The 72,089-nt window shown below is 40.7% G+C and overlaps 2 protein-coding genes across 2 annotated transcripts; both read right to left on the bottom strand.

Moving 5' to 3' along the window:
- Positions 1-14,270: 14,270 nt before the first annotated feature.
- Positions 14,271-31,316, bottom strand: LOC138091808 (dihydrodiol dehydrogenase 3-like). Its single transcript, XM_068987783.1, has 9 exons — positions 31,233-31,316; positions 28,450-28,617; positions 27,496-27,612; positions 26,089-26,166; positions 25,552-25,674; positions 19,818-19,927; positions 18,764-18,929; positions 16,183-16,265; positions 14,271-14,313 (listed from the first exon to the last, which is right to left on the bottom strand). The coding sequence occupies exons 1-9, from the start codon at positions 31,314-31,316 to the stop codon at positions 14,271-14,273; spliced, it is 972 nt and encodes a 323-aa protein (XP_068843884.1).
- Positions 31,317-49,418: 18,102 nt separating this feature from the next.
- Positions 49,419-70,827, bottom strand: LOC138091865 (prostaglandin F synthase 1-like). Its single transcript, XM_068987850.1, has 9 exons — positions 70,744-70,827; positions 61,729-61,896; positions 60,774-60,890; positions 59,886-59,963; positions 59,355-59,477; positions 56,118-56,227; positions 53,153-53,318; positions 51,560-51,642; positions 49,419-49,461 (listed from the first exon to the last, which is right to left on the bottom strand). The coding sequence occupies exons 1-9, from the start codon at positions 70,825-70,827 to the stop codon at positions 49,419-49,421; spliced, it is 972 nt and encodes a 323-aa protein (XP_068843951.1).
- Between the last annotated feature and the right edge of the window lie 1,262 nt (positions 70,828-72,089).

Genomic DNA, 72,089 nt, shown 5'->3' with positions numbered 1-72,089 from the left:
TACGAGGCTCTTCTTTCAGTCTGCCTCAGGCATCGGTGACATTCAGAGGCTGTACCACCTTAGATTTTATCTCTGAACCTTGCTACACTTCAGTGAATATCTGTTCTTTATCTTTGTGGTACTATAGGTCAGCATGGATTGAAGTAGTTACTTTGCTGTGTGAGTTATGAAAGAATCTGGCACCGCCAACTGCTATGCAGGCAGAAAATGACCAGATAAGGAAAATGAAAGTTGCTCAATCATGTCCAACTTTTTGTGACCCCATGGACTGTATAGTCCATGGAATTCTCCAGGCCAGAATTCTGGAGTGGGTAGCCTTTCCTTTCACCAGGTGATCTTCCCAAGCCAGGGATCAAACCCAGGTCTCCCATACTGCAGGTGTATTCTTTACCAGCTGAGCCACGAGGGAAGCCCAAGAATACTGGAGTGGGTAGCCTATCCCTTCTCCAGCCTATCCCTTTTCTTCTAGATGAGGAAAACTGCCACATATTTGTAGAGGTAGGAAAGTCAGTTCACAGACATGGAAGGTCCTTTGAAGTCAAATTCCACTCTCCTTAGGAGGGAAATAGCCCTTTGAAAGCCAGTCTATCCAAAACTATTCCACACAATTTCATGTGGATCACCTGGAAGTCTGCTAACCTGCTTTGCTAAGACATAGGTGATGACCACAAAATAGCCTATTTGTCATTCTAGCTCACCTTCATAGACCTGAAAACTATTAGAAACACTGACAATTTGAGTGTTGAATCCTTTAACAGTGGTGTCATGAAATAATCACAAAGTCTGACTCTTAGCAGATCCTCAAAAAAGTTCTTTAAAAAGTTAAAAGAAATAAACTGTTAGAGGATTCAGCAGAGTGGTATAGCAGAGGTGTGCTGGGCCCATAACACAGAAGCTGAGGGATCAAAATCGCGCTCTGCTCTCTGTTTAGGGATTCCTAAACTGGTGGCTCAAAGAGTAAAAAAAATCTGTCTGCAGTGCAGGAGACCTGGGTTTGATCCCTGGGTCAGAAGATTCCCTAGTGAAGGGAATGGCAACCCACTCCAGTATTCTTGCCTGGACAATCCCATGGACAAGAGGAGCCAGAAGGATTACAGTTTGTGAGGTAGCAAAGAGTCAGACCCCTGAGCAACTAACACTTTCAAACTGTTCGAAGGAATAAAAATTGGACCCTACATTGTTTATCTTGACACTAGACTATTTTTGGAGTAGTTGTTGGACAGGGAAATCCCTCCTCTCCTCCCCATCCCCCGCCACACTTTGCCCTGTTATTAGCATTTTGCGTTGCTATGCAACTTTTGTTAAAACTGATAAGCTAATATTGATACTTCACTATTAAGCAAGGGCCATAGAGTGCAAAACAATTCAAACTTTTAGTTGTACAGCAGCTTTATGCATACTAAAAAATGCATATTGACATAAGAATCCACCATTACTGTATATGTAATAGAGAATAGTTTCACCACCCTGAACATTGTGTGCTCCAGTAGCCATCTTTCCCTTTCTTTCCTCTTCTAAATCCCTGGCAACATTTATCTTTTTACTCTCTTTATATTTTGCTTTTTCCAGAATGTTATACAGTTGGAATCATACATATAGCATGTAGCTTTTTAAGGTTGCTTTTTTCACATAGCAATATGCATTTAATTTTCCTCCATGGCTTTTCATATCCTGATAGTTTATTTCTTATCACTGAATAAGATTCTACTGATGGATAAAATTATGTCTCTGTATCCAATGAATCTCTATATTTATAACTTGGGTGGCTCAGTGGTAAAGAATTCACCTGCCAAGCAGGACTCAGGTTCAGTCCCTGGGTCAGGAAGATTCCCTAGAGAAGGAAGTGGCAATCCACCCAGTATTCTTGCCTGGGAAATCCTGTGGACAGGGGAGCCTGGTGGGCTACAGTCAAGGAGTTGCAAAGAGTTGGACACAACTTAATGACTAAACAGCAATTAGTAAAACTAGAGTAACCATTCATGTGCAAGATTTTGTGTGGACATAAGTTTTCAGCTTATTTGTGTAAATATCCAAAAGCACAATCGCTGGATCTCTTACTAAGAGTATGTTTAGTTTTGTAAGAAACCCCAAACTATTGACCAAAAGGAACAGTACCATTTTGCATTCCCAGGACCCATAAAGGGAGATTCTATCACAACATTTAATGTTGTCACCGCTTTGAGTCTAGCCATTCTGATAGGTATGTAGGAGAACCTAATAGGTTTTTTTTTTTTTTAGTTTGCAAGTCCAAATGACACATACTTTTCATATGCATATTTTCCAGCTGAGTATCTTCTTTGGTAAAGTGTCCAAGAATATTTCTTTTTGTATTTCCAGAGGATAAAAGTGGGACTCAAAAATTAAGGATCAGTCCCTGGTTATACAACTGTACACTCTAGAGTCACAATGAACAGAAAACTTTCTGGCTTCCAGTATAGAGACTTGTCCAATAGCCCCTCTTAAGTCCAAGCACTGAAGTTATATTCCCATTAAAATACAGTAACAAGGACCAAGAACTTAGACCTTGCCCTATAAGAGTGCAGCTTATTCCTACAAATCATAATATATTTTCTACTCAAGATAAGTTTCCAAGCAGTAACAAGAGTATAAGGCAAAACCTAGGTGCAGTGTTTCTCATCCAGCACTCAGCTGTGAAGGAAAGTTACGCGGCTCAATATCACCTGGAGTTAAAACTCCCATCCAGGTCCTCCTCACCATTCTATGCAAAACAAAGAACTCTCTCACCCAAAGGCAAAAAAATGGACTTTAAGGTTGATTGTGACCAGCTCCCAGCCCATCCATCCTCTGGCTGATCTCCAGAATTCCTTGCCCAGACATTTAAGAGATAAGTACTCCAAACAACCTTGGAAAAGAACAGACCCCCTTAAGACAGTAGATTTCCACATATATGCCTATATATACTTAGTCTCTTCTTGGGTTAGTGCAGCAGCTCACTAACCTGACTGCTGCCCCTTCTTGCCTCATTAGAGGTGATCTGTTTCTGTAAAGCGCCAGTCTGGTTCTTTTTCTGAACCTCACCTTCTCTAACTCCCTTACCCTACATTTTTTGGTGCCGAAACCATGGAGGTTGTGCCCTTCTCATTCTCCACAGCCAGCTCTTTGGAGGGTGGAAGCCTGCCGAGCTCACTTTCCCATCCGGACTTTCAAGATCTCCTCGAGAGGACGCCCTGTGCCTTCGTGAGTGGTACAAGTCCTATGTGAGGGCTTTATTGGTTTTCCACGTAACCCGAGGAATACTCTCTCTCTCTCTCTCCCTCTTTTCTCTATACTTTCTTTTCCAAGAGACCGACCAACGCCAGGACAGAGGCCTTTTGCCATTCGACCTCGCTCCATCCACCATGAATTCTCGCCTGACCCAGTAGCCCAAGTAAGCTCGGACGGTACTCCAGGGTGCCATAGACTATCCTCCTTTCTGGGTTCCCAAAGAACCCTCTGGCCAAAAGGCCCTCTGGGGAGGTACGTGGAGGATGCCCCTCCCTCCTTCAGAGCCTCTCTCTCTTTGCCTAGTTAAAAGATTAGGTGACGACCCTTTTCTCTCCACCGAACAGTCGCTAGCCATTTGCTATGGGATCAAGCCAATCCGTCCCACTCTCCCTTGGCCTGCATAAAATGAAACCTCAAACCTCTATTCTTGACCGATCTCAAGTTTCATAAACTTGAGTCACTTTGCACTCAAACTCGGCCTCAATACAAACTGGATAACCAAAACCACTTGCCTGAGTTCAGGACTTTCGATTTCAATATTTTATCAGATCTCACTAACTTCCTCAAGTGGAATGGCAAATGGTCAGAAGTCCCATATATTCAAGCCTTCTGGGACCTTAGAAGCCTTCCTTCTCTCTGCAAGGACTGTTCTACCTATCAAATCCTCCTCTGCTCTCTCTCCCCCTCCATCACAAAAGAATCCAAATCTAAAGCCCCCAAAAGGCCCTCTAAACCACCAGCTCTCGATTTTGACTTGGCAGATGAGCCTCCTCCCTACCGCCCAGAGAGAAAGCTTCCAGAGACGAGACCCCATCCTCTAGCCCTTCCTCCTCCAAAACAGTCTGAAACCCCAAAAGAGATTTCCATCCCCCCACCATTGGCCAAGACCTGAAGCAACCGCATGTTTCCTCTCAGAGTGGTAGAGGGACCAGAGGGCCCTACATGGGTTCACGTGCCTTTCTCAATTTCTGATATGAACCAAATTGAGGAAAAATTGGGATCCTTTTCAGAAAATCCTACCAGATACAAAAAAGAATTCCTCCAACTTACACAAGCATATCATTTAACCTAGAAGATCTTTATTATATCCTAAATGCCACTTAAACCCCTGATGAAAAGAAATGGATATGGCAGGCACCCCAGACTCATGCTGATCAGCTCCATAACCAAGACAGGACTAATCCGGTGGCTGATGATACAGTCCCTTTAACTGAGCCAGGGTGGACACATCAAGCAGGTGATGCCGACATCCAGTACCTGCATCATATGATCACCTGTTTACTAGAAGGAATGCTAAAAAGCTCTCACATTCATGTTAACTACAATAAGATTAGGGAAGTGACTCAAGAAAAAGATCAAAATCCTGCCTTTTTTCTTTCATGGCTTACTGAGGCAGTCCAAAAATATACTAATCTAGATATTTCCACCCCCACTGGACTTCTGTAGCTACACGTCCAGTTCATAAGCCAGTCAACCCCCAATAGTCACTGAAACTAGGCCAGTTAGAGAAGAGCCCTGAAATCCGTCAGTGAGATCTCCCAGAAATAACCTTTAAAGTTTTCAACAATAGGGAGGAAGAAGCGAAAAAAGAAAAAGAAAAGGAAAGAAAGGCCAAATATGCTTTACTTGTTGCAGCTCTCCAAGAAAAAAATTCAACCCCTTTGGCCCATCAACCTTGGCCCACCCGTATGGGACCTAACCCTCCAGGCCCCTACTTTAGATATAACCAAACGAGACACTGGGCTAGGTCTTGCCCAAATCCCCAGCCACCCACCAAACCCTGCCCCACCTATAAACAATGGGGCCACTGGAAAATAGATTGTTTTCAGACACTACCCACCAAATCTCGGGGTCCATCCCAGGCCCAACAACAATGGGCCAGGAGAGAGACTCAGGCAAGCCCTGGCAACCCAGACCATGGTTCCTCAGATGAAGTGAGAGATGATCCAATTGTGCCTGAGTTATTCCAGTGATGGAGCCCAAGCTCCAGACCCCAGGTCCACCCCATACAGATGGACTTAGAGCTTCTGGTAATTGGCACAGTGGCTGGACACAAAGTCTCATTCCTAATAGACACTGGAGTGGCCTTTTCACTTTTAACCTCCTTTAAGGGCCCTCTCCAACCTTCAGAAGTGGCCTTCGAAGGGGGTCTCAGGCATCCCTTTTTATCCCCAAATAACCCCTCCTCTCCTTTGTTCTTTTGACAAAACAACACTAACATATTCTTATATAGTAGTTCCTCATTGGCCAATGGCATTGAGGGGACGTGATCTTCTGGCTAAGCTACAAACTGTTATAAACCTCCCATTCTTAGATCCCATATCAGTTCTTTGCATCCAAATGGCACCCAAACCCCTGGCCAGCCCTCACTCCCAAAACCTGCCCCCTGACCTTCCCCTGACAGATCCTCAGGTCTGGGACACTGAAGCCCTGTCGGTAGCCCGACACCATTCTCCCATACAGGTCTTTCTTTAAAATCCCTCTCAAGAAATTACCCAAACTCAACATACCCTGACTGCAGAATCCCGACGAAGACTTAAACCAATAATCTCCCGACTGCTTAAAGCCGGCCTTTTGCGGCCTATCTATCCTCCTCATAATACTCCTATACTGGCAGTCAAAAAGGGACCCCACTCCTGATGTCTAGCTCAAGATCTTCGCAAGATCAGAGGCCATTATACTCATATACCCCGTGGCCACTAATGCCTACACCCTTCTCTCACATATTCCCCCTGACAACGCTATTTCCTGGTATTAGACCCCAAAGATGCTTTCTTTACTATACCTCTACCTCATTCCCCACAGCCCCTATTTGCCTTCACCTGGACGGATCCAGACACATACCAATCTGAACAATTAACTTGGACTGTTTTACCCCAAGGCTTTAGAGATAGCCCTCATTTTTTCGGTGAAGCCCTTCCAAGGGACTGACAAACTTTAGACCTAGGCTCTACTACCTTACTCCAACATGTAGACAATTTACTGTTATGTAGTTCCTCTCGCCATAACTGCCTAGTCCACACTGCAAAGGTATTAAACGCCCTAGGCAACTGGGGCTACAGAGCCGCACTCTCCAAAGCACAAATTGCTTCCAACTTTGTCAATTACATGACGTTACTTCTCACACCCACACCCAAAACAATCCCAGCTCAGACACTTCAAGCCTTGACACAGACCTCCAGGCCCAAACCAAGAGAACTTCTTCCTCTATTAGGTCTTTTAAACTTCTTCCAAATATGTGTCCCAATATTTGCCCTCCACACAAAATCTCTCTACCAAGCTACTTGAGAAAACTTAGATGAACCCTATTGACCCCCACCTCTCTCCATACCCTAATTCAGACTCTTATCAAACATTTACGACAGGCCCCTTCTCTTTACTTACCCAATTACACCAAGCCTTTTTTACTTTTTGTATTCTCTACAAGGACATGCCTTAGGGATTCTGTGCATAAAAGGGGGAGACATATGGGGGCCTCTAGCTTACTTAGTTAAACAACTCGATCTCATCATGCTCAGATGGCCACCTTGTCTCCAGGCCTTAGCTGCAACCACCCTCTTAATACCTGAGGCCCAAAAGCTAACCTGAAATGCTCCTCTAAATATATACTCTCCTCATTCCTTCAAAGATTTATTCTCTCATTGGGCTTTCCTTTCTCTGCCCCCTGCTTGACTACAAAGCCTCCAGGCATACCTTCTCAACCCATTCCTTTCTTTTATGCCTTTTAAACCTCTTAATCCTGCCAGCTTAATCCCTACACCAGATCCAGAAGCAGAACACCTATCTCATGACCGTGTTCAGACCTTAGATATGACACTTATCCATTTGAATATATAACTGATCAGCCCCTTACTGACCCCACAGTCTCATCCTAGAAACAGTGCCCAGAAACAAGCCCTATTTGGGGATGGATCCACTATAGCCCGAGCTTCCCTGGTGGCTCAGACTGTAAAGCGTCTGCCTACAATGCGGGAGAGGAGAAGGCAATGGCCACCCACTCCAGTATTCTTGCCTGGAAAATCCCATGGGTGGAGGAACCTGGTAGGCTACAATCCATGGGGTTGCAAAGAGTCGGACACAACTGAGCAACTTCACTCACTCCACTTCACACTATAGTCCAGGGACAGCCCGACAAAGTTATCCCTCCTTGCCTCATCAAGTCAGCCACACTCCCAGCTCACACATCCTCACAACAGGCTCAACTGACAGCTCTTACACAAGATTTGACCCTAGCCAAAGACCAAAACATAAACATTTACACTGACTCCAAATATGTCTATAACACATTGCATTTTAACATTATAATCTGGAGGGAGAGGGGATTCATCACTCAGAAGGGCACAACTATTCTCAATGCTTCTTTTATTTCTGAACTCCTCCATGCGGCTCAGCTCCCAAACCAAGCTGCTGTAATATATTGCCCGGGACATCAGTGACATAGTCCTATCTCCTTTTATAACAATATAGCAGATCCCAAACAAAGCAGCTCTGTTAGCAGGCTGCCTCTGTTAGTCCTGTCTTTACTATGGCCCAAATAGATGAGCCTAACGTCCGCCCATTACTTTGATATTTGCATTCCCTTTTCCACCCCTCTACAAAAGTACTTAAGACTTTCCTTCAGAACTTTATTGAATTAACTAAGGACGATGTGACTTCTTTAATTAATCTGACTCAAACTTGTACCATTTGTCAGCAGACAAATCCTCATTCTAACATTCGCCCCCCTCCTTTCCCCACCCACCAAATTGCGGACATCTTCCCGCATAAGACTGGCAGGTAGATTTCACCCACATGCCACCTGTAAAAAGGGTTAAATTCCTCCTAGTCTTCATACATACATTTTCTTGATAGATTGAAGCTTTCCTATCTACTGACAAACAAGCTCCTACTGTGGTTCAGCTTATTCTTATTGAAATCCTCCCCAGGTCTGGAGTGCCTTCCTCCCTCCAGTCTGACAACAGGCCCAAGTTCACATCCCAAATCACCCAAAATATTCCACAAGCCCTTCAAATTCCTTGGAGGTCTCACATTCCTTATCATCCCTGGTCTTCTGGTAAGGTTGAGAGAGGCAACCGAGTCCTAAAAAAAACCTCAGACCAAATTAATGGCTCATCTTCATCAAGACTAGACTAAACTCCTCCCTTTAGTCCTCTAAGGCCTGGGCCTTACCGAAAAAGCCCCTTAAATATCAGTCCATTCAAGGCCGTGTATGGGAGGCCCATAATACCTTTGGGTCTTCCCCATTCCCAGGACGGTCCCAAACTGCCTTCCCACCTTCCTTTTCCTTTACTTGCCCAGATACGAGATGCCCTTTGGCAACATATGGATAACTTACTCCCTCTAGAGCAACCCAATCTTCCATACCCATCCCTTCAAACAGGAGACAAGGTCTATATGACAGTTCAGTCCTACTCAGATCTAACCCCAAAATGGCAAGGACCCTACACGGTAATTCTGCTGACCCCTACTACTACAAAATTAAAATAAATCACCCCTTGGGTACACATCACCAGGTTAAAAACGGTTATGCGGCCCAATGATGAAAATGCTTGCCAGACTAATGCTTATCAAGTTTCTCACACAGGCTCGACAACTCTAAAGTTCTCACGGCTTCCACCAGCCTCAACTGGCGATGGATGAGCCTGTCAGTTTCACAGCTTCAATTATTCCTGGAGCAACTTCTAGCAGATATCTGGGTCTCGAGTCCTCAAGGATCCACGCTTGAACACATTGAAGATTACACCTCCACCCTGTGGCTACAAGAAACGTTTTATAACTTTTACCCCTTTGAAATCCAATTCTTTTCCATAGTAATCTATCTTATGCTCACTTCCCCAAATGTTGTTTAATATCTTCTTCTTATCCTCCCTTCTTCCTCTGACCCACGAACTCCTTCAACATCCTAACCTCAACTATCTATTCCAGACCCTTAATTTAACCTATACCCTTCTCAGTGCCGGAGAATGCAATGGAAACCCACTCCAGTACTCCTGCCTGGAAAATCCCATGGATGGAGGAGCCTGGCAGGCTGCAGTCCATGGGGTCACTAAGAGTCGAACACGACTGAGTAACTTCACTTTCACTTTTCACTTTCATGCATTGGAGAAGTAAATGGCAACCCACTCCAGTGTTCTTGCCTGGAGAATCCCAGGGACAGGGGAGCCTGGTGGGCTGCCATCTATGGGGTCGCACAGTCGGACACGACTGAAGCGACTTAGCAACAGCAGTAGCTTCTCGATGCTTCTAACCCACAATTGGCTAAAGACTGCTGGATATGTTTATTCATAATTCCTCTGTGAGATTCATCCTTCCCCACATCCATCTTTAACTGGACCACAGGTAACATGTCCCTACACCACTCATACTTTGGAGAGCCTTTATTTGTGTCATATCTTAAATATCTTCACACTAGTGACCAAATCCGAAATTTTTTAGACATACTCTTAAAATCTTTACTCACCGAACTTTTCTCCTTCAATGTGAAGTGTCCAATAGGAGGTCCTATGGCCCACAGAGTAACACTGTTACAACCAGCTCCTTTTTGCATATCCAGAAATTCCCGAAACAGTTCATATGACCAGGGACACAATCCCTAACTCCATGTGCAACCATACCTCCACCTCTTTGCCACTGGAAAGGCTATATATAATGTTTCTGGTACTACAGGACACTCTTTAACCTTTTCAGGGTGGTTTCCCTCAACATATTCCTCCACTTCTCCCATTATTGGGGCCACTTTAGTGGGGTCCGTGAGCGTCCTTGAACAAACGATAAACCCCACCCCCTCCCCTACTCCTTTTCACCATTGACTTCAGTGACACCTGGCCTATTTTTCCTGTGTGGGATGTCTACATACCTCTCTCTACCTACTAATTGGACTGGGGCCTGCATCCTGGTATACGCCAATCCAAACATTTTAATAGCCCTCAGTGATCAGCCCTTGCCTATTCCTCTCATCCACAAGTGAATAAAAACGAGTCATTCATTTCAATCCCCTCTTAGTAGGAATAGGAATAGTGGCTGGAATTGGAAAAGGAACTGCTGGCTTAACCACCTCCATCCAAAACTATCAGACACTATCTAAAGACCTATCAGACAGCCTCCAGGAAATAGCTCAAGGCCTAATAACTGTCCAAAATCAACTTGATTCCTTGGTGTCCATAGTTTTACAAAATTGAAGGAGATTAGATCTACTCACTATAGAGAAGGGAGGTCTGTACCTTTTTCTAGATGAATCCTGCTGTTTCTATGCCACCAGTCCTTTATTGCCCAAGGAGGTAAAAAAAAACTTCCAGATGGAGCCTCATGAATCTGCCAGAGATTAAACAACTCCTGGCAGTCATGCTTAACAGATTGGACCTGGATGCCTTGGGTTTTATGCCTTCTCGGAACATTAATTTTTATCATCCTTCTACTCACCTTTGAACCTTGTTTGTTTAATCTTCTCCAGGGATTTCTCCAAGACCGAATCTGAGCCATTTCCTGAGATCAAGTCAAGATTGTTCTTTTGCTGGAGACCCTGACAGCTAGAATAGCCCAACTAGAATAGCAGGCCTTTGACTTCCTCTCAGACCACCAACCTCTGACCCTCATTTATCAGCACCAAGAAGCCCTGAGCATTAGCAATGCCCACCTCTCTTTCTCTTTTTGTATACATTCCTTAGGGTCTGAAATGAAGGAAAGTTCAGTTCAGTTCAGTTCAGTCACTCAGTCATGTCCGATTCTTTGCGACCCCATGAATCGCAGCACGCCAGGCCTCCCTGTCCATCACCAACTCCCAGAGTTCACTCAGACTCGCGTCCATCGAGTCAGTGATGCCATCCAGCCATCTCATCCTCTGTCGTCCACATGGCTCAAAATAGCCTGGAGTTAAAACTCCCCTCCAGGTCCTCCCCAGTATTCTATGCAAAAAAAAAAGAACTCTTTCACTGGAAGGGAAAAAAATGGACATTAAGGTTGATTGTGCCCAGCTCCCAGCCCATTCAGCCTCTGGCCGATCTCCAGAATTCCTTACCCAGCCATTTAAGAGATAATTACTCAGAGCAACCTTGGAGAAGAACAGGCCCCCTTAAGAGTTCAGTTCATACACACCGAGGAAACCAGAATTGACAGAGACACATGTACCCCAATTTCATTGCAGCACTGTTTATAATAGCCAGGACATGGAAACAACCTAGATGTCCATCAGCAGATGAATGGATAAGAAAGCTGTGGTACATATACACAATGGAGTATTACTCAGCCATTAAAAAGAATACATTTGAATCAGTTCTAACGAGATGGATGAAACTGGAGCCGATTATACAGAGTGAAGTAAGCCAGAAAGAAAAACACCAATACAGTATACTAACACATATATATGGAATTTAGAAAGATGGCAATGATAACCCTGTATGCAAGACAGCAAAAGAGACACAGATGTGTAGAGCGGACTTTTGGACTCAGAGGGAGAGGTAGAGGGTGGGATGATTTGGGAGAATGGCATTGAAACATGTATACTATCATGTAAGAATCGAATCACAAGTCTATGTCCGATGCAGGATACAGCATGCTTGGGGCTGGTGCACAGGGATGACCCAGAGAGATGTTATGGGGAGGGAGGCGGGAGGGGGGTTCATGTGTGGGAACGTATGTACACCTGTGGTGGATTCATGTCAATGTATGGCAAAACCAATACAGTATTGTAAAGAAAAATAAAGTTAAAAAAAAAAGAGTTCAATTCATTTCAGTTCAGTTGCTCAGTCATGTCCGACTCTTTGCAACCCCATGAATCGCAGCACACCAGGCCTCGCTGTCCATCACCAACTCCCGGAGTTCACTCAGACTCACGTCCATCAAGTAGGTAATGCCATCCAGCCATCTCATCCTCTGTTGTCCCCTTCTCCTCCTGCCCCCAATCCTTCCCAGCATCAAGGTCTTTTCCAATAAATCAACTCTTGGCATGAGGTGGCCAAAGGATTGGAGTTTCAGCTTCAGCATCAGTCCTTCCAAAGAACACCCAGGACTGATCTCCTTTAGGATGGACTGGTTGGATCTCCTTGCAGTCCAAGGGACTCTCAAGAGTCTTCTCCAAAACCACACTTCAAAATCATCAATTCTTCGGCGCTCAGCTTTCACCACGGTCCAACTCTCACATCCATACATGACCACAGGAAAAACCATAACCTTGACTAGATGGACCTTTGTTGGCAAAGTAATATCTCTGCTTTTCAATATACTATGTAGGTTGGTCATAAGTTTCCTTCCAAGGAGTAAGTGTCTTTTAATTTCATGGCTGCAATCACCATCTGCAGTGATTTTGGAGCCCAAAAAAATAAAGTCTGACACTGTTTCCATTGTTTTCCCATCTATTTGCCATGAAGTGATGGGACCAGATGTCGTGATCTTAGGTTTCTGAATGTTGAGCTTTAAGCCAACTTTTTCACTCTCTTCTTTCACTTTCATCAAGAGGCTTTTTAGTTCCTCCTCACTTTCTGCCATAAAGGTGGTGTCATCTGTATATCTGAGGCTATTGATATTTCTCCCAACAATCTTGATTCCAGCTTGTGCTTCTTCCAGCCCAGCATTTCTCATAATGTACTCTGCATGTATGTTAAATAAGCAGGGTGACAATATACAGCCTGATGTACTCCTTTTCCTATTTGGAACCAGTCTGTTGTTCCATGTCCAGTTCTAACTCTTCCTTTCTGACCTGCATATAGGTTTCTCAAGAGGCAGGTCAGGTGGTGTGGTATTCCCATCTCTTTCAGAATTTTCCATAGTTTATTGTGATCCACACAGTCAAAGGCTTTGGCATAGTCAATAAAGCAGAGATAGATGTTTTTCTGGAACTCTCTTGCTTTTTTGATGATCCAGCGGATGTTGACAGTATGATCTCTGGTCCCTCTGTCTTTTCGAAGACCAGCTTGAACATCTGGATATTCACAGTTCAAGTATTGCTGAAGCCTGGCTTGGAGAATTCTGAGCATTACTTTGCTAGCATGTGAGATGAGTGCAATTGTGCAGTAATTTGAGCATTCTTTGGCATTGCCTTTCTTTGGGATTGGAATGAAAACTGACATTTTCCAGTCCTGTGGCCACTGTTGAGTTTTCCAGATTTGCTGGCATATTGAGTGCAGCACTTTCACAGCATCATCTTTCAGGATTTGAAACAGCTCAACTGGAATTCCATCACCTCCACTAGCTTTGTTCATAGTCATGCTTCTGAGTTGGCCCCACTTTCCCCAGTGCCTGTGATGGTTGATGGCCATCTCCCCCTCAGTAGGCATCAGTGCCAAGCAAGAGTGGCTGGAGGAGGAGCCTGTGCAGGGGGGATGGCCTGGACTGAGGTGGTCCTGCAGGCTGGTCAGAGCATCAGGCAGTGCCCCATGGACTTGAGAGCAGTCACATGTGCACACACTCAAGCAAAGTAGAGTCTTGGCTCCTCGCACCCTCTGGTAAAGCCCCACAAGGTTTCAAATGAGTCGAAGGGGCTCATCTTCCAGGGCCCGTCGTCAGACCTGGGGTTCCTAACATGGGTCTTATACCCCTCGATCTTTAAAGACAATCTCTGAGCCTGTTGGTACTTCTCCTCTTCTGTGTCACCTGCTAGGGGTTTGGATCTTAACTAGATTTCTTCTCCTACATGCCAGCTAGACTCTGTGAGTTCTTTCTTGATGGCCTCAGGTATAGAAGAGTCACTACTCTTCTGCTACTCTTCAAATTTTTTGCAGAAAGAGTTACTCTCTATTTAGTGTTTTTTTATTTGTTATTGTTGTTGCACAACTAGCAGGGTAATCTAATTACCCAACCAGGGATCAAACCTATGCCCCCTGCAGTGGAAGCATGGATTCTTAACCATTGGACCACCAGGGAAGTCTCCAACTCTGCTTTTTAATCCCCTCCCAAGTATCCTCACTTTGAAGTCTTTATTATTTCACATACACAAAAAGCAAGAAGACTTAAACTAGAGACACAGTTTTTAATTAGCTCCACCAATCATAACAACTCTCTCCACACCCCGAAAATCAGTAAATTCTGATAGAACCATGATGGATCACTCACAATCAGTACTCTTCGGAAAATGGATAGTCAGGGTGATCAGCAAGGCTGAAAGAGAAGGAGGGGTGTTAATTTGTTAATTCTGTATCACATGGCCAAGGAGAGTGCTTCTCTGTGTATGTAGCCAAGATAGCCTAAACATCTCAGTCTACAATCACATCCCACCTTCTACCCCAGGCACCCAGTCCATGTGTGAACAGTGCCTGCGTGTGTGATTACCACAGTCACAAGCAATATAAACATCACAGTGATATTTATCTCAATTGGAATTACAGTTTATAAGAAGGTCTGAGAACTACAGCTAAAACATTAAGGTCATTTCAGCCCTAGGTGGAATATTTGGTCCTGGGTGGTGATGATGATGATCTCAGTAACAATTGTGCAGATCTTTTTAACACATCCATTCAACAAGTAAGTACTGAGCACCCCCCAAAATAGAAGGCATTCCATTAAGAAACTTCTGATCTCTTGAGATGTCACGGACGCATAAGCAACAATACTGATAAAGTGAGATGACTATTTTCTTAATTTACAAAGGATTAAAACAGTGGTTAATTAATAATTAGTATTACTGCTGCTTTCCTTTTTTTCACTATGTTTTTACTTTTCTTCCTAAATTTATTCCTTTCCATTTATTTCATTAGAGAGTACATTCTGAGTGATTCCATATGCCAAGAGTTATGCTGTTGACTTAAACCCACAAACATGAGTAAGGCCAGGCACTGACAGCCTGATGAAGATGAACAGAGAAGTATACTGAAAAGTTTTTGAGTACAGAAAAGTAAATTTCCATCTTTTTGTTTTCATTTGTAATATCCTTTTTCAGAATCATGATATAGCTTTACAAACAGGAGACAAAGTTTCGACATCTTTCATTTAAAACTAAATCTTCCTTTGACTAATAAGTTGTGTTACCTTCTCTCTAAACTCTCTTCTAATATTTCTGTTTGATTACCCTTCTTTCTCTTCAGTCCTGACATCCTCCTGCAGTAATTAGGCAGCTGGAATTTCATGTTAGTGACTAAGTCAAAGTCAAGGAGTTAGGGGTTTCCTAGGGGATGATCCCTGATGAACAAAGGCAACACTGGAGTGAGTCTTTACTCAAGAAACCAGAGAGACCCAGACGATCTTACCTGGGTGTGTCCTGCTAAGGACACGGCTATCACTCACTGGAGGGTCAGTTAAGCTCATGATTGCCTTGTAATTCAGTTTTGTGAGATTATAAGGATGAGGACACAGGATTTTTAATAGGGGGAAAAGGCCAAAGAAGAGATCTATTTGAAAGAAATGGATGGTGTCTTGGTAAAGAAAGGCCCATTAGGGAGAAAATTCACCAGACACTTAGGGAAGGGAGTGGAGGCCAGGCCATGTGACCTCTCAGTACTGACGCATTCTGCCTTTCATAAGACTTTGCTCCATAAAAAATATCAACAGTATATTTTACAATTGTGTTAGGATAAACGCAAATGTAGTCCAAGCTGGATTTATTGTTAATAATCACTATTAATCATTTCCTCCCAATTTTATAAAAAGTTAAAAGATAAAATATGTTCGCAGGTCCCTAAAAGAATAGTGGGCTGCAAGCACAGTTCCCTCTGTGTCTACTGGATTCCTGGACCCTGAGAGGAGAAACATCAGTCACAGGGATTAGGGGCACAAAGTAGTGAATTCAAAACCATGTCAAATCTGGGGATTTTATTTATGGGCTGTCCTGGGCCCTAGTCACATTTCTGTTGGTCAGAGATGGAGCCGTGGAGGAAACCTTTGGTCTGAGGTCTGCATGAAGCCCCAGGTTTACACCTACTCTGGAAACCAGGACTGTCTTCTGAGAATTAAGCTTTTAAAAAGCTTAGTTCCCCTACTGACCTGCCTGCTACAAAAAGCAGTGTATGTGTGAAATATACACAAGTCACTTACAAGACTAAATCATAATATCGTATGTTACTGTTGAGGCCATCAATTGCTTTCATGTCTTCCGGAGTCAATTCAAAGTCGAGAACCTGGAATAAAGGAAGAATCACATTGACTTCTCCCCTAAGAAGCTGGCCTCCCCCGGGGACTGGAGGACTTTCCAGCTGGATGGAGACAAGAAGAGGGGACAGAAAAGCCATGTCTGTCTTCAGCTTCCAGGTGAACAACCTGGGACCCTCTGCAGAGTTCTCACTTCTTTCTACAGCCTCTACTTTTCTACTCCAGTTCTCAGACAGACACACACACACAGGTCGCAAGGCATCAGTCCCTTATCTTTCCACGTGAATTTCTTTTGACAGAAGACAAGCAAACAAAAATCAACTTTTTTGCAAACAAAGGCACTGTTGGACAACCTGGACAAAATACGTGCACTTGACCGAACACTAGACTGTTTTCTTCCTTCTTAACATCCCCTAAAATATGACACAGCATAGATCTTTAGCAAGTATGGAAAAGAGGATCCCCCTGTGAAAACCTAATCAAGAATCTGATAGCAAACTTATTCATTACCTATGAATAAATCTAAAACATTGATTATGTACATATGTCTGTGAGAAACTTATGAAATGCATTTAAAATATTAAAGAATACTTGAATAATTAAAAATGCATATCATAGTCACAAAATGGAAATGTCAGTTTTGTATAGAAATCAATTTTTTCCAAAGTGAGAAATGCAATGTGAATCAAAGTCTTAAACAGTTATTCTTTTGTGGAAGTTGGTAGACTGATACTAAATTTTATATAAAAGAACAGCTAGTCAAGAGCAGTGAAGACATACTTGAAGGGAAAAAAAGAATGTTATTTAAAACAAGCTTATTTTCCACTATAATAAAGTAGTATAGAGAAGTAAATAGTTAAATAGAACAGAGAGAGGCCAGAAATGTACTTATGGACATTTGATATATGACAGAGTTGACAGTGAAAATCTGTGGGAAAATCTGTGACACATAGATTTATGTTTAACAATATGTATATACCTTTTCATGTCATAGTCAAAAATCAGTTTAAGTGTATTACAGATCGGCATTTGAGTGGAAACAAAAAAACAGTTTATTAGGGAACATTTCCCTTACCCTTGGCTTGGATTTCCCTGGTGGCTCAGACGGTAAAGCGTCTGTCTACAATGTGGGAGACCCAGGTTCGATCCCTGGGTTGGGAAGATCCCCTGGAGAAGGAAATGGCAATCCACTCCAGGACTATTGCCTGGAAAATCCCATGGGCAGAGGAGCCTGGTAGGCTACAGCCCATGGGGTCACAAAGAGTCGGACACAGCTGAGCGACTTCACTTTCACTGACTTAGTTTGACCTGTAACTTCCACTGAACAGTGATATTTCCCTGGAGTGGTGAGTCAAATCTGAACCCAGACAGGAAGAGGATTTTTCCCCACTCACTGACTAGGGCTAATAGCACTGTGATGAGATAAAGACCAAGTAGGTTGACAAGAGTCTAGCCAAATATATATGAAAATATATATACAGAGATGCATGCAGTCTCCTCTTACAATAGCCTCATCCACCTGCTAAAGCAGAAGTGCCGAGCAGCTCTGCACTGAACTGCAAATGCCCAAAAGAGCTCAGCCAAGAAGACGACAGCTTAGCTGAGTGCAGGTTGATTGTGAAACCACAGAATAGAGAGACGTGTAAACGATCTCTGCCTTAAACCCTTAAATGGGGGTGATTTCCTGTACAGCTAGACTAATGGTATAATATAAAAATAAAAAGACATACAATCTAATGAAAATGTACAAAGTCATAAATAGGAATGTCACAAAGGTAGAAACTGAAATGCATGAAAATGAAACTACATTAATATTCAGAGAAATGTAAAATAAAACCAGGATGAATTGGTTCAGGATGGCTGCTCTCACTCGTGTGTCCCCAAGCCCATATGTTGTTAACCTTACCCCCACTGTGATGGTGCTAGAAAGGGAGCTTCTGAGGGGTGATTAGATCATGACAGTGGAGCTTTTGTGAACGAGACTTGAACAGTATCATATTCATATGAGAGACCTCAGAGAGCTCTGTTGCCCACTCCACCATGTTAAGATACAAGGAGAAGCCTGTGACCTGGAGGAGAGCCCTCATCTGATCACCCAGGCACCCTGGCTCCAGTCTTTCAGCTTTAGAACTGTGAGGAATGCATTTCAATTTTTTTTCTAAGCCACTCAATCTGTGGTATTTTGTTAGAGCAGCCTAAACAGTTTAAGAAAATCACATAATGCAATTTTGTCAATTGAAAACAAAGAAAATAAGATGTCATTTGCACAAGGTGACAGAATAAGTTCCAGATGTAATGCTGGATCTAAAATGTCTACTTTCTGTGCAACCTTAACCCTCTCCAGCCATGCCACCTCTCCTGTTGCCACATCAGGAGGGGAAAACCACTGGAAACACACACAAGGTATTCATGCACAGGAAAAAACAGGTAACTCATTTTGACGCAAAATTAATCTGAGAGCTGGACAAAAATGACCCTCATGAAGGATATTGCTTAGGAGCCCTCTGCCCACAGCCCCACTCATCACCTGCATGTTCTCTTTGATCCGCTTCCTGTTGTAACTCTTGGCCAGAACCACAACCCCACGTTGTATCTGGTAGCGAAGGGCAACCAGAGCTGGGGTTTGCTTGTGCTTTTTGGCAATGGCACAAAGAACTGGGTCCTCCAAAAGAATAGGGTAGTTCGGGTTCACCCTGGAAGGAAATTAAGAAATCCTGAGGAGCTGAAAGTGAGTACTCAGTTTCTAAGAGGCTTCTCAAACAGACCAAGTAGGTCCACTCTAGACCAGTGCTTCTCAAAGTGTGGTCCAGGGACCAGCAGCATCGGTTTCACCTGGAGTCTTATTAGAAATACAAATCCCATGGCTTAGCTGAAGACAAACTGAATCAGAAACTCGACTCTGTCACCTCCCAATCTGTGTTTACAAAGCTCTCCTGGTCACCTGGGTATATGCTGAAATGAGATCAACGCTTCCATAGCTGTGGTTTTGTTCTTGTACATTTCAGGGGTTGGTTTTCCTCTCCAATCATAGCCCCAAAGTAAGTACAAGAGCATAAAAGGAGAAGGAAAAGACTGGGATACTTTTTAGTTTAACTTTCTCAGTATTGATAAAAATTGAGTAGTCTCACAGTAACTATTCTTTTCATCACTATTTACAGTGTACAGTACTTGTACAGATGTTTAAAAAAATGATTCAAATTGTCTTTTTTTTTTTTTTGATCATCATTGACCTGGGAGGTTTATTATCCTGACTTTTGGCATAAGGTAAGGGAAGCTCAGAGTCTTTTACTAGCAATGTGTTCATTAGTAAGTAAATCATGCCTTAAGCTTATGTCTTAGATCTCAACTGGGGGATTATATATAGATTTTGATGCAGTCACTTGTTATTGATTAATCTACAACAAGACACGTATAATGTAAAAAATAATTGGCTGGGTGATGAGAAGACAAAATAGAAGGCTCTTCCATTTCCCCTCTCTACCGCCTGCCAGTTGAGAGCACTGAGTACAATATAACAAAACATATTCCATGAAAAATTGAATTTTAGGTAAACTCTCTGTTGTCTTACTAGTGTTCATTACCAATTTTTCAATCGTTGGGATCCCAGAGCACCATAAGCAACAAGAACAATATCATGTGACTTGCAGAACTCCAACAGTTTGTTCTGATTGAGATAAGGGTGACATTCTACCTGTAGAATGCCAACATAGAAGAGTGTCAGGTTATGTAGGAAGGTGATATCAATATGACAGAGAAAGGCAAAAAGTTTAAAACATCTAAAGAAAAAATAAACTATGGAACACTAAATTGGAACTGAAAATATCAATATCAAGTAATTTTTTAAAGAAATACATAGTATATCTCTATTCCTGAAAACAGAAAAAGTAATAACATTCCTGAGAACAAGCAACCCTAGGGACCAGAACTCAGTTACTAAATACATTACCAGGGGACATACCTAACTCCAGATCTGGGACAAGAAAACAACTGTTTGAGCCTTGGACATCAATTCTTGCAAAAAGCAAGAATTTGCTCCAAGATACATGAATAAATGTCTGCAGGACAAAAGAACCAGATTGATGGGTTCCCATTGGGAACATCTGAGTAGACTTTAACACCAAAGGGAATCATGAATGAGAGCAAATGTAGCACACAGAGTCAAAAAAATCCCTGAGAGAGAGAGAAAGAGCAAAAACGTTTCCATCTACGTATGATTATTATGAAAACTCCTTTCTCAGAAACTGACAATTAAAGGGAAGAAGGGACAGTTTTGATTTGTCTTATAGGAATGCTGCTGCTGCTGCTAAGTCGCTTCAGTCATGTCTGACTCTATGCAACCCCATAGACGGCAGCCCACCAGGCTCCACTGTCCATGGGATTTTCCAGGCAAGAGTACTGGAGTGGGGTGCCATTGCCTTCTGTCTTATGGGAATAGGTGCATTTTATCCTGACTTAATGAGGGAATTTTATTTTTACAATAAAATGTCAGGTAAGAAGACTAAAAAGTGCTTACATTGAAAATATTGAAAATTGCCCTAGAGAAATAATTAATTCAGGTGAACATCATTGATGGATTCTCAACCATTATATGAAAACTTGGGGGAAACTGAAATTCCTTTGATGACAATTATTATCCAGTAGATGACTAGGCAATTTCAACATGGGAAATACACATTTCCAAATTAAAAATCTAGCTACCAGTAGCTTTACTGGAACAAAAATACCATCATCACAGTGGGATAGCTGGTCATCACGTGCTTCCTGCTGGGTGCCATGTGAGGGGCACAGCATGCAAAGGACATATCCCCAAAATGTATAAATTTATGAACATGAGTAAGGGGTTCAGGTCTATCTGTTAATTTACAGGAACTGAGAAACAAATTAACAATACAAGATGATAGTCTGATAAATCTATTATATTTGTCGAAAAATTGTTTGGATGTCATGGTTAAAAATTATAATTGAGTGACCATGACAGATTAAAAGAGCTTGAGATACATGACTCAGAGTGAAGATGTGAGCCACAATGAGATCAATTCAACCTAATATTACACATGTACATATACATATATATGTGTGTATATATATATATATATATATATACACACACACACACATACACATCTACCAATGTGGCAAAATGTGAAACATTTTGCATACAAGAGGGAAAATATGGGTGTCCTTGACTGTACCCTTAATTTTCTAATATCTGAAAATTTTCACAATGAAAACTTGGAGGCAAAATTAATGCTAAAATCACAATAGTTTTGAAGCCTTTTTAATTTAGAATATTGATTATACGTATATGCTGTGTTGTGCTTAGTTGTGCAGTCATGTCCAATGCCTTGTGACCCCATGGACTGTAACTTGCCAGGATCCCCTGTCCATGGGGATTCTCCAGACAAGAATACTGGAGTGGGTTGCCATGCCGTCCTCCAGGGGATCTTTCCAACCCAGGGATCAAACCCAGGTCTCCTGCATTGCAGGCAGATTCTTTACCATCTGAGCCACCAGGGAAGCCCAAGAATATTGGAGTGGGTAGCCTATCCTTTCTCCAGGGACCCTGCTTCTATCACCAGTCACATCCACAACTGGATATTGTTTTTGCTTTGGCCCCATCCCTTTATTCTTTCTGCAATTATTTCTCCACTGATGTCCAGTAGCATACTGGCACCTACCAACCCAGGGAGTTCCTCTTTCAGTATCCTATCATTTTGCCTTTTCATACTGTTCTCAAGGCAAGAATACTGAAGTAGTTTGCCATTCCCTTCTCCAGTGGACCACATTCTGTCAGACCTCTCCACCATGACCCGCCCATCCTGGGTGGCCCCACACAGCATGGCTTAGTTTCACTGAGTTAGACAAGACCATTCAGATATGACCTAAATCTAATCCCTTATGATTATACAGTGGAAGTGAGAAATAGATTTAAGGCACTAGATCTGACAGACAGAGTGCCTGATGAACTGTAGAGAGAGGTTTGTGACATTGTACAGGAGACACAGATCAAGACCATCCCCATGGAAAAGAAATGTGAAAAAGCAAAATGGTTGTCTGAGGAGGCCTTACAAATAGCTGTGAAAAGAAAAGTGAAAAGCAAAGGAGAAAAGGAAAGATATAAGCACCTGAATGCAGACTTCCAGAGAATAGCAAGGAGAGATAAGAAAGCCTTCCTCAGCGATCAGTGCAAAGAAGTAGAGGAAAACAACAGAATGGGAAAGACTAGAGATCACTTCAAGAAAATTAGAGATACCAAGGGAACATTTCATGCAAAGATGGGCTCGATAAAGGACAGAAATGGTCTGGACCTAACAGAAGCAGAAGATATTAAGAAGAGGTGGCAAGAATACACAGAAGAAAGGTACAAAAAAAGAGGTTCTGACCTAGATAATCATGATGGTGTGATCACTCACCTAGAGCCACACATCCTGGAATGTGAAGTCAAGTGGGCCTTACAAAGCATCACTATGAACAAAGCTAGTGGAGGTGATGGAATTCCAGTTGAGCTGTTTCAAATCCTGAAAGATGATGCTGTAAAAGTGCTGCACTCAATATGCCAGCAAATCTGGAAAACTCAACAGTGGCCACAGGACTGGAAAAGGTCAGTTTTTATTCCAATCCCAAAGAAAGGCAATGCCAAAGAATGCTCAAACTACTGCACAATTGCACTCATCTCACATGCTAGCAAAGTAATGCTCAAAATTCTCCAAGCCAGGCTTTAGCAGTACATGAACCATGAACCTCCAGCTGTTCAAGCTGGTTTTAGAAAAGGCAGAGGAACCAGAGATCAAATTGCCAACATCTGCTGGATCATCAAAAAAGCAAGAGAATTTCAGAAAAACATCTATTTCTGCTTTATTGACTATGCCAAAGCCTTTGACTGTGTGGATCACAATAAACTGTGGAAGATTCTGAAAGAGTTGAGAATACGAGACCACCTGACCTGCCTCTTGAGAAATCTGTATGCAGGTCAGGAAGCAACAGTTAGAACTGGACATGGGACAACAGACTGGTTCCAAATAGGAAAAGGAGTACATCAAGGCTGAATATTGTCACCCTGCTTATTTAACTTATACACAGAGTACATCATGAGAAACTCTGGGCTGGAGGAAGCACAAGCTGGAATCAAGATTGTTGGGAGAAATATCAATAACCTCAGATATGCAGATGACACCACTCTTATGGCAGAAAGTGAGGAGGAACTAAAAAGCCTCCTGATGAAAGTGAAAGAGGAGTGAAAAAGTTGGCTTAAAGCTCAACATTCAGAAAACGAAGATCATGACATCTGGTCCCATCACTTCATGGGAAATAGATGGGGAAACAGTGGAAACAGTGTCAGACTTTATTTTTCTGGGCTCCAAAATCACTACAGATGGTGACTGCAGCCATGAAGTTAAAATACGCTTACTCCTTGGAAGGAAAGTTATGACCAATCTAGACAGCATATTAAAATGTGCTAGACATTAAAATGTCTCTAGACAGCAGAGACATTACTTTGCCAACAAAGGTCCATCTAGTCAAGGCTATGGTTTTTCCAGTGGTCTTGTATGGATGTGAGACCTGGACTGTGAACAAAGCTGAGTGCTGAAGAATTGATGCTTTTGAACTGTGGTGTTGGAGAAGACTCTTGAGAGTCCCTTGGACTGCAAGGAGGTCCAACCAGTCCATCCTAAAGGAGATCAGTCCTGGGTGTTCATTGGAAGGACTGATCTGAAGCTGAAACTCCAATACTTTGGCCACCTCTTGCGAAGAGTTGACTCACTGGAAAAGACCCTGATGCTGGGAGGGATTTGGGGCAGGAGGAGAAGGGGATGACGGAGGATGAGATGGCTGGATGGCATCACCGACTCGATGGACATGAGTTTGAGTGAACTCTGGGAGTTGGTGATGGACAGAGAGGCCTGGCCTGCTGTGATTCATGGGGTCACAAAGAGTAGGACATGACTGAGCGACTGAACTGAACTGATATATATATTTATCCTGAATTTTACAAGCTACATTTTCTGTAGAAGACTCTTACTCCTTGACTTCAGGTTGTACCTTATAGACATTGTTGTTGTTGTTTACTCATTAAGTCATGTTTGATTCTTTAGTGGCCCAATGGGCTTCCTAGGCAAGAATATTGGAGTGGCTTGCCATTTCTTTCTCCAGGGCATCTTACCAACCCAGGGATTGAACCAGAGTCTCCTGCATTGGCAGGCAGATTCTTTACACTGCGCCACCAGGGGAGCTTGTGGACATTATGTTATATGAAATACAGCAGTTGCAGAAAGACCAATGTTAATACCTAAATTGGTCAAACTCACCGAATTAAAGAGTAATGTGATGGTTACCATAGGGTGGGGGGGAGTAGGGAGAAATCAGTATTTCCTATTCATAGGTACAAAGTCTCAACTATACAAGGTGAATAAATTCTAGAGACTTACTGTACAGCATCGTCCCTATGCTTAAAGTTATTGTATCATATAAATCAATACAATGAACTTAAAGTACATTGTATTGCGCAGTTATATACTTAAAATGTTTTTAAATGAATCATTTTAACTTTTCTTACAGAAATAAAGTAAAAAATTTAAGAAATGTAAGAGTACAGAACCAAACAAAGAAAAATGTATTTAAATAGTTAATTTTATGATAGACATCAATGGGAGAAAAAGATTAAGACTGAGTAAATCACGGGGTGTGCTCTGAGTAAATCACGGGATGTGCTCTAATTCCTGACTATTTTTTATCTACTGTTAGTATTGCTATAAGATGTTGATTTCACTCTATAACCTGAATGATTTTCATAGCCTCCAGTAAATTTTTTTGTACTATGCTTCCTGTTGAAGACCCTATAAACACAGAGACACCAAGACTAAGGATTTGGGTATCCAAACTCCACACAAACTCTTAACACTTGTCTCAGCTGATTTATCTCTATTTACTTCCTATTCCATGTTTTAATGGTCTTTCTTCGGGTACATAGTTTCCTCTGAGGCACTTTTACCATCTGATTTCTGGAGATCCTTTCAGCTCAGGGAAACACCTCCTTCCTCTAAGTTCTAGGGGACTAGCCTAATTCCCTTCACCTCCATTACCTTCCCTCAGTCCTCACCACAGTTTAGCAGGGAGCCATCCCCAGATTTTCCACCCAGACTTTTTCAGACAGAGATACCTTTTTTGGTTCTATTTACACCATCCAGACAGGGGCTCTGATCTCTAGAATCATCTGTCCACAAAGATCGGATGAACAGGAGGGGAGGAGAGACAGACAGACATCAGGCTGAAGTCCAAGAAGGAGGTTCTGAAGAGCAGGAGGGAGAAGATCCTCACCTGGTTGCAGACAGGCTTGTACTTGAGCCCGGGTTTGTTCAGGATCTTCTCCAGCTGCTTGTGGTTGAAATTGGACACCCCGATGGACTTGGCCAGCCCTGCATCCTTACACGTCTCCAGGGCCTGGGGAGGGAAGGGTGGTGAGAAGTAACTCGAAATGAGTGATAGATCAAGAATAAATGCTGGAAAAAATCTGTAAAAAGTGTCTCGTGTCAAGAATTGACATTGATTTTGAGAAAGAAGAAAGGAGAAGAAGGTCATGACACAAGAAGAAGAATTAATCATCTCCTCCTTAGAAAACCCTGGAGAAGACATATCACATGGAAGGAAATAGATGCCTGGCTTCACCGTCCCAGATTCTGTCCTTTTCTGTGAACATTTCAGCAATGGTTTCCTCCCCACAACCCCAGCATCCCAGTCCTTAGATTCATGAACTGCTGAGTCTGACCGTCCATAGCCCATTCTCACAGGTGGAAGAAATGAAGGTGGTTCCCCGTCTCCTGACTCCTGCCCTGGTTCTCTCCTCCCTGGACTCACCTCCCACGTGCGACAGAGGTCTACTGAGTCATATATCATTTTTCCATTTTCATCTTTTGGAAAAAGTTCCTCTCCTGGCTGGAATAGAAGCAGTCATTTTAGAGATGTCATAAAATAATTTCTCCATTTAGTCAGCCTGCCAGGCACATCTAGGACCAGGACATTAACGTCCATAAGATAGGTTTACAACATTCCAGATCTCTTACACTTACCATATGTTTTAATAAATAGAACATTCTAGGTCCTAAAGGGGACTCATTGTGACTGATGCAAAGAATGGCAATGTTACATGGCTTTATTTCCAGAATAAAAATTACAGTCTTGACTTAGATGTGATACAGTTTCTTTTCTCTCTGATCATCTGATAGCCCTAGGGCAGGCACATGAACCGACAAGACTATCCATAGGTTGATATGGGCTGTGAAAGATCCAGACATGTTCTCAAATGTTCATGACCATGAGCCTTGAACTAATCAAGGTTAATTTACCACTGATGGAAAATGTTGATATAAAAATAAAGCCAACCAAGAGTAATGGAAAGTTAAGTAGTAGGGGGGGAAAGGAGACACTTCTGAAGAGTACTGCAAATCCTTAAATCTTCCATAGCTGGGCCTTGCCATCTACATAAACCAATAAACTCTTCTCCATAGGATGGCTTGGCTTGAGTTTATTTCTGCAGCTTAACATCAACCTAGAACTCTGGGGCAATCTAGAGGGATAGGTTTGGGAGAGCGGTGGGAGGGGGCTTCAGGATGTGAGGGACACATGTATTCCTATGGCCTATTCATGTTTATGTATGGCAAAACAATCACAATATTGTAAAGTAATTAACCTCCAATTAAAATAAATAAATAATTTAAAAAAAAAACAGTTCAAAGTAATACAGTTCTTAATGGCAAAGTGCAGTCCACAGACCTCATCATGAAGACAGGCAACAGTGTAGGCAAGGTCTCCTAAGTCCCAATAAAGGTTTAGACTCACCTAGAGAGAGCACCATCAAATCTGCTCAACTTGAAAGGGTGAAAGATGAGATAAACTCATCTTGTTCGAGTGTAAGGCAATGTCATGCTCACCACGGCTACACCAAACTCTGTGTACTTAAAATCCCCAAGGGACTCAAGAGTCATACTCAGTACTGTGTGCAGAACTCACCTATTTCTATTCGCTCAAGTTTTTGAGCAGAGAACATGAGATTATTGAGCTTTTTTTCTCTGGGAGGAATGACAAAGAAATTAAAATTTTTTTAAAAACCCCTCAGTAAAAAGATAATCATAAATGATTATTTGGGAATTCTACTCTAGTGAAGAGTATATCCTACTATGAAAAATCTGAAGTCAATCATCCATGCAGGTTGATAGACATTCTGACACAAGAAATAAAATAGTTGTAATCATACAAATTGCCAACCTTCAGAGCCAGTGGAAAATGAATAATGTAGAGATCGACATAGTCCAGTTGAACAGTTTTCAGTGACTTTTCCAAGGCTGGTCGGACCAACTCTGGTTGAAGGGAAGTGGACCAAAGCTGCAGAGATTAAAGAAAGGAAGCTGCATGAAATTCACATTGTAGGTAATTTTGTTTTTATGCTTTCATCTAAAAATCAGAGATTTTTCCTGATTAGAAATGGATGATCACAGAGGAAAACCACCCTATTTCTTTTTCAGTTCCATTTTTTATCTAACCAACCCATGTAAACTTTGTTATTTGATTGAATTTATCATTAGTATATCATTCACAATGGAAGAAAATGACCCAAGAATGAAAAGTATTATCAAATAACTAATATACTCATCATCTGAATTATGTTTAATAAAGTTTAAAAGCAGTTCACAAAGTCAATCTAATTCTATCAAAGAATCAATCCTCTTAGGAGAGATTAGAACCTTTTTGTTTACGTAAATGTAGGAAGTGTTTTGAACATATTATTATGTACAGAACATAATTTGAGGCATTTGGTTAGATCTTATGTAACAAAAAACAGCTCCTCCTATTTCCACCTCTTAGATGAAAGTAAGAACTGAGATTTAGAATTTGAATAAAATTTAGAAAGTTTCCTAGATGATAAGGAAAGCTATAATCTAATTTTTTCTGTCTGATTCATTAGCCCATACTAAATCACACTACTCTGGTCCAGGCTCAGAAAAACAAATTGACTTTAATTTAAAATTAAAATTTGAACCAATGATGAGAAAGCCATCATCACTCTCACTTTATTTTTGGATACCAGATTTAATACACAAATATGTGTGAAAAAAGTTGTACCAATAAGCAATGTCCACCAAACAGGTATTGATCTGGCTACATAATTATCACCTGCACACAATGACTTGCATACATGTGCACACACAACACACACAACACCTTTGAAGTGTAGAATATATCTTCTCTCTTCACAGTGCCATCTGCAATCTTGCTCCGAATGGCTTGTCCAACTTGCCCTTCATTTTGGTACAAATGAGCGCAGTCAATATGGCGGAACCCAACCTCTATAGCCAATTGGGTGACCTCCAGAGCTTCACTCTTAGGAACCTACATACGCAACAAGTGTGGTAGTTGAATATTCACACGATAAATAAACTGCTGATGCACAAGCTTTGATTTTTCCCAAGAGAAATTAACATACAAAAGCTTTAATGTTTCTTTGTGCCTTTGGTTAGTTCTGCATGTGTGGTGTTGAACCCATGATAAGTTATCTGAAATTTCCTGTAAAGTTATTAAATGAACACCCAGGAAGTCTTCAATCCCAGGTGATCAGTGGTTGATCAAAGGCATCAGAGGACCCCAAAGGCCACCTCCAGTTTCAGTGATGTGCTGGAGGAACTCATAAAAGTGAAAAAAGTGAACGTGTTAGTTGTTCAGTTTTGTCCGATTCTTTGAGACTTCATGGACTGTAGTCCGCTAGGCTCCTCTGTCCATGGAATTCTCCAGGCAAGAAAGGAAGATCCCCTTCTCCAGGTATCAAACCTGTGTCTCCTGAGTTGCAAGCGATTCTTTACCATCTGAGCCATGGATATGATTTATACAGTGAGATATTTTATGCAAAGTCAATGAGGGTAAAGGTTCATGATACAAAGCACCAAGAAACAAGGTGAAATCTTCTAAGAGTGCTCTATCTACCAATGTAGTCATGCAGAATATACAAAATAAAAACTGCTGCTAAGTCACTTCAATCGTGTCCAACTCTGTGCGACCCCATAGACAACAGCCCACCAGGCTGCCCCGTCCCTGGGATTCTCCAGGCAGGAACACTGGAGTGGGTTGCCATTTCCTTCTCCAATGCATGAAAGTGAAAAGTGAAAGTGAAGTCGCTCAGTCGTGTTCGACTCTTAGCGACCCCATGGACTGCAGCCTACCAGGCTCCTCCGTCTATGGGATTTTCCAGGCAAGAGTACCAGAGTGGGGTGCCATTTCCTTCTCCGCAAAATAAAAACTATACCTATTCAAAGTGTGCTAAGTGATTTTTTAATGCCTATCCTGGTGGCTCAGATGGTAAAGAATCCGCCTGCAATGCAGGAGATGTGGGTTTGATCTCTGGGTCAGGAACATCCCTTAGAGAATGGAATGGCAACCCACTCCAGTATTCATGTCTGGAAAATCCCATGGAAAGAGGAGCCTAGCAGGTTACAGTCCTTGGGTTTGCAAAGAGTTGGACACAACTGATGGACTACTACCACTTTTGCTTTCTTTCCCTGGGTAATGATATCACAACCAAGCTAGCTAACAGTTCCATCACCTCACATAGTTAACTTTTATAGGTATTTGTGAGACCTTTAAGGTCTACTCTTCAGGCAAATCTCAAGAATATAACCCATTATTATTAACAGTTGCCACTGTGCTGTACATCAGGTCTCCAGATTTATATATCTTACAACTGAAGGCCTTTACCATTTGACCAGCATCTTTCCATTTTCCCCAACTTTATCCGCAGCTCCTGGTCCCTGTGATTTTACTCTCTGCTTCGATGAGTTCAACTTTTTTTATAGATCCTACTCATAGAGAGATCATGCAGTGTTTGTTCTTTATGTCTGACTTATTTTACTCAGCTTAATGTTATCCAAGTTCATCCATGTTATTGCAAATTATGGATCATTTCTTTTATAAGCCTGAATAATATTTTGCTTCTTTTTATGTGACTTGTAATCTTTTCCTTTTAAAGGAGGTGCTTGTCTAACTTCCATCTGTTGGGTCTAGTTCTGCCTTTCCTTACATGCAGGGGCATTCAGGGATGTGCTGAGGAATGAATTAGTGAGCTTCAGTCATAGCTGAACCCTTCCCTCTCCTCATCCCAGTTTGCACCACAAAGTCCTGTCTTCTGTCTTCAAAATTTTTCTGAATATTTCCTTCTGTTTCATACATAAAATAAGCGATATTCAAAGTTTAAGGACCAGAACCTTGTCATACAACTATTCAATACATACTGTAAAGACAAGATGAGTAGCAAAATTCCTGGATTCCAGTCTAGTAAGTTATCCTCTTTGTCCCTCTTACACTCAAGCACTGAAGACCATAGTTAGATAAAAATATATTACAAAAGCCAAGAATTGAAATCTTTTCCTGTAAGACTATAGCTTGTCTCCTCAAATGGCACTGAACTTTCCATTAGAAGAAGTTCCCACTCAGAAACAGAAGTATAGGGCAAAACACAGTTGAAGCGTTTCTTCCCTGTGACCTACTAGGTATTCCACAGTAGAAAAGCAATTCTCTCCCATTAGTTTTCAGTCACCTCATCTTTAGGAATTTTTACCTCAAATACTTCTCTGGGTCATGTCTTTTTGGAAGGAGGAAATGGTTCTGGAATTAATGAAATATACAGAGAAACCTAGCCATTACAATCACCCTCAAAGCAAAGCAGCTGACAGTCAGTGTTCTTGACAGCTGAGTCTCACCTCTCCTGCCAAGCTGGGAAAGAGATGGAAGCTGGAGGGGAATCCAGAGTAATCTGCAGGTGAGCACAGCCTCAGACCCTGATGCAGAGTGGAGACTGGATGCTCTCTCCCCTTTCACAGGGCATGGCTCTAGCCTGGTTAGTAGAACCACAAGATCCTCCCAGAGTCACACAGGAACTCAGTGCTTGACAACCCAAGTTCCTTCCACTCATGTCACATCCACTACAGTTTATGTCAACCCACAACCACTACTCTTACCTCCTCAGGTGCATAGGTTCCAAAGCCCAGGATAGGAATGAAGTGGCCATCATTAAGCTTCACCCTCTGGTATTTGGGATCCATTGCCTGTTGCTCTTCTGAGTAAGCAGACTCTGATTTTCTTCTTCTGCCCTCACAGGTTATAAGTAATACGAAAGTAACACCCCAACTGCACTGTCCAATGTCAGCAGATACATTGTAGGAGGAGCATGATTGAACCAATACCCACGGAGTAAGAAATAAACAAAGGGTGTTAACTTGTTTGCTTTTTTTATCAGAACAATATTCCTATTATACAATGATATAAATCATCAATTTCTTGGAAATTTTTACTTTATTTTTTAATTTTAATTTTTTTTATTGTACTTTATTTTACTTTACAATACTGTACTGGTTTTGCCATACATCAACATGAATCCACCACAGGTGTACATAAGTTCCCAATCCTGAGCCCCACTCTCACCTCCCTCCCCATACCATCTTTACTTTATTTTTTTAATAAGTAAATTTTAAATTCTGGATCCACTTACATTATTGTAAATTATTTCATGGGATTTGCTGAATAATTATTGACCATATGTTAGACTAGAAACCACACGTACCAATTTTTAAAATTTTCTAATTATGAAGCCCAACTTGAGCAAACATCAATTGAAACAATTATCTATATTACAGTGCATACACATACGTACTTATACACACAGTCACAGAATTTAAAGTAATGACTAATAAGGACTTCTCAAAAAGCTAACACTTAATAAAGAATAAAACATCAAATGAATATAAATTTGCCTTTTTATATATCCTACCAGCAAAATTATTTTGCTTACAGATGGGGGTGAAATCCTGAAAATGATGTGAAAATCAGACATTCTGGCAAAGATCTTATTAGAGGTTAGTTATTAATGGTTTTTACTGTGTATGATATGTTAACAGACTCTCTGTCCCAATCTTTCAGCTAGTTTTGTTGTTCAGTTGCTCAGTCATGTCTGACTCTCCGACCCCATGGACTGTAGCACGTCAGGCTTCCCTGTCCTTCACCATCTCCCGGAGCTTGCTCAAACTCATGTCCATTGAGTCATTGATGCCATTCAACCGTCTCTTCCTTTGTCATCCTGTTCTCCTCCTGCCTTCAATATTTCCCAACATCAGGGTCTTTTCTAATGAGTAAGCTAGTTAGAGACCCTTTAAAATTGCCATGACGTAAATGATATTTTATATAATTTGTTATCTTGCTCAACATTATTCATAAAAGGAAGACCTGTAAACAAGTTAAATTATAATATATCTGGAAGAGTGAGGAAAATCATCAAGCATTGCTACAATGGAATGTTGTGAAGCCAATTAAAACTTAACATGGAAATTAAAGTTAGCTAAAGAGTGAGCTATGAACTGCTGGATTTTCCCCTGGAAGCATAAGGAAAATTAAAGAAACTAGCTATAAACTAGCTATACAACCTCATAGGAGCCCTGGGAAACAGTCAGAAGAACACCTGGAATGACAAATGAACCAGCTTCCCAGGTGATGGAGTGGTAAAGAATTCGCCTGCAATGCAGGAGACACAGGTTCAATCCCTGGGTTAGGAAGATATCCTGGAGAAGGAAATGAAAACCCATTCCAGTATTCTTGCCTGGAGAATTCCCTGGACAGTGGAGCCTGGCAGGCTATAGTTCCATAGGGTCTCAAAAGAGTCAGACACAACTCAGTGACTAAACAACAACACCAAACGAACACCCAATTAAGGAAAATTCAGAACAGAATGGCAGGAAATTTCATCATGGATTCACCCACCTGTACCCTTCTGCTTGGGGCAATGCAGTCTTGTTCAGCTCCCAGTTGCCTCCCTCAAACCAGAATGATCACAGAAAACCTTATCTGCAATGTTCCAACCTACTTAGGGGCTGCCTGGAGACTGGTGACTGTTTCATTCTATGTTTTAAGCTTAAACTGAAGAGCAGCTGGGGTATCTCATTACAGCTGCAGGGGGACTATATGTATGTGGGGCCAGGGACAAAGGATAAGGGTGGATACATAGACTAGACCATGTAAAACCCTGAGTAGTACTGGAGTGTGGATTTGGGGGACAGTAGGGTATTTCAAAAACCATCCTAAATTCAGGAGAATCAAAAAGGTTCACATATGCCAGGCAAGATTATGACTCAGAAATGAACCAAGTTGTCCTCAGTTTTCCTTTGGGCTGATCCCAGGACTAGGAGTATTCCAAGCAAACTAGTGAAGGACTGTCAGGACATGAAACCAATCTACCAGCAGTGAGTGTTTGCCTGTTGTTTCAAGTACCCAGCTGTGAACACACACAGGAACACCTACACACACACATGACATAAAGAGAGAAAGGAAAGAAGGAGAAAGAAAGAAAAAGGAAACCATAGTCCAGGAAAGGAAGAAAATAAATTGGCACTGACTCTTCCTGAACAGTCACAGGAGGCACACTTAGCACACAGTGAGTGTCACACACTGTCCTGGGAGGAGCTCCAGGCAGGATGCTGAGCTCAGCTCCCCCAGGAGCACATCAGGATCCCATCGCCTGAAAACACACGACACCAGCAGAAAGCCTTGTCCACACCACGGCTGTAAAGAACTGTCCCCACGGAGCTGGGTGGGAAGGGAAGAGAAGCCGTCAGATCAGGACTGAGCCCCTGGGAGGGCCCCAGACGAGGAGGAGGAACAGGGGCTCAGAGGTCCTCCCTGGAGAGACCCGTGAACACCACGCACTGGGCACCACAGCCCTGGGACGACCCCGGGAGGTCACAGCCCCACAGCTGCTGTGAACCTAGGGGGACCCGCAGGAGGCCTGGGAACCTGACTCCTCTCCTGAGACACGCACCTGCTCCTGCTCCTGGAACAGGCTGAGGGGGTGGCAGGACTCGGGCTGGTTTACTGGGCAGCCTGTGTGCCCCCAGCCTACAGATGCCCCCTCAGCACCTCTGGATCCAGTTCACCCCCCCTGGAGTGAGGGCCACCCATGCTGGGCAGAGTGGGCAGTGCCCATACAAGGACACACCTGCAAGAGATGGATGGATAACTAGTTTCATAGAAATGGAGAAAGTTAAACAAATTGAAAAGACAGAGGAATTCATCTCAAATGAAAGAATAAGAAAATAACACCTGCAAAATCAGCTAATGAAACAGATATATTGCTTACCAAAGTAATTTACCAGAATTGAAAGTGTCAGTAATAAGAATGCTAACTGAACTAGGGAAAAGAGTAAATGAATACAGTGAGACTGTTAACAAGTAACTAAAAAATATTTTAAAAAAAAACCAGTCAGAACTGAATAATGCAATAACTCAGATTAAAAAAAACACTCTAGAAGGAATTAGTAGCAGACTAGGTAATACAGAAAAATTTATAAGTGACCTGGAAGAGAGATTTATGTGAATCATGCATTAGCATTAAAGACAGCAAAAAGGGAAACAAACTTTAAAAAAGAAAACAGTTTAAAAAGCCTCTCGGACAACATCAAGTGTACTAACATCCTCATGATAAGAGTCCTAGAAGAAAGGGGGAGAGAGAAGGGGGTAGAAAAGGCATTTGATGAAATTATGGCTAAAAATATCTTGAACCTGCAGAAGGGAAAAGCTATCCAGGTGCAAGATGCACAGAGAGCCCCAAATAAGATAAAACCAAAGAGGCCCACACCAAGACACACCAAAATTAGAAAGGCAGAAGTTAAAGATAAAGAGAGGAGTCTAAAGGCAGCAGGAGAAAAATGATGAGTCACATACAAGGAAAAAGACACCAGGCTGTCGGCTGATTATTCTGCAGAAATTAGGCACAACAGTCTGGCATGATGTTTCTAAAGTACTGAAAGGAAAAAAATCTACAACCTAGGATACTAGGAAATAGATCCAATAATGTATAATAACTCGAAATGGAGTATAGTCTATAAAATAATGAATCACTCAGCTGTACATCTGAAATAATAGAATATTTTGTCAACTATATTTCAATGAAAAAGATAAGAATGTTTGCTTTCCTGATCATTAAAATCATACATACAAATTACAGAATTTAGGGTAAGAAAGGAGAGGTTAGAGAATAAATATAACCTATAATTAGCCTGTTGTGATTAGTCACTCAGTCGTATCCAACTCTTTGCAACCCCATGGACTATAGCCCGCCAGGCTCCTCTGTTCTTGGGATTCTCCAGGCAAGAATACTGGAGTGGGTTGCCATACCCTTCTCCAGGGTATCTTCCCAACCCAGGGATAAAACCTGGGTCTCCTGCATTGTAGACATATTCCTTACCATCTGAGCCACAAGGGAAGCCCAATCAGCCTTGACAAATGTGTGAATTTGTATTTTATTTACAAATCAGATAATCTGCAACATGTTAATTGTATGCTTTCCTTTTGACTTCAGTATCTTCTGAAGCTCTCAAATATTATTTTAAAAATCCAGTATTATATTTTGCTTCTTTTGAGTAGTATATTGTCTTAATGTACTTTATTCTTTCATCATTTGGGTTTTCTTTAGCATTTGATTAGTTCTTGCATATTTTGCCACTCATTCATAGATTCATACAGCAAAACTTTATTGAAAATATTTTATGTGCCAGACACTTTTATCCACAAGTAACAAAAACAGGAAATAAAATTTTTTAATGACTTGAGTTGATAGTCTAGTGGAGGATAGAGACTATGGATAAAATCAAAAGTATGTAGCTGTTAGGAGTGGGAGAGTTCCCTTTGAGAGATAACCCTGCAGTTTCTCACATTTCTGTGCACCTGATAAGCAGAGACTCTGACCACGCTTCATCCCACACCAAGTTTTCAAGACATTTGTCCAGTGAACATCCTTGCAATATAGAGACAGTGGCTCCTTGCAGAGACATGGAAGGCATGTTTGCTGTGCAGTAAAGTAAAGAAAACCTCTCCCTCATAAGAAAAGGAGGGATGCTGAGAGCATACTTTCATTGACCCAGGATCCCTAGACTCAAGGTTATTTTTCCTGTCACTCAACTCACTGAATATTCAGGCATCACCTGGGACCTTCACTCCAACTTTAGAAATGGGAACCCAAGCAACTAGCACAACACACCTTGTTGTGAAGAACATTTCCATAATATACTCTGTGCATGAACTCATTACCCTGTAAACCTTAATTCTATACAATGTTCTATGTCAATTATGGCTCAACAAAGCTGAAAAATGATACTTATTTGGCTACAGCATTTGTTATGAATAATAATTTTTTTTTTTCCTTTACCAGCATCTGTGAAACCAGGGCAAGCTGATTTGTTAGCTCACAAATTAGGTTGAAATCTTATATTCATCGTGATTCTTGACAGAACACAATATGACTAAGTCAAAGGTTAGAACAGGACAAAGATTAGAAAATAGCATTACATCAGGGAATGTTAACTTCCTTACAAAGAAAGAATGGGGCAGCCCCAAACCGCTACCAGTGACACTGTCATGGCTATTGGAGTGTGTCTGGATGTTAAAATTCCACAACATTCTGACCAGACACCTGCCATTTGAATGAGTGACTTCAGTGATACAGAGGCAGGGGAGCTGAATACTCAGAGGACTGACTAGAGAACAGTCATCAGCTGAAATCCAAACAACATCCAGGATCAGAGGGCACACAAGGGAAGGGACAGCAACCAGTGCATTCTTCACCCTACTCACATCCATTTGTGGGAGATCCAACCAGTCCATTCTGAAGGAGATCAGCCCTGGGATTTCTTTGGAAGGAATGATGCTAAAGCTGAAGCTCCAGTACTTTGGCCACCTCATGCGAAAAGTTGACTCATTGGAAAAGACTCTGATGCTGGGAAGGATTGGGGGCAGGAGGAGAAGGGGATGACAGAGGATGAGATGGCTGGATGGCATCACTGACTTGATGGACGTGAATCTGAGTGAACTCCGGGAGTTGGTGATGGACAGAGAGGCCTGGCCTGAGACAACCACTGTCCCAAGTCCTTGGGACATCTCTTTTTTATTATGTTGCATACGTGACAGTAAATCTGGTGTTTGCGGGGTGGTGAGTAATGAATGAGCTGTCTTCCTTGGATCCACCAGTTGTGTTGGGTACCTTAGACATGTTGTGTAACCATGACGTCAGGGTTCTGAAAGGTTGTTGTTGAATCACGACGCCGGGATTCTTGGCCCCCGGAGGAGAAGAATTCAATCCGGGGCCAGAGACGAGGCTTGATAGCTCAGAGCTTTTGTGTGATACAGTTTTATTAAAGTATAAAGGAGATAGGGAAAGCTTCTGACATAGGCATCAGAAGAGGGCAGAAAGAGTACCTGCTTGTTAGTGTTAGCAATGAGTTTATATACTCTCCAATGAATCCAAAGAATGTCTGGTGGTTATAAAGACCTCACCAGACCTACTCCCATAATTTACATAACAGAATTAGCCAGAAGGTTTAATCCAGAGACTGTCCTCAGGCAGAATACATTGTTGTTATATAATCCTTGTAAAGAGCAGGTCTACTCCCATAATTTACAGAATTAGCCAGAAGGTTTAATCCAGAGACTGTCCTCAGGCAGGACACATTATTGTCATATAATCCTAAGGAATGTAGAGAAGGAAAAAAAAAGTTTGTCCTTTCTTCCTCCTTGAGAATTCCAGACCCCTCTCTCCTTGGGGACCCCTAGACTTCTTATCAACCTGCCTAGGAAATGACTCTCTCAGTTCTTCCCTGTAAGAGAGAACTAAAGATGTTTTAGAGATAAGGAACATAGACTTGATTAGAAGCAATTTCCAAAGTTTGTGACCAAATAATAAGTAAGATAAATGACCCTGAATTTCTGTATATTTGAGCAATAGTCCTTGATATCTGTTTCTACTGTGAATGCCAAAATTCACCTGTGAAATTTTCCAGATATTGTCTGAGAGAGACTCTCTGTGGTCTGGAGAATAAGAAAAAAGGTCTTATGAAGTGGAGATCTTTTCTCCCAGCACAGATCCAAGATGTCCTCCATCTGCAATAGGCCATTATGTTAAGCTTTTTTCTTGTTTCTGTTTTGTATCAACAATTAGACATTGAGACCTCAAAGCAGTAACCCTCTCTTTTCCCTCTGGAGCTGAGCTGATCACCATGCAGACAGCTGGACCTGAATGCACAAAAGGACTTGGGACAATGGCTGTCTCTGTGGAGCTAGTCCCTGATGATGAGGGTACTCCCAAGTCTTGGTTCTGTATCTAGACTAGAGTATGTTCTTCAGCTACAATTTTCCAAGAAAGATCAATTCAAAGAAGAACGAATAACTGTGTTTTCTTCTTATTCATCTGAATTTGTGGGTGGAAATCATGAACACTATATTGAGAAGACTTTCCTAGTTATCAGAACAATAGGTGTACTTGCTCCAGGACTTGAAGAAATCGTTCTGATTGAAGATGGAGTGGATGAACATCCCACAGATGTTAGAATGCATGTTACCTAAGAGGAGCTCCTTGAAAGCTTGCGAATCTGAGCATTTCTTGTACATTACTATCAACTCCTTCGAGCTCAGTTGGTAAAGAATCTGCCTGCAAGGCAAGAGACCCCAGTTTGATTCCTGGGTCAGGAAGATCTGCTGAAGATGGGGTAGGCTACCCACTCCAGTATTCTTGGGTTTCCCTTGTGGCTCAGCTGGTAAAGAATCTGCCCACAATGCGGGAGACCTCGATCCCTGGGTTGGGAATATCCCCTGGAGAAGAGAAAGGCTACCCACTCCAGTATTCTGGCCTGGAGAATTCCATGGACTGTATAGTCCATGGGGACACAAAGAGTCAGACATGACTGAGCAACTTTCACTTTCACTTTCTATAACAAATATGATGTTTATTGATGTAACACTTTATTCCTGTTGTGATCTGATCACAATTATTCTGTGACTGTGACTGGCCTTCAAGTTCTCTCAAACACTGAGATCTGGTAAGTGCACGAATACAAAAATGAAGAAGAACAGGTGGTTCTTCTGAGACGTGGAGGGGAGGAATGGAAGCAGGATTGGGGGAATGTGACCAAAGCACCTGGGCCACCGTCACCTGGAGCTTACCATCATTCTGTCCCCACAGTTACTGTGGTTTGGGATGCACTGTGTAGAAAACTGGAGTCAAAGAGAAACAAAAGTGGCTACTGAAGGGTGTGGAGAGAATACACTAGAGTGCTTGGTTGATGTTTGTGGAACAATGTGTTTCCATTCCTGTTTGTCGGCTGTTCAAATTTCTACCATGTCCAAGTCTGCCAGTTCAAGATATAAATCCAAATGCTCTTACGAAACACTTTGAATTCAGTAGGGAAGAGAAAAGATGGTGGTCAAGACAAACTCAGAGTGAGGAAATATAAAAAACTTTAAAATTTGCACCACCAGGAGGGATAATCAAAAGATTAATTTTGGAAATAGTAAGTATTGACGAACAAAGATCACCAGGTGACCTTGGCAACTGAGCCAAGCAATTTGAGATAAGGTTTTAGGGTGTGTTTCCAGGAAGTTCCACTCCATTCAGCTCTATCAGAAATATATTTTGTAAAGATTTTTCATCTCATTCTGTGGGTTGACTTCTCACTTTCTTCATAATTTCCTTTGACATGAAAAATTTTTGAATTTTGACAAATGCTAATTTATTTAGTTTTTCCTTTGGTGACATACCCAAGAAATCATAGCCAAATCCAATGTAATGAAACCATTCCTCAATGCTGTCTTCTAAGGCTTTCATACCTGTAAGTCTGGGTCTTGGACATGTTATGAGGTTTCTATGTGTACATGTGTCTGTGTTTAAGATAGACAGGTCTAACTTTATGCTTTTGTAGATTGATGGGTAGTTTTATCAGCATTGTTTGTTGAAAAGACTGCACTTTTCCCGTAAATGGTCTTAGGCAAACTTGTCAAACAACATTAATTTGTGTTAATTTTTGTATTCTGTTCTATTTCACTGGTCTTTATATCTGACTTTATATTTGCCATTATTCACATTATTTTGATGATAATAGCTTTGTTGTAAGTTCTGAAATCTGTAATTGTGAGAAACCTAAATGTGCTCTCTTTTTATTTTTTTCTTTTCCGAGACTTGTTGGGGTATACATAAAGTTCTATCAAATGTATAGATCACTTTGGTTCAGTTCAGTTCAGTCGCTCAGTCGTGTCAGACTCTTTGCGACCCCGTGAATTGCAGCACGCCAGACTTCCCTGTTCATCACCATCTCCCGGAGTTCACTCAAACTCATGTCCATCAAGTCCGTGATGCCATCCAGCCATCTCATCCTCGGTCGTCCCCTTCTCCTCCTGCCCTCAATCCCTCCCAGCATCAGAGTCTTTTTCAATAAGTCAACTCTTCACATGAGGTGGCCAAAGTACTGGAGTTTCAGCTTTAGCATCATTCCTTTCAAAGAAATCCCAGGGCTGATCTCCTTCAGAATGGACTGGTTGGATCTCCTTGCAGTCCAAGGGACTCTCAAGAGTCTTCTCCAACACTACAGTTCGAAAGCATCAATTCTTTGGCGCTCAGCCTTATTCACAGTCCAACTCTCACATCCATACATGACCACAGGAAAAACCATAGCCTTAACTAGATGGACCTTTGTTGGCAAAGTAATGTCTCTGCTTTTGAACATGCTATCTAGGTTGGTCATAACTTTTCTTCCAAGGAGTAAGCATCTTTTAATTTCATGGGTGCAGTCACCATTTGCAGTGATTTTGGAGCCCCCAAAAATAAAGTCTGACAGTTTATACTGTTTCCCCATCTATTTCCCATGAAGTGATGGGACCAGATGCCATGATCTTCGTTTTCTGAATGTTGAGCTTTAAGCCAGTTTTTTTGCTCTCCTCTTTCACTTTCATCAAGAGGCTTTTTAGCTCTTCTTCACTTTCTGCCATAATGGTGGTGTCATCTGCATATCTGAGGTTATTGATATTTCTCCTGGCAATCTTGATTCCAGCCTGTGTTTCTTCCAGTCCAGCATTTCTCATGATGTACTCTGCATATAAGTTAAATAAGCAGAGTGACAATATACAGCCTTGACGTACTCCTTTTCCTATTTGGAACCAGTCTGTTGTTCCATGTCCAGTTCTAACTGTTGCTTCCTGACCTGCATACAGATTGCTTAAGAGGCAGGTTAGGTGGTCTGGTATTCCCATCTCTTTCAGAATTTTCCACAGTTTATTGTGATCCACACAGTCAAAGGCTTCGGCATAGTCCATAAAGCAGAAATAGATGTTTTTCTGGAACTCTCTTGCTTTTTCCATGATCCAGCAGATGTTGGCAATTTGATCTCTGGGTCCTCTGCCTTTGCTAAAACCAGCTTGAACATCAGGGAGTTCACGGTTCACATATTGCTGAAGCCTGGCTTGGAGAATTTTGAGCATTACTTTACTAGTATGTGAGATGAGTACAATTGTGCAGTAGTTTGAGCATTCTTTTGCATTGCCTTTCTTTGGAATTGGAATGAAAACTGACCTTTTCTGGTCCTGTGGCCGCTGCTGAGTTTTCCAGATTTGCTGACATATTGAGTGCAGCACTTTCACAGCATCATCTTTCAGGATTTGAAACAGATCAACTGGAATTCCATCACCTCCACTAGCTTTGTTTTTAAGGCCCACTTGACTTCACTTTCCAAGATGTCTGGCTCTAGATTAGTGATCACATCATCATGATTATCTGGGTCATGAAGATCTTTTTTGTACAGTTCTTCCGTGTATTCTTGCCACCTCTTCTTAATATTTTCTGCTTCTGTTAGGTCCAGACCATTTCTGTCCTTTATCGAGCCCATCTTTGCATGAAATGTCCCCTTGGTATCTCTAATTTTCTTGAAGAGATCTCTAGTCTTTCCCATTCTGTTGTTTTCCTCTACTTCTTTGCATTGATCTCTGAAGAAGGCTTTCTTACCTCTTCTTTCTATTCTTTGGAACTCTGCATTCAGATGCTTATATCTTTCCTTTTTCCCTTTGCTTTTCACCTCTCTTCTTTTCACAGCTATTTGTAAGGCCTCCCCAGATAGCCATTTTGCTTTTTTGCATTTCTTTTCCATGGGGGTGATCTTGTTCCCTGTCTCCTGTACAGTGTCACAAACCTCATTCCATAGTTCATCAGGCACTCTTGTCATTTTAATATTCATGAACATGGTTAACTTGCTAATATTTGTGTCTTTATTTTCTTCAAACAAAACTTTTAAATGATACATTTCTTTTCTCTTTTGGTTATTTCTGAGTATTTTTGATATTTTCAATGAAATTGCCTTTTGAATTTTCTTCTCAGACTGTTCTTCATCATTTGTATATAGAATGGAAATGATTTTTCTATGTTGACATTTTATCCTACACTTTTGCTGTAATTGTTCTTTAGCTCTAAGCAATTCTTTAAAAAATTTGATCTTTATGGATTTCTACACACATGATTATGTCATCTCAGAACAGAGATAATTTTAGTTATTTTGAAGTATAGTATTCTCTTTTTGTTTATTTTCTTATTTTAGTCGAAACTACCAATTCTATGTTGACTAGATGAGTCACATGCAAGTAAATTTTCATATTATTCATCTTAACAAGAAATGCTTTTCAGAGTGAAGAAAGAGGACAAGAGAAAGGCAGGGAGAAAAGAGGAATCTTGAATTATACACAAGAATTCTCCTGTGCCACAAGTAAATAATTAATTTTATTTCTCTTCAATCACTCCCTTGAAGAGAGTCATCAGTGTACATAGAACAGCAAATATTTACTCATCAAATGCTATATTGAAGTGGATTTTTTTTTTAAATAAAATTTTGAGGCCAGTATTATTTGTTTCTAGGAGGTGGTCTTGTTTAGGGAGTTATCAGTGGTGTGAGTAGGCTGATACTGTGTTGGCAGTTGCTGAAGAAGAAAGCGAAATCAAGAGACGAGGTTCCTATTGGGGGAGATGACTGCCTGCCTTTGAGATCAGAGGAACAGTCCCCAGAGAGGGGAAACCTATGATGCAGGACACAGAGGCGGGCTGGCTTGAACCACATCCGTATTAGTTACTGTTGCTGCTCCAACAAATGGCCAAAAGCTTTGTGGCCTGAAACAACAATACTGTTACATTTTTGGAGGTCAAGAATTCAACATTCCGTTCAGTGGGCTAGCAGGTCTGCATCTCTTCTTGAGTTCTTAGGGAAAAACCTACTCGGTTGCCTTTTCCAGCTCCTAGAGAACTCCTTCATCTATTGCCTTGGGGACTATTTCACCATCTTCAAAGCCATCTGCATAGCCTCTTTGGCTTAGTTGGCTTAAAGCTCAACATTCAGAAAACTAAGATCATGGTATCCGGTCCCATCATTTTATGGCAAATAGATGGGGAAACAGTGGAAAAAGTAGCTAACTTTTTTTGGGGGGCTCTAAAATCACTGTAGATGGTGACTGCAGCCATGAAATTAAAAGACACTTGCTCCTTGGAAGGAAAGTTGCGACCAATCTAGACAACATATTAAAAAGCAGAGACATCACTTTGCCAACAAACCATCTAGTTAAGGCTATGATTTTTCCAGTAGTCATGTAAGGGTGTGAGAGTTGGACTATAAAGAAAGCTGAGCACTGAAGAATTGATGCTTTTGAACTGTGCTGTTGGAGAAGATTCCTGAGAGTCCCTTGGACTGCAAGGAGATCCAACCAGTCCATCCTAAAGGAGATCAGTCCTGAGTGTTCAATGGAAGGACTGATTCTGAAGCTGAAACTCCAATCCTTTGGCCACCTGATGCAAAGAGCTGACTCAGTAGAAAAGACCCTGATGCTGGGAAAGATTGAAGGCAGGAGGAGAAGGTGTCGACAGAGGATGAGATGGTTGGATGGTATCACCAACTCAATAGACATGAGTTCGGGTAAACTCTGGAAGTTGGTGATGGATAGGGAAGCCTGGCATGCTGCAGTCCATGGGGTTGCAAAGAGTCGGACATGACTGAGTAACTGAACTGAACTGATAGCCTCTTTGAATTTCTCATCTAAAGCTCCTATATTACCACCTCCTCTGTGACTGTAACCCTCCCAGGTCCCATGGATGAGAGATTCATGATGACACTAGGCTTACCCAGGTAATCCAGGAACATTCCAACCTCTTTATTTCAATTATCTTTATAGATAATTTCTTTATCTATATAAGATTTAAGATAACTCTTTATCTTAAAGTCCTTCTAACCTGTCAGCTCATGTAGCTATTCTGCTCAAAACCTGTAGTATTTTCCATTTCTCTGAGACTAAACTCCTTTCTAAAGCCTAATGACATAGGCCCCCTGACCCCACTGGGCCTCTGGCCTTATCTTCAACTCCTATCTCCCCACCTCACTAAACTCCACCCACATCAGCTGACTTGCTGGCCCTTAAATATTACACAACACTCTTTCTTCCTGAACTCGGCATTTTCTGTTCCAGAGAAATGAAGGGAGCCACTATCTCTGTTTCAAGGCTGTTTCTGAAAAGTTGTGTGGGATGAAGGGTAGTTGGTGCCTAACAGATGTACAGAAATGTGAGAGATTATGCAGAATTATCTCCAACAAGCACTTACCCATCTCTAACAGCTGAATACTCCTGATTTCATTCATAGTCTCATCCTCCACTAGACTATCAACTAAAGACATTTCTTACTTTAATTACTGATATTTATTGATAAAACAATGTCCTACTAAAGAATGTTCAATAAAGTTTGCTGATTAAATCAATGAATGGCAAAACATGTAAGAACTACCTAAAATACTGAGCAAATATATATATATATGTATACATATGTCTGAATCACTTTACTGTACAGCAGAAATTAACACAACATTGTAAGTCAACTATGCTTCAATAATTTTTTTAAATAAATAAAGAACTTCTAATAGTTCTGGGGTTTTGTTTTTTAATATTTATTTGGCTGCACTGGGTCTTCATTAGGGCATGCAGGATCTTCAGTTGCAGCTTGTGAGAGAGTTGAATTACAATGTTGTGTTAATTTCTGCTGCACAGCAAAGTGATTCAGTTATACGTACAAATATATATATTCTTTTTCATATTCTTTTCCTTTATATTTACCATAGGACATTGAATATGTAATAGCTCCCTATGTGATTATAATAGCTCCTACAACAGTAGGACTTTGTTATTTATCCATTCTATATATACCAATTTGTTCCGCTCACCCCAAATTCCCAATCCAACCCTCTCCCACCCCCTTCCCCTTTGGAAACCATGAAGCAATACTTGATAGCTTAGAAAAATACTTATGTTAAGTAAAAAATAAGTATAGTTTTAGTTCAGTCACTCAGTCATGTCCAACTCTTTGCGACCTCATGAACCTCAGCACGCCAGGCCTCCCTGTCCATCACCAACTCCAGGGGTCCACCCAAACCAATGTCCATTGAGTCAGTGATGCTATCCAACCATCTCATCCTCTGTTGTCCCCTTCTCCTCCTGCCCTCAATCTTTCCCAGCATCAGGGTCTTTGCAAATGAGTCAGCTTTTTGCATCAGGTGGTCAAAGCATTGGAGTTTCAGCTTCAACATCAGTCCTTCCAGTGAATACCTAGGACTGATCAATCTCCTTTAGGATGGACTGGTTGGATCTGCTAGCTGTCCAAGGGACTCTCAAGAGTCTTCTCCAACACCACAATTCAAAAGCATCAATTCTTCAGTGCTCAGCTTTCTTGACAGTCCAACTCTCACATCCATAAATGACCACTGGAAAAACCAGAGCCTTGACTAGACACACCATTGTTGACAAAGTAATGTCTCTGCTTTTTAATATGCTGTCTAGGTTGGTCATAACTTTCCTTCCAAGGAGTGTCTTTTAATTTCATGGCTGCACTCACCATCTGCAGTGATTTTGGAGCCAAAAAAATAGAGCCAGCCACTGTTTCCCCATCTATTTTCCCATGAATTGATGGGACCGGATGCCATGGTCTTTGTTTTCTGAATGTTGAACTTTAAGCCAACTTCTTTACTCTCCTCTTTCACTTTCATCAAGAGCCTCTTTAGTTCTTCTTTACTTTCTGCCATAATGGTGGTGTCATCTGCATATCTGAGGTTATTGATATTTCTTCAGGCAATCTTGATTCCAGCTTGTGCTTCCTCCAGCCCAGAGTTTCTCATGATGTACTCTATATAAGTTAAATAAGTAGGGTGAAAATATACAGCCTTGAAATACTCCTTTTCCTATTTGGAACCAGTCTGTTGTTCCATGACCAGTTCTAACTGTTGCTTCCTGACCTGCATGCATATTTCTCAAGAGGCAGGTCAGGTGGTCTGGTATTCCCATATCTTTCAGAATTTTCCACAGTATATTATGATCCACATAGTCAAAGGCTTTGGCATAGTCAATAAAGCAGAAATAGATGTTTTTCTGGAACTCTCTTGCTTTTTCCATGATCCATTGGATGTTGGCAATTTGATCTCTGGTTCCTCTGCCTTTTGTAAAACCAGCTTGAATATCTGGAAGTTCACAGTTCACGTATTGCTGAAGCCTGGCTTGGAGAATTTTAAGCACCACTTTACTAGTGATGAGTATCTCTTACTAGTGAGATGAGTGCAATTGTGCAGTAGTTTGAGCATTCTTTTGCATTGCCTTTCTTTGGGATTGAAATGAAAACTGACCTTTTCTGGTCCTGTGGCCACTGCTGAGTTTTCCAAATTTGCTGGCATATTGAGTGCAGCACTTTCACAGCATCATCTTTCAGGATTTGAAATAGCTTAACTGGGATCCACCAAGTCCATTAGCTTTGTTCATAGTGATGCTTCCTAAGGCCCACTTGGCTTCGCATTCCAGGATGTCTGGCTCTAGGTGAGTGATCACACCATCGTGATTGTCTGGGTTGTGAGGAGCTTTTTTGTACAGTTCTTCTGTGTATTCTTGCCACTTCTTCTTAAAATCTTCTTCTTCTGTGAGGTCCCTACCATTTCTATCCTTTATTGAGCCTATCTTTGCGTGAAATGTTCCCTTGATATCTCTAATTTTCTTGAAGAGATCTCTAGTCTTTCCCATTCTATTGTTTTCCTCTATTCCTTTGCACTGATAGCTGAGGAAGGCTTTCTTATCTCTCCTTGCTATTCTTTGGAACTCTGCATTCAAATGGGTATATCATCCTTTTTTTCCTTTGCTTTTTTCTTCCCTTCTTTTCACAGCTATTTGTAAGTCCTCCTCAGACAGCCATTTTGCTATTTTGCATTTCTTTTTCTTGGGGATGGTCTTGATTCCTGTCTCCTGTACAATGTCACAAACCTCTGTCCATACCTCATCAGGCACTCTGTCTATCAGATTTAGTCCCTTAAATCTATTTCTCACTTCCACTGTATAGTCATAAAAATAAGTATACAACCTGTATATTGAAGATGATTTCAAATTGTAAATAAGCACACACACATTTGTATAGGTAAGTCATGAAAGTATGAAATGAAGTGTATTTACTTCATGACAAAAAATTTTAAGTGTAAAAAATTATTCTCTGTCCTTTGGCCTCATCTCTTTCTCACTGTGAGTTGTGTGTCTGCATTATGCATGGACCAGACCTCCCCCATCAGTGGGAACACCTGCTCAACCGTGAAGAGCAACTTTCTCCCAGCGTCAGTAAGACAGCTCCAAAAAAGGTAAATTCCTGTTTCATCCACCTCATTAGAACTGATTCAAATGTATATTTCTTAATGGGTGAATAATACTCCATTGTATATATGTACCAAACTGGAGATTATTATACAGAGTGAAGTAAGCCAGAAAGAAAAACACCAATACAGTATATTAATGCATATATATGGAATTTGGAAAGATGGTAAGGATAGCCCTGTATGCGAGACAGCAAAAAAGACACAGATGTATAGAACAGTCTTTGGACTCTGTGGGAGAGGGCAAGGGTGGGATGATTTGGGAGAATGGCATTGAAACATGCATAATATCATATGTGAAACAAATCGCCAGTCCAGGTTTGATGCATGATACAGGATGCTTGGGGCTGGTGCACTGGGATGACCCAGAGGGATGGTATGGAGGGAAGCGGGAGGAGGGGTTCAGGATGGGGAACACGTGTATACCCATGGCGGATTCATGTTGATGTATGGCTAATCCAATACAATACTGTAAAATAATTAGCCTCCAATTAAAAAAAATAAATTTATATTTAAAAAAAGAAATGAAGAGAATCCAGGCCCAGAATGTAGACTTGCTGAAAATCACTGTCAAAGAGCTGCCTGAACCCCTGGAGGTATATCCCCACTGCCAGACTCCTCTTCCGATTTCTGTGCCATTGTTTGCAATGGAGACCAGCATAGAGGAGTGGAGGAGGAACGAGAAATTTGGCTTAATTAAACAAAAGATGTGAAATGAAGCTGCTCCTTGTGTTGGTACGATCTGAGTTTAAATCTGCTCTGATTTTTTAAATATATGATGTCATGTGAATAAAATGTCTTAGGAATACTGGGTGTTTTTGAAAGTAAGCTTTTACTAGCTCTGTGATCTTTGGTGTGTCATTTAAACTTCTCTTAACCTAGCTTTACTTATTTGTAGAGTAAGTACCTGCCCTTTGCATCTCAGAGGTCACGTTAAAATAATGAAAACACTAGGTGAAGCCAAAGTGAAGTAAAATGGAATTATTTCTAGGAAGTAGCTGGGTGTAGTGCAAATAGCATAGACATCGCAGTTAGGAGATTTGGGTTCAGTTTAAGATTCTGTACTTAATTGCTTGGTATTTATTTTGGCAGCTTGGGCTGTAAGAACTTGCAATAAATAGTAGAGAAATTTTAAAAAAAGTTAATTCCTTCTTGACCTTGTAAGGGCTCATATGACCCACCATGATGATGCTTAGATCTGTATTATGTATACTGTTAATAACATCTTTTAATGCAGAGCCCTCTGTCTCAAAACCTTCCATACCTGTGCCTGACTTCTAGAGGACAGAACAGTTCTCAGAGCTTCCTGGGTTACAGTTCTCAAATTTGACTTGCATAAAATTTTCCATTTCTTTCTTAGGTTGACTGATGTATTTTTCCACAGAGGAAAACACACCAAAGTTATTAAATGGGTTAATCAGATGTTATCTTTATTTTTTATCATTTTCCTTTTATTTTCCAAATATTTTGTTATCAGGCAGAACTAATATCCTTATTTGAAGTCTTTATTATTTCACAAAATGTTTTTTTAAATAAAAACAAGCTTTCAAAAGTTCAGACACTTCTTTTAAACACCTCCACCGAGTACAGAAATGCTCTTCACAGCCCTAGAAGCAAGAAATTCTAGTAGAATGTATGGTAGACATCTCATAGTTAATATTCTTCAGAATATGGATACTCAGGGTGATCGATAATACTGGAAGAGAAAGAGGAGTACTAATTTATTAAATCAGTCATGTTGTGATAGCGAGTATTACTCTGTGATGTGGTCACAATGGGCTAAAACTTGAAATCTACAAATCATGTCCCTCCTTCTCCCCCGACAAGCACACATGCAGGTGTCTGCTCCGTGTGCACATAGCACCTTCACATCCAGTCCCAAACTTCACATGTAATATTCACTCCACAGTGACAGGTAGTTTGACTCAGGTTACAATTTATATGATAGCACAAGACCTATGGCTAACTGTGGAGGTCATTTCAGTCCTGGGTGTAACTTTTGACCCAAAACGATGAGAATAATCACAGTTAAAGAATTAGTTGCTCTTGTTTTCATACATCCATCAAAAAAATATCAAGCATCACCCCCTAAATCCAGGGTGCTTCCATTAAAGAATTTCCAATTTATTGAAGAGATTTTAAGTACACCTAAATAATCTTAACTACCGAATATGATTACTGCTTTCTTAATTTATAATTTATGAGAACACTTATTATTCATTTGTTAGTATTACTGCTATTTTCTGTTTTTTCTCATGTTTTGATTTTTTTCCCCTAAATTTGTCCTTTTCTATTCAGTTCATTAAAAAATGTATTCTGAGAAAATCCGTGTGCCAAGAGCTGTGTTGTTGACATAAAGTCACAAAGATAACTAAGTCTAGGCATTCAAGACTAATCAGGGGAACATAGATTTATACTTAAAATCTTTTGAGTACAGAAAATTAGCTTTACACATTTTATTCATTTATCATGTGTTTTCTTAGAATTATGATATAGCTTTACAAACAAGAAGGGGAGTTTGAGCTCTTTCATTTGAAACTGTCTTCATTTCATCACTAATTTGTGTTCCCTTCTCTCTAAATTCCCCTCCAAATTCTCTCTTATTAGTCTTCTGTCTCTTCAATCCTGGCATCCTCTGCAATTTTAGCTGGAATTCTGCATTAGTAAAGAAGTCTAAGTCCAGGAGGCAGAGGCTCCCCAGGGGATGGACCGGTGATGAACAAAGGCTACAATGGGTTGAGTCTTGACTCATGAAACCAGAGACCCAGACAATCTTACCTGCATGTGTCCTGCTAAGGACACAGCAGTCACTCACTAGAGGGTCAGTTAAGCTTATGATCGACTGGTAATTCAGCTTTGTGAAATAACAGGCATGAGGACATGGACCTGGGAGTTTTAATAGGGGGAAAAAGCCCAATGAAGAGATAAACATGACATAAATGGATGGTGTCATGGAAAATAAATGCCCTTTAGGGAGAAAATCCACCAGACACCAGAAAGAAGGGGTGGAGGCAGGTCCACTGTGAGTTCTCAGCACTGACGCATGTCGCCCTTCATGGACTCCCCTCCATAAAAACATTGACATGAAATTTTACAATTGTGCTATGATAAAAATGAATATGGGTTTCTCTGGTATCTCAGACTGTAAAGAATCTGCCTGCAATATGGGACACCAGGGTTCAACCCCTAGGTTGGGAAGATCCCCTGGAGGAGGGAATGGCAACCCACTCCAATATTCTTGCTTGGAGAATTCCATGAACAGAGGAACCTGGTGGGGCTATGGTCCATGGGGTCACAAAAGAGTCACATACAACTGAACAACTAACTCTTTCATTTTCAATTTCAAACATGAATATAATCCAGGACAGATTCATTATTACAGAGTCACTATTAATTTGATCATTTCAACTGATTTTTAAAAGAATTAAATATGAACATTTTTTCATAGAGCTTTAAAGTACTAGGGACTGTGCTCCATGTGTCTACTGGGTTCCTCAGCCCTGCAAGGTGGTACACCAGGCACAGTAATTAGGAGCACAAAGTAATGAATTCACCACAATATCAGCTCTGGTGATTTTACTGATGGGCTGTCATGGGCCGCAATTACATTTCTATTGGTCAGAGACAGAACCCTGGAGGAAACCTCTGGTCTGAGGTCTACAGGAAGCATCTGGTTTACACACTGGAAATCAGAACTGTCTTCCTAGAATTAAGCTTTTAAAAGTCCTCATTCCCCTGCTGACCTGCCTGTTATAGTAAACAGTGTATGTGTGAAACATCAGCAAGTCACTTACAGTAGAAATTCATAATATCTCATATTTCTATTGATGCCATCAATTGTTTTCATGTCTTCTGGAGTCAGTTCAAAGTCAAACACCTGTAAGGAAGGAAGAATAACATTAACCTCTTCTCCAAGGAGTCGTCCTCTCCCTAGGGACTAGAGGAGTTTCCATGGAGGAGACAAGAAGAGGGAACAGGGAAGCCAAGTCTGTCCTCAGCTTTCAGGTGAACAAGCCTGGGAGCCTCTGCTGAGTTCTCATCTCTCCTTCCCACACCTTCTCCTTCTCTGTCCACCTCACAAACATTACAGTGCATCAGTCTTTCTAAGTGAATCACTTGAGACAGAAAACAAACTAAAATCCTGTTTTTCCAAACACACAGTCTTTGGACACTCCAGACTGAGAACCTGCTCCCAGAAAAAGTGGAGTCCGTTCTGAGCCCAGATATGAAGAAGATTTTTCCCCATTCACTGATGAGGGGGCATAGTGCTGTGCTGAGATGAAGTACAGGTTAGTTGCCACAGTTCAGCCAAATATATTTGAAAATATATACAGAGAAGTGTTCAGGCTCCTCTGACAAGAGCCACATCCACCTGCTAAAGCAGGACTGCTGAGCTGCTCTGCATTGAACTGCAAATGCACGAGAGCTCAGCCAAGAGGACCACAGCTGAGCTGAGTGCAGGCTGTTTGCCAAAGCACAGAATCAAGAGACACACATAATGATCTCTGCATTAAATCTTGAAACTAGGGAGAGTTTCGTGTACAGCTATGGCTAAGGGTACGATAATGGTCTCCTACACACAAATCAAAAGACAACAGGAAATTTGCAAAAGCAGAAACTCAAGGAGATTAAATGCATGAAAGTGAAACATTAATATTTAGGAAAATGCAAAACAAAACCACAATGATTTGTTAAGTTAAGGATCACTGCTATAATTTGCATGCCCCCAAATTCACATGTTGGGGCCTCACCCCACTGAGATGGTATTACAAATTAGAGCCTGTGAGGGTGATTAGGTCATGATGGTGGAGCCCTCAAGAATGAGATTTAAACAATATCATATTCATATAAAAGACTTGGGAGAGCTCTGTTGCGGCCTCCACCATGTTAAGATACAAGGGAAAGCCTGTGACCTGGAGGAGGGCCCTCACTTGATCACACAGGCACCCTGACCTCAGACCTCCAGCTTTAGAACTGTGAGAAACAAATTTCAGTTGTTTCTAAGCCACCCGATCTTAAGTATTTTGTTAGAGCAGCCTAAATAGTCTATGAAAATCAAATATAATTTTGTCAATTGAGAATGAAGAAAATAAGATGTCATTTGTACGAGGTGACAGAATAAATTGATACAGTGCTGGAAATAAAATCTCTATTTTCTGTCCAACCTGAACCCTCTCCAGAACCCTCTCCTGAACCCTCTCCATGCCACCTCTCCTGTTGCCACAGCAGGAGGAGAAAACCATTAGAAACACACACAAGGCATTCATGCACCAAGAAAAACAGGTAACTTGTCTTGACTCAAGGATAGTCTGAGAGCTGGACAAAGAATGACCCTTGTGAAGGATATTCCTTAGGAGCGCTCTGCCCACAGCCCCACTCATCATCACCTGCATGTTCTCTTTGATCCGCTTCTTGTTGTAACTCTTGGCCAGAACCACAACCCCACGTTGTATCTGGTAGCGAAGGGCAACCAGAGCTGGGGTCTGCTTGTGCTTATTGGCAATGGCACAAAGAACCGGGTCCTCCAAAAGAATAGGGTAATTTGGGTTCACCCTGGAAGGAAATTCAGAAATGCTGAGGAGTTGAAACTGAATACTTAGTTTCTAAGGAGGCTTTTCAAACAGATAAAGTAGGTCTACTCTAGACCAATGTTTCTCAAAGTGTGGTCCAGGGACCAGAAGCATCAGTATCACCTGGAATCTTGTTAGAAATACAAATTCCATGGCTTAGCTGAAGACAAACTGAATCAGAACCTCAACTGTGTCATTTCCCAATCTGCATTTACAAAGTTCTTGCAGTCATTTGGATGCATGCTTGAGCTGAGACTAGTACTGTCAGACTTGTGGACTTTTTTCTTTTTTTCTGTTTTACTTCTCAGTGGTTATTTTTCTTAATAATCATAGCTCTAAAATAAGTACAAGGGCAAGAAAATAAAAAAGAGATGGAGACAGGGAAATGTTTTGTTTTTAATTTTCACTTTTCTGAAGTGTTGATAAAAATTGAGTAGTCCAAAAATGAGATTTCATCATTATTTGCATTGTGCAATACTCCTACAAACAAATTTTCACTAAAATGATTCAATTTGTGATTTTTTTTTGATCACCATAGATCTGGGTTGTTGTTCAGTCAGTCATGTCTGACTATTTGCAACCCCATGGATTGCAGCATTCCAGGCTTATCTGTCCTTCACTATCTCCCAGAGCTTGCTCAAACTCATGTCCATTGAGTCAATTATCCATCCCACCATCTTGTCCTCTGTCATCCCATTCACCTCCTGCTTTCAATCTTTCCCAGAATCAAGGTCTTTTCTAATGAGTTGGTTCTTCACATCATGTGGCCAAAGTATTGAAGCTTCAGTCAGCATCAGTCCTTCTAATGAATATTCAGGACTGAGTTCCTTTAGGATTGACTGGTTTGATCTCCTTGCAGTCCCTAGGAGGTACATTTCTTATCCTGATTTTAGATATAAGGTGAGGGAGACTTGAAACTTTTATTACTAGCACCATGTTCATTTGTTAAAAAATAAGTAAGTCATGACTTAAGCTTTCTCTTAAGTGTTCAATGCAGAGACACTTGCATTAAAATCTACATACAATAAGACACATGAAATGTAAAAAAATCAATTTGGCTTGTGATTATAAGACAAAACAGAAGGATTATGTCCCATCTCTCTTCTATTCCTGTCAGTTAAATGTTATCTCCAGAGCACTGCATTCAGCTCAGTTCAGTTCAGTCACTCAGTCGTGTCCGACTCTTTGCAACCCCATGGACTGCAGCATGCCATTCCTCCATGTCCGTCACCAATTCCTGGAGTTTACTCAAACTCATGTCTATTGAGTTAGTGACGCCACCCAACCATCTCATCTTCTGTCATCCCCTTCTCCTTCTGCCTTCAATCTTTCCCAGCATCAGGGTCTTTTCCAGTGAGTCAGTTCTTCAAATCATGTGGTCAAAAGATTGGAGTTTCAGCTTCAGCATCAGTCCTTTCAATGAATAGTCAGGACTGATTTCCTTTAGGATTTTCTGGTTGGATCTCCTTGCAGTCCAAGGGATTCTCAGGAGTCTTCTCTAATACCACAGTTCAAAAGCATCAATTCTTTGGTGCTCAGCTTTCTTTACAGTCCAACTCTCACATCCATACATCACCACTGGAAAAACCAGAGCTTTGACTAGATGGACCTTTGTTGGAGAAGTAATGTCTCTGCTTTTTTAACATTCTGTCTAGGTTGGTCATAGCTTTTCTTCCAAGGAGCAAGGGTCTTTTAATTTCATGGCTGAAGTCACCATCTGCAGTGATTTTGGAGCCCCCCCAAATAAAGCCTTTTCATGTTTTCTATTGTTTCCCCATCTATTTGCCATGATATGATGGGACCGGATGACATGATCTTAGTCTCCTGAATGTTGTGCTTTAAGCCAACTTTTTTTACTCTCCTCTTTCACTTTTATCAAGAGACTCTTTAGTTCTTCTTCACTTTCTGCCATAAGAGTGGTATCATCTGTGTATCTGAGGTTATTGATATTTTCCCCGGCAATCTTGATTCCAGCTTGTGCTTCATCCAACCCAGCATTCCACATAATGTACTCTGCATATAAATCAAATAAGCAGGGTGACAATATACAGGCTTGATGTACTCCTTTACTGATTTGGAACCATTCTTTTGTTCCATGTACAGCTCTAACTGTTGCTTCTTGACCTTACAAATTTCTCAGTAGGCAGCTCATGTGGTCTGGTATTTTCATCTCTTTAAGAATTTTCCAAGTGTTGTGATCCACGCAGTCAAAGGCTTTGGTGTAGTCAATAAAGCAGAAGTAGATGTTTTTCTGGAATTCTCTTGCTTTTTTGATGATCCAGTGGATGTTGGCAATTTGATCTCTGGTTCCTCTGTCTTTTCTAAATCCAGCTTGAACATCTGGAAGTTCATGTACTGTTGAAGCCTAGCTTGGAGAATTTTGAACATCACTTTGCTAGCATGTGAAATAAGTGCAATTGTGAGGTAGTTTGAGCATTCTTTGGCATTGCCTTTCTTTGAGATTGGAATGAATCTGAAAACTGACCTTTTCCAGTCCTGTAGAACCCCATGAACAGTATGAAAAAAACACTGTGTACATTATTATAAAAATATTTTATCAAAATTTGAGTTTTATGGACTTCCCTGGTTGTCCAGTGGTTAAGACTTCATCTTTCAGTTCAGGGGTTGAGGGTTTGATCTTTGGTCAGAGAGCTAAGATCCCACATGCCTTGAAGCCCAAAAACCAAACATAAAACAGAAACAGTAATGTAACAAATTCAGTAAAGATTTAAAAAAATTGAGTTTCAGAGTAACACCCTGTGGCTTTCAGTAATGTTCATACCATTTTGATGACCGTTGGGATCCCAGAGCACCATAGGCAACTAGGACAATATCGTGTGACTTGCAGAACTCCAGCAGTTTGCTCTGGTTGAGATAAAGGTGACATTCCACCTGTAGAAGCCAACAGAGAAGAATTGTCAAGTTATATGAAAAGGTAACATGCCAAAGGAAGCTTAAAAGTAAAAATTACATACGCTAAAGAAACAAAAAAAACTGTGTAAATCAAATTACAACTGGAAACATCAACCTCAATAATGTTTAAAAAAAAAACACAAATTTTATCTCTGTTCCCTGAAAAGATTAAATATTAATAATAATTCCTGAGAACAAGCAACTCTAGGAACCAGATCTTGGTTACTAAATACCACTGAACACCACCAAGACATATGTCTAATTCCAGACTGGAGACAGAAAGAGAGCTGTTAGAATCTTGGGACTATAGGACCTAGTGTGATGGGAGGGGGAGGTCCCACTGATGGCATTTGGGTAAACTTGAGCATCAAAAAGAATTATGAGTGAAAACAAATGTAGCACACAGAGTAAATAAAAATCACTGAGGCTCTAGTGATGAGAGCGGGAGAAAGAACAAAACTATTTTCCTCCATGGATGGTGAGTATTACAATAAATCCTTTCTCAGAAACTGACAATTAACGGGAAGGAGTTAAGTTTTTACCCTGTCTTACAAGAATAAGTGCATTTTATGTTGACTTAATGAGGGAATTTTGTCTTTACAATAAAATGTTAGGTCAGGAGATTAAAAATATTGCTTAAAATAGAAAATATTGAAAAATATCCCAATGAAATAATTAATGCACGTGGGAGTCATTGAAGGATTCTCAACCATTTTGTGAAAATTTGGGGGAAATCGAAATTCCCCTAATGAAAGTTATTATCTGACAGATGACTAGATAATTTCAACAGGAAATTAGTACACACTTCCAAACAAAAAAATCTAGCTACCAGTAGTTTTATCAGGAGAACAAAATACCACTACTCACAGAAGGACAACTTGTCATCACATGCTTCCTACTCGGGTGTATGTGAGAGGCACAGCACACAAAGGACACCCACAGCTGATTCATGTGAATGTATGGCAAAAACCACCACAATACTGTACAGTAATTAGCCTCCTTAAAATGAATTTAAAAAAAATAAAGATTTATGGAGGATGGCTCTGCCCATCAGAACAAGGGGAAAAATAAAAGGACGTTTTCTTGTCAAATGTAATAAGGAATTCAGATTTAACTACTAATTTACATAAACTAGAACCAGACAAACAAGTTAATCAATGTCACAAAGTAATGATGATAAATACAGTGTGTTGAGAACTTGTCTCGCTATCTTCGTGACATAATGATTGAGTGACCATTCTAGGTTAAAAACCATGAAAAATATGACTCAAAGTGACATGTGAACTATATCAGATCTGGGTCATCAAAACATAATATATATATTTATTATATAATCCATAGAATTAAATATATATATGTATATATACACACTATTGTATCCTTAACTGTTCTAATATCTGAAATTTTTCACAATAAAGACATGGAAGTAAAACTAATACCAGAATCAGGTTAATTTCTTAACTTTTATAACATATATATATATTTCTTGAATTGTGTAAGCTACACTTTCCATATAAGATTCTTTTTCTTTGACTCCAACTTGTTACTTAAAGACATTAAGATACATATGAAATAAGACTGTTGCAGAAGGGTGAAGATTACATGACATATGTATCACATCTCAGTTATATGGTATATCTAGATCTGTCAAACTAGAATTAAACAGCAGAGAGATGGTCACCAGGGGCTGGGAGGAGGGGGGAATCTGGAATTGATAAGCATGATGTGAAGTCTCAATTATACAAGATGAATGAATTTTAGATCTGCTTCCAACACTGTCCCTATAATAAACAACACTGTATTGTATTATATGAATACTTTTTAAAACTTGCTATGAGGTTAGGTCTCACGGTCTTCTTTTACCACAATAAGGTAAAATATAGAACCAAAAAAAGTACGAGAACAGAAACAGACATAGAAAAGTGAGTTTAATCAGTTAATTTTGTGATGGACATTGATGGGAGAACCAGTCCAAGCTTGAGTAAATCACAAGGTGTGCTCTACGATTGAGTAAGTATTCCTGAATGAATATTTCATCAGTGGAAAGTTATGACCAACCTAGATAGCATACTGAAAAGCAGAGACATTACTTTGCCAACAAAGGTCCGTCTAGTCAAGGCTATGGTTTTTCCTGTGGTCATGTATGGATGTGAGAGTTGGACTGTGAAGAAAGCTGAGTGCCAAAGAATTGATGCTTTTGAACTGTAGTGTTGGAGAAAACTCTTAAGAGTCCCTTGGACTGCAAGGAGATCCAACCAGTCCATTCTGAAGGAGATCAGCCCTGGGATTTCTTTGGAGGGAATGAGGCTGAAGCTGAAACTCCAGTACTTTGGCCACCTCATGCAAAGAGTTGACTCATTGGAAAAGACTTTGTTGCTGGGAGGGATTGGGGGCAGGAGGAGAAGGGGACGACAGAGGATGAGATGGCTGGATGGCATCACTGACTCGATGGACATGAGTCTGAGTGAACTCCGGGAGTTGGTGATGGACAGGGAGGCCTGGCGTCCTGTGATTCATGGGGTCGCAAGGAGTCAGACACGACTGAGTGACTGAATTGAACTGAACTATCTCCATAAGCCTTTAACTTCATCCATCAAACTTGATGAACTTTCATATTCTCCAGCAAACTTGGCTGAAGACCCATAAATGCAGAGAAACCAAGACAAAGGATTCAGGCATTCAAACTCCGCACAAACTCTTAACACCCTTCTCAGCTGATTTTTCTTTGTTTACTTACTGTTCCATGTTTCCTTAATGTACATAGTTCCCTCCGAGACATTTTGACATCTGATTTCTGATCATGCTTTAAGCTCAGGGGGAAAACCTCTTCCTCTAAGTTCTGGGTGTTGAGTCTAACCCCCTTTCACTTCCCTCAGCTCCTACCCACAATTTAGCAGGAAGCCCTCCCTGCTTTTTCCACCCAGACTTTATCAGTCAGAGATACTGCTATGGATTCTATTCACACTGTCCAGACAGAGGCTCTGCCCTCTAGAATCCTCTGTCCACAAAGGTCAGATGAACAGGAGGGAAGGCCAGACAGACGTCTGGCTCCAGGGCAAGAAGGAGGTTCTGAAGAGCAGGAGGGAGAGGAGTCAAGGCTGCTCACCTGGTTGCAGACAGGCTTGTACTTGAGCCCAGGCTTGTTCAGGATCTTCTCCAGCTGCTTGTGGTTGAAATTGGACACCCCGATGGACTTGGTCAGCCCTGCATCCTTACACTTCTCCAGGGCCTGGGAGGGAGGGGTGGTGAACAGTAATGAATGGGCTATAAAACAAGATTAATGGCTGAAAAAAAAATGTTAAAAGTGTCTCTCGTCAAACATTAGCATTGATTATAAGGAAGAAAAAAGTGGAAGAAGTGGAAAAGACACAGGAAGAATTACAGTTAGAAAAACCCTGGAGAATACATAATACATGGACAAATATAGATGCCTATGTTACCATCCCAAATTCTTCTCCACTGTTCTTCTCTGTGAACATTTCAGCAAAAGTTTCCTCTCTACAACCCCAGCATCCCAGCCCTTAGATTCATGAACTGCTGAGTCTGATGGTCCACAGTCCATTCTCACAGGTGGAAGAAATGAAGGAGGTTCCCTATCTCCTGGCTCCTCCTCTGGTTCTCTCTTCCCTGGACTTACTTCCCATGTGTGACGGAGATCCACTGAGTCAAGTATAAGTTTTCCATCTTCATCTGTTGGCAAAATTTCCTCCCCTGGCTGGAATAGGAGCAGTCATTTTAGAGATGTTACAAAACAATTTCCCCACACTTAGCCAAACAGCCAGGCACATCTAGGACCAGGGCATCAAACCTCTATGAGGTAGGTTTACAACATTCTAGATACTAATATTTGCAAAGTGTTTTACATTTGGAGTTTTGAGCAATGTGTTTAGAAGGCAATTTTCCACTAGTCTCTTACACTTAACGTTCTGATAAATACAATTTTCCTACATTCTAATGGGGACTGTCAATGACTTATTTGAATTTTTTTCTGCCTCTTTTACTTTCCTCTTGCAAAATATCTCCATTGCGCTGGGAGTGACTGTAAGTTATGCCTTACTTCTGGCATTAAAATTGCAAACTTGACCTGGGCTAAATATCAGACTTCCTTTTCCCTTTGAGCATCAGGTGCCTTAGGGCAGGCATATGAACCAGCAAAGCTCTCCTTAGGTTGATATGGAATGTGGAAGATCTAGACATGCTCTCAATTGTTCATGACTATGAGCCTTGAGGCCCCCAAGGCCATATTTGCCACTGATCGAAAATGTTCAGTGAAAATAAAGCAAACCAAGTGTAATGCCATGATAAGAGATAGAAAAATGGACCCATTTCTAAGAATACTGCAACTCAACTTTCCTCAGTGTAGAGTACGTCCTACACTGTACTATGAAAAATACTTAAGTACTATGATAAATCTTAAGTGTTATGAAAAAAAGTACTATGAAAAATCTTAAACCAACCATCCATGGAAGCTGATAGACATTGTGACATATGAAATAAGATAGAGGTGATAACACAAATTGCCAACCTTCAGAGGCACTGGAGTATGAATAAGATAGAGATCAACATAGTCCAGTTGAAGGTTTTTCAGTGACTTTTCCAAGGCTGATTGGACCAACTCTGGTTGAAGGCATGTGGACCAAAGCTGCAGAGGTTAAATAATATAAATTATGTTAAATGAAGGCAGTAGGTCATTTTGTTTGTCTTGTTTCATTTAATGATAAAACATTTTTATTGCTTAGAAATGGATGACCACTGGGAAAAATGCTCCTTTTTTTCTTGAGTTCCATTTTTTTATCTAACCCACCCATGCAAACTTTATTATTTGACTAAATTTATCATCAGTACATCATTCATAATAGAATAAAATTAATCAAGATAAATAACATTATAAAATAATTACCATGCCTATCATCTGAATTGTGTTTAATAGAGTGTAAAAGCACAAACTTAGTCTAATTCAATCAATCAGTCCTCTCAGAATTAATTAGCATTTTGTTTACATAACTGTAGAAAAAAAAGTATTTTGAACATATTAACATGAGCAGAACATAATTCAAGGCACTTTGGCTAGATCTTGTGGAATATACAAAATGCCTCTCCTAATGTTCTCTCTTACTCTTAGAGTTGAGAACTGAAATTCAGAATGTGAAGAAATTTGAGAAACCCACCCAAATGATAAGGAAACCTATAATCTATTCACACTTCTGTATGAATCCTTAGACCATACTAAATCACACTCCTCTGGTCTAGGCTCAGAGAAGGAAAGTGACTTTAAAATTTGAACAGAGCAGTGAAGAAAAAGTTGGTATCACTTTCTATTTTGGGGCAGGGGAGGAGGAAACTACATTTAACATATAAATATGTGTGGAAATAAAGCTGTATCAGTAAACAACATTCACCTAATTACTGATCCTATTACATAATTGTCACCTGCATACAACTAGTTGTGCACATGTGCACACACACAACAGACAAATCACCTTTGAAGTATAGAATATGTCTTCTCTCTTCACAGTGCCATCAGCAATCTTGCTTCGAATGGCCTGGCCAACCTGCTCTTCATTTCTGTACGCATGAGCACAGTCAATGTGGCGGAACCCAACCTCTATAGCGAATTTGGTGACCTCCAGAGCTTCACTCTTAGGAACCTACATAAGCAACAAAGGTAGGAATTGAACATCCCCATGATTAAGAAGTTGCTGAGTCACAAGTTTGATCTTTCCAATAGTCAACTTTTCTTGTGCTTTTGGTTCATTCTGCATGTGTGGTGATGAACCCATAACAGTTTTCCTGAACTTTCCTGGTCAGTGATTAAATGGACAACCAGGAACCCTTCAATACCAGGCGATCAATGGTTGGTCACAGGTATCAGACGACCCCAAGAAAAATTCCAGATTCAGTGATTTTCTGGAAAAAAATTGTAAGACTTAGCATAAAGTTATAGTCATGGATACAATTTACTGTGAGATGCTTGAAGCAAAATCCACAAAGGTATAAAGTATCTGGTAAAAGCATCAAGAAAGGAGTATGTTAAGGCTGCATGTTGTCACCCTGCTTATGTAACATATGCAAAGTATATCATACAAAATGCTGGCCTGCATGAAGCACAAAGTGGAATCAAGATTGCCGGGGAGAAGTATCAATAACCTCAGATATGCGGATGACACCACCCTTAGGGCAGAAAGTGAAGAGGAACTGAAGAACCTCTTGATGAAAGTGAAAGAGAAGAGTGAAAAAGCTGGCTTAAAACTCAACATTCAAAAGTTAAGATCATGGCATCCGATCCCATCACTGCATGGCAAATAGATGGAGAAACAATGGAAACAGTCAGAGATTTTATTTTCTTGGGCTCCAAAATCACTGCAGATGGTGACTGCAGCCATGAAATTTTAAAAAAAAAGCTTGCTTCTTGGAAGAAAAGTTATGACCAATGTACATAGCATATTAAAAAGCAGAGACATTACTTTGCCAGCAAAGGTCTGTCTAATCAAAGCCCTGGTTTTTCCAGTAGTCATGTATGAATGTGAGAGTTGGACTATAAAGAAAGCTGAGTGCAGAAGAATTGATGCTTTTGAACTGTGATGTTGGAGAAGACTCCTGAGTCCCTCAGACAGCAAGGAGATCAAACCAGTCCATCCTAAAGAAAATCAGTCCTGAATATTCATTGGAAGGACTGATGTTGAAGCTCAAACTCCAATACTTTGGCCATCTGATGTGAAGAATAGACTCATTGGAAAAGACCCTGATGCTGGGAAAGATTGAAGGTAGAAGGAGAAGGGGACAACAGGGGATAAGAAAGTTGGATGGGATCACTAGCTTGATGGACATGAGTTTGAGTAAGCTCCAGGAGTTGGTGATGGACAGGGAAGCCAGGTGTGCTGCAGTCCATGGGTTCACAAAGAGTTGGACATGACTGAGCAACTGAACCGAGCTGAAAAGCATCAAGAAACCAGGTGAAAGCTTCTGGGACCTCTGTCTACCAGTGAAGCCACATAGAATACATCAAGTAAAATCTGCATCTATTCAAGTTGTACAAACTGATGTTTTCATATAAGCATCCATTGTTAATGATTGACACAATCAAGCTGATAACAGATCTGTCGCCTCACGTGGATAACTTTTGGCTGTGGGGAGAATCCTTTTTTTTTTTTTTTTTTTTGCATGTGATATAGCAATGTTTACTCAATGGTTTGCAACTGAATTTATTTATTTATTTATTTTTTAATTTTAAAATCTTTAATTCTTACATGCGTTCCCAAACATGAACCCCCCTCCCACCTCCCTCCCCATAACATCTCAGTGGGTCATCCCATGCACCAACCCCAAGCATGCTGTATCCTGCGTCAGACATGGACTGGCGATTCAATTCTTACATGATAGTATACATGATAGAATGCCATTCTCCCAAATCATCCCACCCTCTCCCTCTCCCTCTGAGTCCAAAAGTCCGTTATACACAGCTGTGTCTTTTTTCCTGTCTTGCATACAGGGTCATCATTGCCATCTTTGTAGATTCCATATATATGTGTTAGTATACTATATTGGTGTTTTTCTTTCTGGCTTACTTCACTCTGTATAATCGGCTCCAGTTTCATCCATCTCATCAGAACTGATTCAAATGAATTCTTTTTAACAGATGAGTAATACTCCATTGTGTATATGTACCACTGCTTTCTTATCCATTCATCTGCTGATGGACATCTAGGTTGCTTCCGTGTCCTGGCTATTATAAACAGTGCTGCGATGAACATTGGGGTACATGTGTCTCTTTCAATTCTGGTTTCCTCGGTGTGTATGCCCAGCAGTGGGATTGCTGGGTCATAACGTAGTTCTATTTGCAATTTTTTAAGGAATCTCCACACTGTTCTCCATAGTGGCTGTACTAGTTTGCATTCCCACCAACAGTGTAAGAGGGTTCCCTTTTCTCCACACCCTCTCCAGCATTTATTGCTTGCAGATTTTTGGATCGCTGCCATTCTGACTGGTGTGAAGTGGTACCTCATTGTGGTTTTGATTTGCATTTCTCTGATAATGAGTGATGCTGAGCATCTTTTCATGTGTTTGTTAGCCATCCATATGTCTTCTTTGGAGAAATGTCTATTTAGTTCTTTGGCCCATTTTTTGATTGGGTCATTTATTTTTCTGGAATTGAGCTGCATAAGTTGCTTGTATATTTTTGAGATTAGTTGTTTGTCAGTTGCTTCATTTGTTATTATTTTCTCCCATTCAGAAGGCTGTCTTTTCACCTTACTTATAGTTTCCTTTGTTGTGCAGAAGCTTTTAATTTTAATTAGATCCCATTTGTTTATTTTTGCTTTTATTTCCAGAATTCTGGGAGGTGGATCATAGAGGATCCTGCTGTGATTTATGTCTGAGAGTGTTTTGCCTATGTTCTCCTCTAGGAGTTTTATAGTTTCTGGTCTTACATTTAGATCTTTAATCCATTTTGAGTTTATTTTTGTGTGCGGTGTTAGAAAGTGATCTAGTTTCATTCTTTTACAAGTGGTTGACCAGTTTTCCCAGCACCACTTGTTAAAGAGATTGTCTTTACTCCATTGTATATTCTTGCCTCCTTTGTCAAAGATAAGGTGTCCATATGTGTGTGGATTTATCTCTGGGCTTTCTATTTTGTTCCATTGATCTATATGTCTGTCTTTGTGCCAGTACCATACTGTTTTGATGACTGTGGCTTTGTAGTAGTGCCTGAAGTCAGGCAAGTTGATTCCTCCAGTTCCATTCTTCTTTCTCAAGATTGCTTTGGCAATTCGAGGTTTTTTGTATTTCCATACAAATCTTGAAATTATCTGTTCTAGTTCTGTGAAAAATATGGCTGGTAGCTTGATAGGGATTGCATTGAATTTGTAAATTGCTTTGGGTAGTATACTCATTTTCACTATATTGATTCTTCCAATCCATGAACATGGTTCTTTGGGTAGATATATTCCTAAGTATTTTATTCTTTTCGTTGCAATGGTGAATGGAATTTTTTCCTTAATTTCTTTTTCTACTTTCTCATTATTAGTGTATAGGAATGCAAGGGATTTCTGTGTGTTGATTTTATATCCTGCAACTTTACTCTATTCATTGATGAGCTCTAGTAATTTTCTGGTGGAGTCTTTAGGGTTTTCCATGTAGAGGATCATGTTGTCTGCAAACAGTGAGAGTTTTACTTCTTCTTTTCCAATTTGGATTCCTTTTATTTCTTTTTCTGCTCTGATTGCTGTGGCCAAAACTTCCAGAACTATGTTGAATAGTAGCGGTGAAAGTGGACACCCTTGTCTTGTTCCTGACTTTAGGGGAAGTGCTTTCAATTTTTCACCATTGAGGATAATGTTTGCTGTGGGTTTGTCATATATAGCTTTTATTATGTTGAGGTATGTTCCTTCTATTCCTGCTTTCTGGAGCGTTTTTATCATAAATGGATGTTGAATTTTGTCAAAGGCCTTCTCTGCATCTATTGAGATAATCATATGGTTTTTATTTTTCAATTTGTTAATGTGGTGAATTACATTGATTGATTTGCAGATATTGAAGAATCCTTGCATCCCTGGGATAAAGCCCACTTGGTCATGGTGTATGATCTTTTTAATGTGTTGTTGGATTCTGATTGCTAGAATTTTGTTGAGGATTTTTGCATCTATGTTCATCAGTGATATTGGCCTGTAGTTTTCTTTTTTTGTGACATCTTTGTCAGGTTTTGGTATTAGGGTGATGGTGGCCTCATAGAATGAGTTTGGAAGTTTACCTTCCTCTGCAATTTTCTGGAAGAGTTTGAGGAGGATAGGTGTTAGCTATTCTCGAAATTTTTGGTAGAATTCAGCTGTGAAGCCGTCTGGACCTGGGCTTTTGTTTGCTGAAAGATTTCTGATTACAGTTTCAATTTCCGTGCTTGTGATGGGTCTGTTAAGATTTTCTATTTCTTCCTGGTTCAGTTTTGGAAAATTGTACTTTTCTAAGAATTTGTCCATTTCTTCCACATTGTCCATTTTATTGGCATACAACTGCTGATAGTAGTCTCTTATGATCCTTTGTATTTCTGTGTTGTCTGTTGTGATCTCTCCATTTTCATTTCTAATTTTATTGATTTGATTTTTCTCTCTTTGCTTCTTGATGAGTCTGGCTAGTGGTTTGTCGATTTTATTTATCCTTTCAAAGAACCAGCTTTTGGCTTTGTTGATTTTTGCTATGGTCTCTTTTGTTTCTTTAGCATTTATTTCTGCCCTAATTTTTAAGATTTCTTTCCTTCTACTAACTCTGGGGTTCTCCAATTCTTCCTTTTCTAGTTGCTTTAGTTGTAGAGTTAGGTTATTTATTTGACTTTTTTCTTGTTTCTTGAGGTATGCCTGTATTGCTATGAACTTTCCTCTTAGCACTGCTTTTATAGTGTCCCACAGGTTTTGGGTTGTTGTGTTTTCATTTTCATTAGTTTCTATGCCTATTTTGATTTCTTTTTTGATTTCTTCTGTGATTTGTTGGTTATTCAGAAGTGTGTTGTTCAACCTCCATATGTTGGGATTTTTAGTAGTTTTTCTCCTGTAATTGAGATCTAATCTTAATGCATTATGGTCAGAAAAGATGCTTGGAATGATTTTGATTTTTTTGAATTTATCAAGTTTAGATTTATGGCCCAGGATGTGATCTATCCTGGAGAAGGTTCCATGAGCACTTGAAAAAAAGGTGAAATTCATTGTTTTGGGGTGAAATGTCCTATAGATATCAATTAGGTCTAACTGATCTAATGTATCATTTAAAGTTTGCGTTTCTTTGTTAATTTTCTGTTTAGTTGATCTGTCCATAGGTGTGAGTGGGGTATTAAAGTCTCCCACTATTATTGTGTTATTGTTGATTTCCCCTTTCATACTTGTTAGCATTTGTCTTACATATTGTGGTGCTCCTATATTGGGTGCATATATATTTATAATTGTTATATCTTCTTCTTGGATTGATCCTTTGATCATTATGTAGTGGCCTTCTTTGTCTCTTTTCACAGCCTTTGTTTTAAAGTCTATTTAATCGGATATGAGTATTGCCACTCCTGCTTTCTTTTGGTCTCTATTTGCGTGGTATATCTTTTTCCAGCCCTTCACTTTCAGTCTGTATGTGTCCCTTGTTTTGAGGTGGGTCTCTTGTAAGCAGCATATAGAGGGGTCTTGTTTTTGTATCCATTCGGCCAGTCTTTGCCTTTTGGTTGGGGCGTTCAACCCATTTACGTTTAAGGTAATTATTGATAAGTATGATCCAGTTACCATTTACTTTATTGTTTTGGGTTCGGGTTTATACACCCTTTTCGTGTTTCCTGTCTAGAGAATATCCTTTAGAATTTGTTGGAGAGCTGGTTTGGTGGTGCTGAATTCTCTCAGCTTTTGCTTGTCTGTAAAGCTTTTGATTTCTCCTTCGTATTTGAATGCGATCCTTGCTGGGTACAGTAATCTGGGCTGTAGGTTATTGTCTTTCATCACTTTAAGTATGTCTTGCCATTCCCTCCTGGCCTGAAGAGTTTCTATTGAAAGATCAGCTGTTATCCTTATGGGGATCCCCTTGTGTGTTATTTGTTGTTTTTCCCTTGCTGCTTTTAATATTTGTTCTTTGTGTTTGATCTTTGTTAATTTGATTAATATGTGTCTTGGGGTGTTTCGCCTTGGGTTTATCCTATTTGGAACTCTCTGTGTTTCTTGGACTTGGGTGATTATTTCCTTCCCCATTTTAGGGAAGTTTTCAACTATTATCTCCTCAAGGATTTTCTCATGATCTTTCTTTCTGTCTTCTTCTTCTGGGACTCCTATAATTTGAATGTTGGAGCATTTCATATTGTCCTGGAGGTCTCTGAGATTGTCCTCATTTCTTTTAATTCGTTTTTCTTGTTTCCTCTCTGATTCATTTAATTCTACCATTCTATCTTCTATTTCACTAATCCTATCTTCTGCCTCCGTTATTCTACTATTTGTTGCCTCCAGAGTGTTTCTGATCTCATTTATTGCGTTTTTCATTATATTTTGACTCTTTTTTATTTCTTCTAGGTCCTTGTTAAAACTTTCTTGCATCTTCTCAATCCTTGTCTCTAGGCTATTTATCTGTGATTCCATTTTGATTTCAAGATTTTGGATCATTTTCACTATCAATATTCGGAATTCCTTCTCAGGTAGATTCCCTACTTCTTCCTCTTTTGTTTGGTTTGGTGGGCAACTCTCCTGTTCCTTTACCTGCTGAGTATTCCTCTGTCTCTTCATCTTGGTTATATTGCTGCGTTTGGGGTGGCCTTTTTATATTCTGGTAATTTGTGGAGTTCCCTTTATTATGGAGCTTCCTCACTGTGGGTGGGGTTCTATCAGTGGCTTGTCAAGGTTTCCTGGTTAGGGAGGCTTGTGTTGGAGTTCTGGTGGGTGGAGCTGGGTTTCTTCTCTCTGGAGTGCAGTGGAGTGACCAGTAATGGGTTATGAGACATCAAAGGTTTTGGAATAATTTTGAGCTGCCTGTATATTGAAGCTCAGGGGAGTGTTCCTGTGTTGCTGGAGAATTTGAGTGGTATGTCTTGTTTTGGAACTTGTTGGCCCTTGGGTGGAGCTTGGTTTCAGTGTAGGTATGAAGGCATTTGATGAGCTCCTATTGCTTAATGTTTCCTGAATTCAAGAGTTCTCTAATGTTTTCAGGCTTTGGATTTAAGCCTCCTGCTTCTGGTTTTCAGTTTTATTTTTACAGTAGCCTCTAGACTTCTCCATCTATACAGCACCAATGATAAAACATCTAGGTTAAAGATGAAAAGTTTCTCCACATTGAGGGACACTCAGAGAGGTTCACTGGGTTACAAGGAGAAGAGAAGATGGAGGGGGTAGTTAGAGGTAACTGGAATGAGATGCGGTGAGATCAAAAGAGGAGAGAGCAAGCTAGCCAGTAGTCAGTTCCTAATGTGCACTCTATAGTCTGGACCGCTCAGAGGTATTTACGGAGTTATACGGGGAAGAGGAGAGGGAGGAAGTAGACAGAGGTGACCAGGAGGATAAGAGAGAGGAATGAGAAGGAGAGAGACAAATCCTGCCAGTAACCAGTTCCTTAGGTGTTCTCCACCGTCTGGAACACACAGAGATTCACAGAGTTGGATAGAGAAGAGATGGGGGAGAAAAGAGACAGAGGCCACCTGGTGGAGAAAAAGGAGAGTCCAAAGGAGAAGAGAGTGGTCAAGCCAGTAATCTCGCTCTCAGGTAAACTTGGGTAGTGAAGTTTGGGTTTTTAAATGTACAAAATTGACAACAAAAACCCTAAGAGCAAAGATTAAAAATCTGTTTTTGAAGACAATGGTCTGCTTTTCTGGTTGCCTGATGTCCTCTGTCAGCCTACAGAAGTTGTTTTGTGGAGTTTGCTCGGCGTTGAAATGTTCTTTTGAGGAATTTGTGAGGGAGAAAGTGGTCTTCCCGTCCTATTCCTCCGCCATCTTTTCCCTTCTCCGGGAGAATCCTTAATATCCAGTCTCTTAGCAAATCGACTTCCCTTTCACTTTTCACTTTCATGCATTGGAGAAGGAAATGGCAACCCACTCCAGTGTTCTTGCCTGGAGAATCCCAGGGACGGGGGAGCCTGGTGGGCTGCCGTCTATGGGGTCGCACAGAGTCGGACACGACTGAAGCAACTTAGTAGTAGTAGTAGTAGTAGCAAATCTCATGAATACAGTCAATTTTTATAAACTATAGTTACCATGCTCTACATTACATCTCACAGCTTATCTTATAACTGAAAGTCTGTATTCTTGACCATTATCTGGCCATTTTCCCCAGCATGTACTCAGTTTCTGGTCACCATTCCTCTGCTCTCTGCTTCTGAGTTTCACTGTTTTAGATTCCACCAACAAAGAGATCAGGCAGTATTTGTCTTCCTACTTCTGGCTTATTTCACTTAGTTTAATATTCTCCAGGTTCCTCCCTGTTGTTGCAAATGGCAAAAGGATAACTTCTTTTATAAAGGCTGAATAATATTCCATTTGTTTTTTTTTAATTTAAATTTACTTATTTTAATTGGAGGCTAATTACTTTACAATATTCCATTTATTTTAATGTGATTTAGAATCTTCCCTTTTTCAAGGAGGTAGATCCTTGGTCTCTACCTCAAATACTTCTCTGGGTCATGTGTTTTTGGAAGAAGGAAAGGGTTCTGGAATTAATGAAACATACCGAGAAACCCCTCCATTACAATGTCCCTAAAAGCAAAGCAGCAGACAGTCAACGTTCTTGACAGCTGAGTTTCACCTCTTCTGCCAAGCTGGGAAAGAGACGGAAATTGCAGGGGAACCCAGAGTAATCTGCAGGTGAGCACAGCCTCAGATCCTGATGCAGAAGGGAGACTGGATGCTCTCTCTCCTTTTACAGGGCACAGTTCTAGCCTGGTTAGTGGAACCATGTGATCCTCCCAGAGTCACACAGGAACTCAGTGCTTGACAACCTAAGTCCCTTTCCTCTCAAATTATATCCACTACTATTTCTATCTCAAGCCTCAACCACTACTCTTACCTCCTCAGGTGCATAGGTTCCAAATCCCAGGATAGGGATGAAGTGGCCATCATTAAGCTTCACCCTCTGACATTGGGTTTCCATTGCCTGTTGCTCCTCTGAGTAAGCAGACTGATTTTTCTTCTTCTGCCTTCACAGGTTATATATAATAGGAAGGTAACGCCCCAGCTGCACTGTCCAATGTTAGCAGATGCATTGTAGGAGGAGCATGATTAAATTATTTCCCATGGAGTAAGAAGAGAATTAAAGCCAGTTGGCTTGCTTGGGTTTTTTTATCAGTATAATCTTAAGATACATTTTGATGAGGTTGGCCGAACAAGTATTAACTGTATGTTAGACTAGAAACTTCCACATAGTTGTCTTTTTTCATTTTTCTAATTATGAAGCTGAATCTTACAGTACAAATACATTCATACAGAGAATCACACAATTGAAAGGAGTGATTAATAAGCATTTAAAAAAAATCTTCAGTTCATCGCTCAGTCATGTCCAGCTCTTTGCAACCCCGTGAATCGCAGCACGCCAGGCCTCCCTGTCCATCACTAACTCCCGGAGTTCACTCAGACTCATACCCCTTCATAAAGAATGAAAACTTGAAATGAAAATAAATTTGCCTTTAATTTTTACCACCAGCAAAATTATTTTGCTTTACAGACCTGATGGTGGTGAAATCCTGAAAAGGACACCAAAGCCACACATTCTGGCTGGTTTTTGCATACCATATGCAGTGTGAAAACTGACTCTTAGAGGGTTTATACCTTGAACTTAGTTATATAACTTTTAGAAAGCTATCATAATATAAATTATACATATATTACATACTTTGCTATTTTGCTCAGCCTTACCGGTGAAAGAAAAACTTGTAAGCAAGTTAAATTGTAACAACTTTGGGATAAGTAAGGGAAATTGTGAGTCACTGATATAGTGAAATGTTGTGAAACCAAATAAAATTTAACAGAGTTACGTGAGCAAAATGGTGGGCTAGGATGTATTGAATTCTCCCTTAGAAACATGAGAGAACAATCAGAAGCCAGATGAAAAATGTCATATGAGCTCTAGAAAACAGTCAAACAAAATCTATGGCAACAAAGTGAACACATAATCATGAAAAATCCAGAACAGGATGGAAGGACATTTTGTGGTGTTTTTACTCTCCTTACCCTCCTCCTGCCTGGGGCAGTGCAGTCTTGATCTGCAAAGAGCGGTGGCTCAGCTCCCTCAAACCAGAGTGATCACAGAAAGCCTTAATGCAATGTTGCAACCTACTTGGGGACAGCCTGAAGATGAAGGTCTGCTTTTCCTAAACAAACTTAAACTGAAGAGCAGCTGGAGTGTCTCATTATAGC

The sequence above is a fragment of the Capricornis sumatraensis genome, chromosome 15 (assembly GCF_032405125.1).
Source record: "Capricornis sumatraensis isolate serow.1 chromosome 15, serow.2, whole genome shotgun sequence".
NCBI classification, from domain to species: Eukaryota; Metazoa; Chordata; class Mammalia; order Artiodactyla; family Bovidae; genus Capricornis; species Capricornis sumatraensis.
Note: the sequence above shows the minus strand (reverse complement) of the source record. Positions and strands in the feature narration are given on the sequence as shown.

Coding starts and splice junctions, on each gene's coding strand:
- LOC138091808 (XM_068987783.1), bottom strand. CDS start 31,316: ATGGATCCCAAATACCAGAGGGTGAAGCTTAATGATGGCCACTTCATT. Junction 19,928..25,551: donor ACAAGCCTGTCTGCAACCAG/GTGAGGATCTTC, acceptor GGCATTCTACAG/GTAGAATGTCACCCTTATCT. Junction 14,314..16,182: donor CGATATTATGATTTAGTCTT/GTAAGTGACTTG, acceptor CTTCTCTTTCAG/CCTTGCTGATCACCCTGACT.
- LOC138091865 (XM_068987850.1), bottom strand. CDS start 70,827: ATGGAAACCCAATGTCAGAGGGTGAAGCTTAATGATGGCCACTTCATC. Junction 61,897..70,743: donor GAACCTATGCACCTGAGGAG/GTAAGAGTAGTG, acceptor TTGCTTATGTAG/GTTCCTAAGAGTGAAGCTCT. Junction 51,643..53,152: donor GGATCAAAGAGAACATGCAG/GTGATGATGAGT, acceptor CCTTCCTTACAG/GTGTTTGACTTTGAACTGAC.